General features: G+C 46.3%; 1 protein-coding gene across 9 annotated transcripts; it reads right to left on the bottom strand.

Annotated features, from left to right (window-relative positions):
* Positions 1-29,222: 29,222 nt before the first annotated feature.
* plekha7b (pleckstrin homology domain containing, family A member 7b) lies at positions 29,223-59,562 on the bottom strand. 9 transcript variants are annotated; one of them, XR_010878167.1, is made up of 26 exons: positions 59,456-59,562; positions 57,259-57,369; positions 55,829-55,901; positions 54,945-55,045; positions 50,458-50,633; positions 48,098-48,514; positions 47,018-47,552; positions 44,856-44,939; positions 44,393-44,524; positions 43,518-43,571; positions 41,557-41,625; positions 40,450-40,530; positions 40,164-40,313; positions 39,836-39,937; positions 39,424-39,535; positions 38,162-38,361; positions 37,698-37,886; positions 37,501-37,618; positions 37,104-37,198; positions 36,372-36,593; positions 33,993-34,208; positions 33,459-33,592; positions 33,135-33,277; positions 31,434-31,611; positions 30,400-30,444; positions 29,223-29,979 (listed from the first exon to the last, which is right to left on the bottom strand). XR_010878167.1 is itself a non-coding variant. In XM_067249301.1 (25 exons), the coding sequence occupies exons 1-24, from the start codon at positions 59,552-59,554 to the stop codon at positions 31,460-31,462; spliced, it is 3,873 nt and encodes a 1,290-aa protein (XP_067105402.1). In that variant the 5' UTR covers positions 59,555-59,562; the 3' UTR covers positions 29,223-29,979; positions 31,434-31,459. The 9 variants fall into 9 exon arrangements, 2 of the variants coding, with proteins under 2 accessions (XP_067105402.1, XP_067105403.1); XR_010878165.1 differs by having other exon boundaries at positions 39,370-39,535; XR_010878164.1 differs by having other exon boundaries at positions 39,316-39,535.
* Between the last annotated feature and the right edge of the window lie 3,867 nt (positions 59,563-63,429).

A 63,429-nucleotide genomic window follows, 5' to 3' on the forward strand; every position in this document is an offset into this window, starting at 1 on the left:
ACTGTTCTTCTCCACTTTTGATGTGCTATCAAACGGAGGAGATCAACATTATGAGGAGCATCAGAAATTTGTATCTTCGCTGTGACTTCTGTGCGTGTGTGAGCGCGCACGCGCGTGTGTAATTCCATGTGCGCCTACATCTATCCACACACTTGCGCATTATGTGCGACTTTGGAGAGCACACGGCAAGCCATCTCCTCTTTTGGGTTTTATCCAAATTTGCAACATGTTAGCATATCCCGGAGTGCTCAATTCCAGCCCCCCAGCCCCCTCTCTCTCACTCCAGTCCAAACACGTTAAAGTAGGGATTTTGCAGAGGTGGTTATTTTGACAATAGAAGCAATCTCAGATCCATCAGCAGGCTACTCTCCACCAGCCTGGGCTCTGGTTATCTCTACCCAGGCAGCAGCAGCCCTCTCATAGGGTTGGGGACCAGGGGACCAGGGGTGTGGAGGTGTGTAAGCTAGTATGTGGTGGGAAAGGGGGGGGGGGGGGGTGAGAGGGGGGTCGGGGAAGGAGGGATGGAATTGGGAGCTTTTTAGTAAAACCGTCTGTAAGCACACCCCTGCACAAGCCATTGTCAGAACCAACATCCACCACAGGTCCACGACGTCGAAGCCAGTCGCTAACATGGACCTCAGATGGAGTGGCTCAGCCACAGCTGCCCACAGCCAGAGGACAGTGTTTCCCAGAAGGCAGGAGGACACCCGAGGACAGAAAATAAACTGCACCCCCAGGTACTTTACCACAGGCAGGCTGCAGACACCAGGGTGACAATGGGTTCACGCAGGGGTAAGAGGGGCTTGTCTAAGGAGACGAGACCTGCTGATGCCCCTGTGATAACCTGGTTAATGGCAGCTCCAGATTCCTCTTGGCATGGTGCTCTGTGCACAGGCATGCACACTTAAAATGAGCCCTCCTCTCATGTCACAACGACACATTTCGACACAAAAATCCACCATATCATTGAGTTATTTGGTCCTCTGGAAACAGGCCAATCACAGATAGACACAGCTGCTCCGGCACACTGTTACCTGTCATGGCCTCTATTTCTCTCTCTTTCTCACTCACTCGCTCTTTATTTTGGTTGTCCTCCCTCTCTCTTCCTTTCTCTTTATTTGATCTCTCTCCTACTCCCTCTCTCTCCCTCTCTCCCTCTCTCCCTCTCTCTCTCTCTCTCTCTCTCTCTCTCTCTCTCTCTCTCTCTCTCTCTCTCTCTCTCTCTCTCTCTCCTTTTCGTTGACTGACAGGGGTTCTAGATGGAGGCGATACAGGCCTCCTGTCACAACACACTCTCGGGCCCAGAAACGACTGGAAAGACTTCCAAAGTGACACCCCACTCAAAGAGCTTCATCGTGAGAGAATGAAAGAGTGACGGGGGGGCTTTTGAATATATCTACATTAAGTTTAACAGAGACTCAGGCGAGCCAAAACACATTACACCCGAGCAGCAGTCCTTTGGCCCTGCGTCAGAGAGACGACTCTGACAACCCTGTCGCCGTGCAGGGCTTTCATGCGCCCACGGCCAATACATTACACAAGATTTCCTCCACTGCCTCAAAGAACACAAAGAAAAGTCCCCTACTGGGGGGGGGGGGGGGGGGGGGGGCATGGAGGACGGAAGGGTAGAAGGGTGTAGGAGAGAGAAGAGGGAAGGTGGAGGTGTGTTTGGTGGAGGGGAGGGGGGGGGGGTCTCTGGTCCTCTGCGGGAGGCCTTCAGGTCCCCTGCGTTATGAACAGTCGGGTGTGCGGTCTGTCAGTTTCCTTTGATAGCCTCTGTCCCACATTCTGCCCTCTCACAGGACAAGAAGACTTGAGAGCCAAGGGATGGAGGAGAGGCTTGTCTTTCGGCCCGTTGATTGGTCCCCTTTTCTGGGGCTCTGAGAGATGTCCTCCCACAGTAAAAGAAGGCCTTTTCCTTTCCTTTCGTCAGAGAGGATTTTCTTTCTTCTCTCGTTTTTTTTTCTCTTTTTTTTTCTTCTCTTTGCTCCTATTGAGCAGGGGGTTATGAAAACAAGACTGGTTCTATCCCAGGTAATGTGTTTATTTTCCGGGCTCCATCTTCTAGTTTACTGAGTGGAGCCGTTTCTCCCTCTTATCGCCTGGCCCTCGTGGGGCACTTTAGCCCCTGAAATCCTGTTCACCACATACTGGTTTTAGAATCTGTGAAATGAGTGCCGTGGAAGCGTGGCCACAATGTCTGCCTGTGTCGCCACCGGCCTCAAATGGGCTTGGTGCTTTTTGTCCAGGGAGATGCATAAATGGAAGTTTTTAACACCTCAAAGCAGGCTGGGCCTTTGTGTGGCCACACTGGAGCTGCTTGCCCGTCTCCTGAGGAGCCACACACACTGAGTGCCGCAGGACAAAGGAGCCAGAGGCAGAGAATCAGCAGGGCATCACTCCGCTACGGGCACTGCGAACAAACACGCACACTCGCAAACACTCGCAAACACTCGCACGCACACACAAACACCTCCGACTTGCGAGTGCGCGCACACGCGCGCGTGTACACGCGCGGCGCTCACGACCGCTCGCGAGCGCCCTGTCGTCAGAGCTAATCCACACGCTGCAGCAAAGGTACACACGACCAGAAACATACCTGACACATTAGACCTAATCAAATAGGAAGCCAGGTAAATGAATCAAAAAATGATAAGTAAACATTTGCGGGAAACTTTGGAGGAAACAACAGCCTTGTAGAGCTCAGTCACAAGAAACCCCTGCATTTATAGCACTGACAATAGGACACACTAGCTAACATTATGCAAAAATAATCTATCAACAGAAACATCTAATCGAAACGAAGAAAGAAATAAACAACAACAGAACCCCAACACAGCCTCTTATTGATTTCAATCTCACTGTTTGGAAATAATTTCCTCATTTCAGTACAAACCATTGGTCCAACCTTACAATCAAACTCGTTTAGATGCCTGCAATAAGCATTTAAATGCAAATATCTCTCCCTCATACAAAGGAGGAGCAACTTCTGTCAGTAGCAACATAATCAACCTGCATTTGTTTTCTGACTCCGAGTGGTTGACTACAAGGCCTAAGCTGCCAGAATCTGCATTCAAATGGCTTCCCTGTTTCGACACTGCTCTCAATGTGGATATTTTCCAACAGTAACGCACTGAAAGTCAATCACATGGTGAATTAAACCAGAAAAGGGAACAAATGATCCATACATGATCAGGTTACAACAAGGCACTGCTGGTGTCCGCAACTGATTTGTGTTGTTCCTGCTCGGAAGCAAGCAGGCACGCTCCTGGTGACAGTTGGCATTTTCACAGACAATGTCTTGCAGCTGAGTCATATCTTTATATTTCACAAGGCGAGCAGGTTGTCTACTGTGGAAGATGCAGGTAGTCCCGATCACCAGGAGAGAGACCACTAGAATTGAGAGCAACCTTCTCAAACAACCATACCTATTATAGAGACACACAAAACAGGAGAATAGCCCAGCCGTACAACAGTGTTCCCTCTCGGATAAAAAGGACTGGAAGGAAAACAACCCAGATTCACACGGTGTGCATGCATGGGTCCGGTATTCACCCCCAAAACAGCACACTGGGACAGAATGGCACATTGTGCACCACGGCATTGTCTAATGATCCCTCACAAAGACAAGATGCAACTCCACACTGTCTTTTTCTTCTCCGTCTCCCACACACACAATGCCATCTGTCTGTCTGTTGAGGCAGGAGGAAATGACCAGACCCTGGACAGAGGTCGGTGAGATGCAGACGTCTCCCTGATGTCTGAGAGGGCTGGAGGCGGATGCAGAGTGACGGGGTATTGACAGTGTGAGTCGCTGGTATTGCAGTAGAGTGAGGCCAGGGTGTAAATCTGACTGTGATGGGTGCCCATGCTTTCCTCTGCCTCCTCTGGCCCCTGTACAGCCATTTGAACAATTAACATTTTAACCTCTGCTTTTTGTTTTTATTTACAGTCGCACGGATCATTCGTCTTTTTGAAAACCCCCAATTAATAGCGGCGTTTGGAAATGCAAATGAGGCCATTTGGGAGGGAGGGAAATGATGGGTTTGAGAATATTTCTGCGTTCTTAATCTTCTAAAGAGGGAAATGATTTAAATGGAGGACACAAATCTCGTGTGACATGGCAGGAACGGTATGGGCACTCCCCCCTCTCTCTCTCTCTCTCTCTCTCTCTCTACTTTTCCCCTGCATCCACTCTATCCCTTTTTCCCCTTCTCTTCTCTCTCTGCTCTTTTCTTTCCTTTGTCCCCCTTCTCCTTTCTTCAGTCGCTCAACCCTCTTTCACATCTTTCACCCTTCTTTCCCTCCATCCTTTCCTTTTCTACTTTCTCCCTCTCCTCTCTCTCTCTCTCTTGCATGCAGTTCACCATTGTAGGCTGTATGTGTGTGTTTGTGTGTGTGGACAGGGTTTGGGGGTTGGGGTATTTTTGACGGTGAGAGACGGCAAGCAAGGATCCACTACCAGCAAGAGGACTCTGCCTCTTAGAGAAAACAAATGTAGTGTCAAAGTCACTGATCACTGGCTTAATTGAGTTTAACACTTTTTTTTTTTCTTTACCAAAAATATAAACAGTGCCTTTGAAATGAGAAGGTCAAATTACCTCTCCAGTCAGGCAATAAATATGTCAAACAAGGTAAGGAGTTCCAGCCAGCATTTTTTGTGCCAAATTCATTTAGTGGGGAAAGAGGAGATGTGTTCTTCCTGCTATTGGATGCACTGCTCTTCCCATGATGCTGCTGCTGCATACCAGCCAATCACAGGGTCTCTGGAGGAGGGGAGGCATGCCACTGGACACAAGATGGATTTTGCAACCACACCCATCCTACAGGTCACTAGAAAAGTTTGAAGAACCGTTTGTTTACCATGACGTGCCTCCATGTCAAGTCTTTTTATCCTAAATTCTTTGGAAATGTCCAAGTTAATATTACAACATAGTCAGTATCCTCAAAGCAACCTTAGGTTGGTGACCCCATACTGACAGAAATTGCTGGTTGTATTTCAAGCTAGTTGCAAGCTGCCTTCAGACTTCAGACTGTGTGTGTCTCTGTCTGTATTTTTCCATGATGTAAGGTGTCCTATAGGCCCATTGTGCATTGATTCCAGCACAAGCAGAGGAAATGGGCATGAAGTAAGACTAAAGTCTGGGCTAGGAGCACCGAAGGTGGCCGGACAATATATGGACCAAGAGTGAGAGAGCGACGGAGGGAAAGCGAGAGAGGCAGAGAAAGAGAAAAAGAGAGAGAGGTGCTCTACACTCAACTGGCTACAATGTGGCCTTTGTGACATAATGCGCTCTGCCCGGCAGATTTTTGGAAAATAATCCAAATTTTCCTAGTCTGCATATCCAACAATAACATGTGACATCACAGGGTCTACCATATATCCCATGTTGCCGGGCGCATTTTACATTTAGCACAGTCAGGGGGGCAAGAACAACATTGTGAAGCCGTTATTATATTCCCATCATGCCCTTGGAGCCTATTACAGCATGGCACATGTCGTGTGGTAGCTAGGGGAAGCAGCTAGGCTGCTAAGAGTCAGATCTGGTAGGATCTGCAGCCAACAACCTCGGTATACAGTACTGACCGCTTCACAGCGGTCAGTACTGCGGCCTGATACACAGGCTTTTATTAGAAGAGGAACACTCATACAAGTCAACGAGTGATTGGGGTTAATTAACCTTGATCAAAAAGGTTGTTTCTTGGATATCTAATTGTATGGCCAGTAGTGTGCTTCTACCCTGTTTCTCAGTTGACTGTGGTGGTGGTTTTGTGTTCCGTGGACCCCACCCCAGCAAAACTCCTCCGCCCCAGCTGACGGCCCGGCCCGTGCTGTGTGAGGTGGCTCTCCCCCGGGTCGGACACAGAGCTGCTCTCCCCATGATACCAACATGAGGTTAGCATTAGCGGCGCTGAGAGCACGACAGGTGGGTCACATGAAAGGTCGCAAATTCTCCTCTGCCGGCCAAACACATGCTTCCCATTATTGGCTAGAAAAACTGACGACGCTCCAAACAAAATATAAGGAGGCCTTTGTGACCACTACTGTTCACCACACACTATTTTCAAATGTATCTTACATTACATGTGGATATAAATTTCCAAGTGGAGCGTGCTTTGAGGGGTACAGTCGGAGGAAGCGGAGATGTAAATAAATGAAACTATAAGTCTGGACAAGCAAAATGGTGCTTTTGAGTGTGATGGACAGAAAACCACTTTAGGGATCAGTTTTGCTCTGAGGGTAAGATGACCACAGATCACAGCACTCCGTGATATAATGCAATGCTTCTCATTAGACTCACGCACACCATCTCCAAACATACATCTAGTGTACACCTCCAAGATACAAATATTAAAGGAAAATACACATGAGTTGTTTTTTTACAAAATATGATAAGCTCTGGCACATAAATAATGTGGAATGACATGTCTTTGGATCTGCTGGCTTCACCTACACACCTAAGGCAAAGTCTGTTTGAGGTACACCTGGAACATTCCAAATGTATATGAGATTAATGTTTTTTTCAAGACTTAAATGGATGTTGTGGGGATTTTGTGTGTGTGTGAGCATGCGTGCATTCGTGCTTCTTGTGTCTGTGTGTGTGTGTGCGTTTGTGTGTGTGTGTGTGTGTGTGTGTGTGTGTGTGTGTGTGTGTGTGTGTGTGTGTGTGTGTGTGCGTGTGTGTGTGTGCGTTTGTGTGCGTGTGTCAGAATAACAATCCCCTAAAGGTGGAATGAACAGGCTGTAACCTTACAGTAAAATGTTGAAATTGGAAAAATTACTCTTCTCTTTCTTGAATAGCAGGAAGATAAGCAGCCTTTAGCAGAGAAGTCTGAGTTTTTTAAGCTTATTATGAATACCTCTCAGAGCGCAGAAGCTTGCACTGTTGAAATCAAAGGGAGTAATAGGCAGGTTAGCCTCTGTCATTTTAAGGAGGAAGTCAGTTGTGAAATTGTTAAATCACATGGCCTCGCTGTGTATCTCATAGCTTCAGAACCTTCCCAGAAATAATTTATAAACGGTGTATATCACATGTCAGAAAGTGTTCGAAGTTTTCAGGGCGAACAGAAAGAAAGACCAATGGTAATCTCTCCATTGAAGAAAACAGCTAATAATACAGCCATTTATCTCTGCTTAAACAGTACATTCTTTGAAGTTCACAAGAATGTGTGATTCTTAGCAAGTTCCATTGCTGGTTCACGGCAGACCTGGCTTTGCTTCACATTCCTCAAGGTTTCATGTTCAATTGGCTGTGAAAGTCCACAGCATTACCCCTTCATGCCGCACCAATAGAAAAGAGAAACAATCGTCAAAACCCGCACATCCTCTCTATTTTTTTTTATTTGTCATCAACTCACACCGTAATAGGCCTGTTAGAGCATGAAGTCAACTTTCCAGATTCTTCCTTGTTCTTTTTCACATCATTTCCCAAAGTCAGGCACTAACAAGCTGGATGGTTAGCTGCAAATAAAACAACTCCAGGTAGCTGTGTTTGGCCATGTTTTTTTTTTACGAAAAGCTGAGAAGCTCTGTCGATGACATGGTAGTGGAGATGACATCATAGCGTGTGGTTTCTCTGCAGTGAACCAGCCAAGATGGGCACGGGGGCCCCCTCACATCTCCTCCACACACACACCCTCTGCTTCTCTCCCCTCTTCTCTCTGAATATTCATCCCCTTTTCCGCATCACCCTCCACTATCCTAATCACAGTCACTTCCCCTTTAATCACAGGGCTCTAATTAGGTCCTAATAAACCATTTTGCCGTCTCCTTTCTGCAGCTTGATGTCACTCACACATCAAACCACGTAATACTATATTAAGCCTGTCATCCTCAAAGGGAAGATCCTCGGGCAGCATGGATACCCATTCTCCAGGCACACCCTCTCACACTAATTGAAATTATCGAGAGCCCGAACATGTGACGCTTCTTTGCCATGTCTGCAATCCGAGTGAAGCTGGACCCAGGCGGCTGAGCGAGGAGCGACGACTAGACCAGACGACGGTTCCTCTGGTCTCACTGATGTCGGGTAATTGTTTAAACCTGAGTGGATATGGCAGAGGTCCGCTTCTCGGCCTGCACGGCTGCCAAGAGAGAAAAACTGTTCTCTGTAGCACTTTTCTCCTCTGTTTCTCTCTCTCTCTTTCTAATTCAGTCCACCATGGGCTTCAAGGAAAGCCTCAGTGATTCCATGTTCATCTTGGAGAGCCAACGTTGGGGATGATCACTCACCACAAGTTGATAATGATGACGGTTTAATTAGAAGCCTCTCTCTCGCCTGGACTCAGACCAAACTTCTCCACCCTGCAGATGGTGACCAATAAATTTAGCTTTACCGAGGAAGAGGACCGTCCTCCCTCCCCTGCTTGGCTCAGCCCCACCCCGAACCAAGGACATAAAGCACTCTTCCTCTGTGACACTTAACCACAACTGTGGGTCTTCTGTGTGTGTGTGTGTGTGTGTGTGTGTGTGTGTGCGTGTGCGTAATCATTGTTGTGGCCAACACTGTCATACTCTTAGGCACAGAAAATCTCCCTCAGCTCATCATCTAATCTCTAAAACAGGATCCACCACATGATGTGAGGTCGGTTGAGTAATGTAACGCTTTAATGTTGCCAACACTGTGACAGGGTACCAAGACAAGCTCTAATTCCAAATTTCATTTGGAATTCATTTGGTTGGGTAAGCCCCTTTATTTCTCTTCCTTGCTGCCTCTGGGGTGTAACCCAGTCATGGTTTCGGTTTCTGTCCTAGTGCAGAGGTGCATGTGCTGGTCCTGCCCATCAGTCAGCTGGCTCTGGACCTCAGACTGCAGTTCTGCCAGGACACCCTCCCCTCAGCTACCCACACCTCCTCAGGTCCTCCCCCTGCCTCCCCCCAGGAGTTTCTCCACACTTACAGGCTGGCAGCTACAGGGCCAGTGTGTGGGACTGTGTGGGCCAGTGTGTGTTGTATGTGGGTGCATGGCGGGTGCCAGAAACGCTGTCCTCTCAGATTGTCAAAGAGGCTCATGGGAAATGCAGTGCGAGGGCCAAACCACACACTTTATCCATTTCAGCAGATTTCTCTTTGTGTCCCTTTAGAGATCTGAATACTCAGAGAATTGTTTAATGTGCACAAGACAATAAGATGATACATACCTATGTGTCGATTTATTAGAGAATGTTTTGGCCAGACTTATTTGGATTTAGAATTTGTAATTCAGAGTTCAGTCTGAGCAGAACCTTTTTCCACTTTTGTTTCTATAGCACATACAGTTTCTCCGACTCACTAATGAGAGTGGATGAGTTTTAATTCAATTTCGATTTGTTTTCCACTTTGGTCAAAGCCCGATTTTCATTTTTTCCGACAGTGTGTATTCTGTGCTGTTGTTAATATGTGCTGCTGGCACAGAGGAGGAGAGAGAGTGAGAGAGAGAGAGAGAGAGAGAGAGAGAGAGAGAGAGAGAGAGAGAGAGAGAGAGAGAGAGAGAGAGAGAGAGAGAGAGAGAGAGAGAGAGAGAGAGAGAGAGAGAGAGAGAGAGAGAGAGAGAGAGAGAGAGAGAGAGAGAGAGAGAGAGAGAGAGAGAGAGAAAGAAAGATTGAGAGGGTGGAGAGTAATGTGCTCCTGGTCTGACCATGGCGACCTGCTGGTGATGCAGTCTCATAGACAACATGTCTCTATTAGCTATTTTTATTTACTGTATATGTCACCAGAGACTCTCCATTACAGAGTGGTAGATAAGCAGCAGTTGGCTGAGATGAGCACAGTACTGTTCTCATCCTACTCAAGCACAGCTTCCTGCACCAATGAGAATCACTTCGAAACAACTCAAGATAACAGGCCTTAGAGGAGAGAAACATAAAATGTTATGCTTTGTAGCACTCATCTTTAAAGAGTAAGTATCCCTTCAGGCAACTGATGGACGTCAGTTAAGTGGCCACTGTGACAGATAAAGGGGGGCTATCGTGCTCCTCAAGACAAGTGTGGCTCAATCTCTTGTGGCAGCAAGGAGGACTCAGTTCAGGTTAGTCCACTCAGTTCAGTCCATAGTCCACTCATTAGAGAGGTCTGCAGTGATACAGCACACTGCCTCAGAAGAACACTAACATCGTTATCGACACAGTCCTCTGTAAAAGACGGAAGCACAGACACGCTGTCCTTTACCTCAGTCTGTCTATCATGACACTCTCTCTCTCCCTCACTATCTCTCCCTGCTGTAGTTATTTGCTTTGCATACATATCAGGCAATAAATATGTTCTTGCTTATTCATTTTCAAAGACAGACAGAGAGAACGAGAGAGAGAGAGAGAGAGAGAGAGAGAGAGAGACAGAGACAGAGACAGAGAGAGAGAGAGAGAGAGAGAGAGAGAGAGAGAGAGAAGAGAGAGAGAGAGACAGAGAGACAGAGACAGAGAGACAGAGAGACAGAGAGACAGAGAGAGAGAGAGAGAGAGAGAGAGAGAGAGAGAGAGAGAGAGAGAGAGAGAGAGAGAGAGAGAGAGCTTGTGGTGGGACCTGCTGAAGCCATTTTCTCGTGACGCACGTCCAGGGCAAAGCCCTGTAACAAATCCAAGTTGGTGTAAATAATCACAGAGGGGAGACACAAAAGACCTGGTTATGGAGCTACGGAGACATTTTGGTTAACTTCATCAAAACTCACAACCTATCTTCCCCTCTACCTCCCTTCTACTATTGTCACTTGATTCAATTTCCCAAATGTTTGCCATTACAGTCTGCATTCCAATTTCCCACACAGACACTGTCAGGAATCTGATTTTTGGACTAGACACAAACTCCCAGGCCTTTCCATATAATTCCCACCCTGCGTTAGTTGTCACGTGTTGTCGATCGGTTGTCTATCAGAGCATGACTATACTGGGTTATAGGAGCTGAAAGACATGAGGTGGAAGGAGGATGCTTGCAAACACTGCACATGCAGTTGAGCTGAGGCAAGATAATGCCAGGTTCAAGGCCCCCTGACCTGACAGATTCCTCTATACTTTTCACTGAGCACATTCCCTTCATAGAATGTGCAAAGCAATGGAGAAAGGAGAAAGGTTTGGCTGTAGCTGCCTTGTATCAGCATTTCATATCTGTACACCGCAGTGACTGAAGTGATTTTTACACTGACATGCTGAGAAGAGACTTGTTTGATCAATTTGATTCTCTGTCAAACTGGAGTCCAACTGTAGCTGCTGGATCCTGTAAATCAAGAAGACAAATCTCCTTGGTTTCATTTTTGAACCTCACTTCACTTTAGTGAACTGTGAAGTTTGAGTTGTTAGCAGCGTTTTCCATATAATAGAATGTGAAAAGCAGAGCCTTGAAGAACCTAAACAAACAAATATGCACACACACACACACTGATGTAATCTATCTGCGATACTAAGAGCCACGTGTCAACAAAGTCTCTCCTAGCATCCTCTAATCTCAATGGGAGAATGCATAGTGAAAGCTCAGATTGGACCGATTAGTCCCAATCATGACACATATTCTACATCTCATGTCAGAGGAAGCTGGCAGACATCATACAAGCTGTCGACCTCCACCAACTGGCTAATGTCAAGCCAAACCTTGTACAGGACCTGTGAGGTAGTGAGAAGAAAGGTTCCACTAGCAGGAAACACAGGCATGTCGAAGGGGCAGATCTCCTCTTATCTAAGTAACCGTACCGATGCTTGCTTTGATCTCAATGACTAAGCAGGACTATTGGGAGAAGAACATCTGTCACTCATCGAATTGAATCAATTTGAAATGAAATGATCGATGCAAATAATGTCGGAAATGCGCTTGTCAGCTAGCGATGATGCTCTTTTGTGAGCATTGATCTTTCGTAACACCACAGACTGGTATCATTCAGGGAGCTGCTGGACACATTTAGAAGACAATAAACAAGATTCGGTATCTACAATAAAGAAATAAGTTTCAACGTTAAAGAAGGCGTTCTCCTCCTTCCTGTTCATTTGGAGGCTACATGAAAAGAGTTTCCTGTGTTTGGCTTCTATTTGGCCTGATATTTTCATAGTGTCCTTTTGTGTTGAGTCCTTGGCAAGAGCCAGCCCAAGGGATGGGTTGATCCTGACACAATGGGGGGGGATCACAAGGAAAGGTTTGTTCTGACGCCTTTGTGTGCGAGCGGTGCAGAGGCCCATGGTGTACTAATCTGTTCTCTGTGGTTCTCTCACAAGACTCCAGCACAAGTCTTCAGAGCGTCTTCAATTCAAGGACAGCGATCACAATAGTCTATCAAGCACATCCGTGAGCAACAGCCGCAGACCCCCACTTTTCTGACATGGTTGTAATTTCGCAGAAAGGTCAATTATGTCAAATGTGATGCCATTTCAAAGAAGGCCACGCGGATCCCGCAGTGGCCTACTGTCAACAAAAGGTAGTTGTTTACAAAAACGTTCAAGGAAGACTTGAAGATGACTATGACTAGCTAAAGTGACAATCAATTTAATTAAGGGTACACAAAATCATGTCTTGGCTTAAAGCGTTATATGAGATTAGGGATATAAGTCGTTTTTGTTTAACTGACTGAACCACAGCTCTGCGAAAGGCCTCTCTGTTAAACATTCTAAGTGTATTGAGACAGGCATGAAGGAGACTCGCTAGCACACTGCTTGTTTGACTCAATGATGCAAAGAATCAAGTCTACTGTGTGTGGGTGTGTGTGTGTGGGAACAGTACGTGTGCATGTGTGTCTGTATCTGTGTCAGGGTGAATGTGTGTGTGTGTGTGTGTGTGTGTGTGTGTGTGTGTGTGTGTGTGTGTGTGTGTGTGTGTGTGTGTGTGTGTGTGTGTGTGTGTGTGTGTGTGTGTGTGTGTGTGTGTGTGTGTGTGTGTGTGTGCACGCATGCAAAGGCACCCAAAGCCACAGCATTTTAATTACTGTATGACTGCAGTGTAGGCTTCTTTGATATGGAAATACAACCAACCAGCATCACACACGGGCCCTGTGCAAATCTTCATCTGACTCTTAAAAAACAATGAGCAGTACTAATTCATATACCTGTTAGTGCCACTGATTGCCATCCCCTACAGAAACAGAGTTTTGGGCCACCAAAGCCCCTCCAATTAATTGTACATATTAATGTGTGATCTGAAAAAGGAAAAAGAGAATTCAACAGAGGCTATTTACCGGAGACTGCACTGTTGCATTTTGAAGTCTAACTTAATTATGCACAACTCTGCTCTGGATTAAAAGAAAATGTCCAATTATTTTGCAGCTCAAACTATGAAAAACATATTCAGTGGGTGGGTGAATGATATACTGTATTTAAAATGGCGCCGCCAATTATACAGCTTATGTTAAGCAATGTAATTATCCAACATGTATGTTTGCTTTATCTTCATACCTTTATTTATTTCACTACAAGTAAAATATGATGAGAGTTCCATCCCTCAGTATTGTATGATGGAGGATGCAGGAAAATAAGCATCTCTCCCTCTCTCTCCCCCCCCCCCCCTCTCTCTCTCTCCCTCTCTTTCCCTCTCTCTCTCTACCTCAGTCAGCAGCATGGAGCAGGCCTCAGGTGCTGGTCCATACAGAAGAACATGCACTCACACTCGTGTCTTCCCATCTCTGACAAGGCATGTGAGCCCAAGGTTATCAACAAGCAAACACTGATGGCCCATAAATAAAAAAACTCAAATGGTGCTTGAATTATGGCTCCAGAGAAAGAATTGCAATGATACTGAACAATCCGGCTTTAAATTACTGAAAATAAATGATGAGGGTAAAAGAATCCAAATAATATCTTGATTGTGTTCCCGTCCTTCTGTGCTCGTAACTGTAGTTGTCTACAATTCTTTACAGCTGACGTAACACTGAGACCATTGATTTCATCAATATTTCAGGATTTGACTCATCCGTGAGAAAGGGGTGACAGTGGCTGTGACCAAGGGGCCTACATCACTCCCTGGGACTGCATCATTCTATTCAAACACACAAGATCCTTTTCACATTGTGGAGGACAGAATAAAAAGCTGCTTCAGATCCTGTACACCTGATGCCAGAAGGGGCCCACAACGCTGGGAATAAGGTCTCTAAAAATGGGGTTTAGGCCACAATGTTCACATGCTTCTCACATGTTTCCTTCATACGTTTGAACATCGGTGCTGTTGTGCACCGACATTGAGAAGATTGCGAGAGGATTGATTAGATGGTGAAACAGCTTCTCAGTCATGCAGATTCCAAACTTAAACACATTCATGGCAGACTACAAAAGGAAAACCCTCATCACAAACATGTTGCTGTCGCTTTTGATCATTGTTGAAATATTCTGCTGCAAATTAGCTAACACTTATAAAGACAGATGTCACAACATGTGTTACCACATTTATTATCCCCTGCAATCCTTCCCCCTCTGCTGTCTGCCTCCTTTACCTTTACCAGGCCTGCTGTTGTTTACCCTCTCTCATCTTGTTTATCATTAAGCCCCAGATCACACTCCACACACCCTCCGCCATGGAGAGGCTAAGAGACTGAGGGGCCAGGAGGCTGAGGCCAAGAGGCTGAGAGGCCGGGAGGCAGTGAAGCCAAGAGGCAGTGAAGCCAAGAGGCCGAGAGGCTGAGAGGCCGGGAGGCAGTGAAACCGAGAGGCTGAGAGGCCGAGAGGCCGAGAGGCCGAGAGGCCGAGAGGCCGAGAGGCCGAGAGGCTTAGGAGACACCTGCCCGCCTCAACAACCTCCTACTGTCTGCTCTTTCCCTGCCTGGCTCCCTAAAACATTGTGCTACTGAGCAGAATATATCTCTCCTTTATTATTGTGTAACACATCTGGAGACAAGATTGCGCTGAGGATGGTACTTTAATCATACAGATACTTACAAACCCATGTACTGTATGGCGTCACCATTTTTTAATAACGTAACAGATAGCAAAATGTTGTTTTTTATTATGCTATAAGAGCAATTCTTATCATATTCAGGTCTTGATATGGATTAGAAGACAAGGAATTAAATTGAGCAAGGGAATTAACTTTAGAGAAAGCAGTTACTGAGAGAACAAGGTCATTCAATTAAACTAACATTGCCATTGCTTCATCTCTGGGTTCTTACGAGCACAACCCTGTGTAAAGCGGGACTGGCCTCAGAGACCATGCTACAGCAGGACACTGAAGAGCACCACAGATCTACCGAGACAGCATTGCTTTGCTTTCAATCCGTTAACTCGAGAGCGGATGATTTGTGATCAACTATCAATATGTCCACGGTTAGCAGTACACTGTGAAACACAGAGAACGTGTGCTATACACACTGTACTAAGCATGTCAAATGCACACACAGACAACCCCGTTCCACAGACACACACACACACTCACTCACCCACTCACACACAAACACATTCTCAAACACGCATACACACAAACACTAAAAGACAGCTAAGATAAAACTAACTGGTAAATAATTGTGTAATTGTGTGCTAATGGTGGTATAGATGCATAGTGTGCCATATTGGTATGTCCCATAGATAAGGGGTGGCGACCAACCACACAAAAACGTTTTTATGAAAGAATAAGTAAGTTAATGTTATGCCAACAGTCTTAATGAAGAGAGAACAATGTTCCAATACCAGGCAAATACCCAATCCCTGGAGATGACATAAAAATTATATTTGCTTCAAAATACATACAACAGGCTTTCTCAGCACCATCCCGAGAGCACTAATTACCCTTCCTAAATAATACAAAATAATAGACAAAATATATATATATTTTTATTCAATTTACAGTGAGCTAAATGAAATTAAAGACCACCCTTTCTTTGTTCTTGTTCACTGCACTGCTCTTATAAATTGCATTTGCCATTACATTAGGTAAGATGGGAGCTCTAGCAAAATAGTCATTTTTTATGTAGCCTATTGAAAATAACGTTTTACTCTATCGTAAACTCAAATTTCAGAACAAATTTATGTCTGGAAATATTATTTGTAGATTTTAGCGTTTGGTAAATGTCAATAATCCTTATCTTCTTTATTTATCACGTCCTGCCTTATCCTCTGATTTAGCAACAACATAGACATTAACTCTATCGCATTCTTATCATATGGCGTTGCTTAACAAATAGCCTATTATATTTATTTTACTGTAAGATTACAATTGTAACTAAATGAAATGTCATCTATATGGATTTCGTGTCTAAGATGTATTCACTTAAACACGAATAATGAGTCGCCTTACAGAGTTTGTCTTGCAACATGCGTCTGAGATCTTGAACAGAGAGCGGGGTAACATTTTAACCCAGCTCGCCCCCCAGAAGAAGCGCAGCCAGTGAAGCATGCGGTTTCAGTATTCTAAAAAGCACTCCGAAATGTCGGAACTTACTGGCACCATATGCTTCAGAGTCGATATCTGTTTGCCTGGATCCAGTTCTGAAATGTAGCCTTCTTTACTTTTTGCAAAACCTCAATCGAGTTTCTCCGAAATCCACGTGCAGATAGTCCTGTAAAACAGATAAGGGAAAATTATATGACAGGCCATAATAAATTAGATCTGAATCTGAATCAAAAAGGCATATTTAGCAATTATACTCAAAGCACCAATAAAGAATGAACCATGGACATGTTTTGATTCCAGATCATCACGATAGTTTTATACTTTGGGTAACAGAACTCTTTCAGTTCTGATACACAATAATGTCACGCATACACATCAGTTTTATTACTGAAACATATGGCTATAGGTCTAAGTTTACACATTTCATAAATAATATCAAAAATGTGGAGCAATACTGTGTCTATAAAGTGCCAAACAATCAAGGAGAGAATTGATGAGGAAAGGTGAAAATTATTGTTAACAGCGAATGCGCTCTCATGAAAGCGTGAGATGAAACAGTCTTGCAGTGAGCCATCAATGCATTATTTTGTCCTCACACTTCTGACACAAGGTGAGTTCAACCGGCCGCCAGAGAAAAGGCGCTCATTGAGCCCCCAGACAGTGCCGAGTGTCCCTGTATAGCGATCAGGACAATGTGCTGATTTGGCAGTCTAATTATAAATGTGCCATTTAAACATCCATTGGGCTGCAGTGCCATCTTACCTTATGAGGGAACTTGCACTCAGAGCTAACAGCAACTGTTCAAAACAAAATACCATTACGGGATCAACTTCTCCCCAACAGAGGGACGAGACGGAGGATTGTTTTTCACACAGCCCTCTTACCCAAGACAAGAACCTATTATTAGACATCGGGTTATTCTTACAGAATTGATACTCGGCTATGTTGGAAAAAAATTCGGGAAAAGTTAAGCGGTCTTTAATTAAGGTTTCAGATTCCGACTACTGGGAGGGCACAGCAAACTCATTGTATTTCAAGAAAGGTAGCAATATTGCCCGCATTTGGTTAAGATGTGAGAGGCATACACGTGCATTACCTTGACTTCAAAATCCCAAATTTACCTGCATACTTCTTGTATTATAATGTTATCTTTATTCTCGCAGCAGTTTACAAGCTCTTTATCTAGTCCGACTGAGTCTAAATTTGGGAAACACCCTCACAATGATGGTCTATCTTCTCACAACAGGCAAGTTCACTCGAACTGTGCTCCCCTTGTCTTGTCAACACGCCAATCATATTTCTCTCAATCTTATAATCAAAAGGCAAGAATAGGCTAACTTACACGTTTTAAGATCTTGTTATTAGACATAAAAATGTTATTCGTCAGCAAACTAAATAAAGTCATAAATAGGCAAATAATTAGCCTGGCTGTTAAATGTAGAAAAAATAGTATCACTAAATCCCGATTTGTGATTTTTTCACATGTCTTATTACATTGTAGAATTTAAACCTATTTGCCATTTGTTTTTTGTTTCCTTTTTCTTTAGTCGTGAGACTATTCACACCTGGCCATGGGCAACATGACAACTGCACAAAACGGCTCGACCGTGAAAATAATTACACCCATAATTACAGTTGTAGCTCACTTAGAAAGAAAACTTACTTTAGCCCCCAAAATAGTCCAAGATCACCGATTAAAGTAGATTAGGAAAGGGAGCCTGTTTTTGTCCAGGTAGGCTATATTGTGTCTGGAAGGACCAGTTTTCCGATGAGTTGTTGAATTTAATTTATGGCTCGTGCATTCTTTTAAGGTCAGTTCGCCTGACCTCCGGAGAAAGTAAAGACAGAGCAAATTTCCAAGCTCCTGGAATAGGGAACAATTAATCCTCTCAGCTAACGGTTTACCATGTACTCTATTTTAAAATTGTGTTCGAATTGTGTGATGAATTATTTTAAGGGCAAATAAAAAACACAGTACGGTCCAGACTATGTGAACGGGTTCAAATAAACTTGTGAAGCTCGCATCAAGAAACGCACGGGGGAGAGAAACGGTAGTCTACTGGCAAAACGCAAGCATTATCAATGAATAGTACCGCTTCGTGGACAAACGTGAAATTGCCTCCCCGAGGAGAAAGTTAGCTCATCGAGCACTAGTTTAACAACAACACACGGCTGAAAATAATTGCATAATTACTTGAAATGGAATATCGCGACTTTATTTGACTAATCTGCGTCATTACAGCTGTATTGTGGACATCGTCTGAGTTTGTTCAGACCTTATGCTGTCCTCGCTGACGCACGCACGCCTCGGAACACACAACGGGTCCTTCCAACACCCTAAATTACACATAGCCTATAATGTAGGTAAGTGTATAATAGGCTACAAGTAACCTAATGTTTTTGGCGTAAACCAAGGAATCACCGATTGCCGACTCGAGCAACGCTTCGCCTCCAAACCGGGACGGGCTTGTCCTCCCCGAGCGCTCCGATTTCGTGTTGTCTTCACGCTTCTATAGAAGTGACTGACTCGCAGGCTAATAGAAAATGTTTTTGAAAATGATATCCTAAAAGTAGGCTATGTCAATCGTATTATTAGTATTCTAGACTAAATCATCAAATAGCTGCGCAACGTGGACAAAGCGGTAAAGAATACCATACTTTACATCCTAGGAACGAACTCAGTGGCGAACTAGTAAGAAACATGCTAAATAACGCAGTTTCATGAAATCTCAAAACAACAGGTTGAAAACAATTTTACCTTGGCAAAGTCAGTGAGCAAGGGTGACGCAGGTCTTCGCTGTATCCCGGTTGTCTATTATGTTATAAAATAAGGATCACTATCTAGCGAAAGAGAACTAAAGTCTGCTGTTGTGTCCACGGGCCATATGAGGGGATCCCGTTCTCTATAAAGTTAGACTGTCAAAACTGCAAGGAGCTTTTGTTGTTATCTATCCTCTTTATTTCCCCTCTCTTGCTCTGAGACAACAGAAGACGATGGTTAGAGCTGTCAATCTTGGCAATCAATGCAAGCGGCCATGTCGCAAGTATTCAAAGCATTTCCCGTCGTGCAACATCAGAAAGTGAGTGGCCAGGGCATTGATCTGAGGAAGGCAAAGAGGCAGGGCTCCCCCTCCCAGACAAGGGATGCGCGCGCGAGAGAGAGGAAGAGGGAGGGAGAGCGAGAGAGAGGGAGAGAGCACGAGAGAGAGAGAGAAGAGCGGAGCAGAATAGTTTTTGATTGAATAATAATGACGGGAAGAGCGGTTGCTTTGGGATTGATCAACATCAACCAGCAAAACAATATTCGTGATAGATATTTAGGAACATTTACAAGCCTTGAATCTGACGGTTTAGGCTTCGCAACAAATTTTAAGCAACTGTTGTTGATCGCCCGGATAGATAGTCTAATTAATAATCAAAGTCACATGTCAAGGTAACCTACATACGACAATAATCAGTTTACAAAGTAAACTTGCAGAAAAGATTAACAAAATGATTCATTATTTTACAGAAAATTTATCAGAATAAATCAATCTCACAACACTCTAGGCTGCACGTATACAGTGACCTGTTAGGTCAAATAGTCAAGGCCAATAACTATACGATTGTTATAAAAATGCTAGAAGAGAACAGCATTAATTTATGGTATGATGAATGTTACTAGGCCTACAAGTAGCGTAACATCAATGCTAGTTTTAAAATATTTCTTATAATAGTCTTTTTTTCCTGAAAGACTTAGGGGGTATGAGTTTTGACTGTTTGATACCACTGATAAACTGAACACAGTGCAATAGCACATAGCCTTCGTCTGGCATTCCGGTTCACTGGAATGCAAAGGTGTAGACAAGGTAAGCTAAACAACTCTTCCTTCTGCGTTCAATGCTCTTCCAGATATTTTTTGTCATGTACATGGGCATAATTGTACTCATAGTCTATGAAACGATATTTATAATCTTCTAATTAGGCATGATTGGCAAATGTCAAACCACTCATCATTTAGTGTCTATTGTCATGGTCCTCAGTCGCCAGAACCTTATTAGCCTACAATTTGCTTCACTATGTAAAACGGACATGATTCAAACAATGAAAATGCGCTAAATTTATAAATAGACTATTAAATCAATCACGGATAAACGATTTACTTGATAGTATTAACAAAAAAGTTGGAAAGAATAGTCTTAAAATGGCTTTCCTGAAAGGGACATACATTTTTTGTAGCCTATTTTATTCCATCACTGTACGCTGCTATGACGAAACGCTTTTAGGAAATATAGGCCTATTAATATAGTGCAGCATTTTATAAAAGTGACAGAACAATAGTCTTTACAGTCGGTTCAAAATGTGAAAATAAAAGGGAAAATATTATCGTACCTTACAGGCTACAGTTAGCCTACACTTTTATCTACAGGTAGCCTATTGGGCAGCTGTTTTGATGGCTGATTACGCAAACATTTTGTCAGCTGTCTAGGATTAAAGACAAAAGAAAACTATCGCTCTGCGATGGGCTACAGGTAGGCAAGCTGTAGCAGTAAGAACATTAAGTCACGACCACTACTTTATAAAATCTCTGGCGAATCACGCAGACTAAATTGCAGTATAAATTTACACTATCATTTGTGAAATGTATCGGTTTCAAATTTAAATCGCAGTCGCACACACCCTTTTCAGTGGTTGATAAGAATACATTACGAGTACAAATGAAACATAATGGGATATGAAACACGTCGAAATACCATTGACAGAGTTTACATGTCTTAAACAACTTAAAAATGTTGTAAACTAATATTCCAGCTATGCTGTAAAAGTTCAGCAAGATTCAGTACAGCCCGAACATTTTTAGCGCTTCCTATGAACATTCCATATTCCATAAGAGAACAACAGATTAACTCGTTCTATACACAAATAATACAATGCTGTACTTACAATGGCAGGGAAAGAAGCTGTAAGAAATGATGTTTGTTAAGAGTCACATAGGGTAAGGAGAGGGGAGGAGAAGATGAGAGAGAGAAAGAGAGAGACGCTTGCCAGAATACAGCCCTTCCAAGCCATCTCTGCTCAGACTCTTGTCTGTCATTCATTCTTGCATTTTAAGATGCTCTAATGATGACACAATTAAATCGCCATGTGTCACATCTTCATGTCCTGTTTTTATCAGAGGTAAAGAATTTCACGGGGCATTGCTTTCGCGACATGCAATCTATTTTAAACTTCTATATAGCCTACAATGTCAACGTCTTTTCTATTCTCCTCAAATGCAAAACTCAACCAACTTAATTTAACTAGACAACCAAGAGACATACATTTGACAAGATTGTGATAAACACAGAGAAAATGCTACATGCATTAATTTTTATAAGCTTACATGATATTTGTTAAGAAAGAAAATGAAGAAAGTTTTGGTTTGAAATGATCTGTTTCTACTTTCACTTGGTGATGGTGGCTAAATTGTTATTTTTAACTGCGGTCAAAACGTGTCCCCTTAATTGCTATACTCATTAAGGCTGAGATTCATTAAGCTATTTACTGAACTGACATTCCTAAGGAATGTTAGAATATGAAAACTCTAGAGATGAATTACTTGGTCTATTTAGATGAACCCGTATCATGTGCTAATATGTTAAACATATTATAGTAAACTATGTTAACAATAAAGCTATCAATGATGTATTTTCTTCAACGTTATCGTATTATTATTTATTTGTTATTTTTTGGAGTAGATTGATTTAATGAAGCTGGAATTGTGGAGATCGGTCGTGTCAGTGTTGGACGTGCCTCATACGCCACCCTTTGGTCACTTTGAGAAATGCGCTCTTGAACTTCACAGTTGTTTCTCACACCCAAAGTACAGTTTGTCTAACTGTATAACAGTGTTGTTTTGAGGTATTTTATTCAAAAACACATAAGTGAGGGTGTCAATACATTTACTCGGTAGTTGCCGACCTAGTCTGTGAAACACTCGAAGGCAATCAATGATTTGCGTATAGAAAGCATTTGACATTTATGCACAGTACTGTTGTTATAAAACATTTAACCCTTTGATACACAACATGGGTCTAAAGTGACCCGGGAGAGTTAAAATTTTCTATATCTTCGCAAAAAAAATATTCAATTATTCAGTATTCCAGGTATTCCTCAATTAACTTGTTTTTGGTCATCACAAGTCCTTATTTTCATTTTTTCTTTCTTACTTTTGGAATAAAAATATTTTTTGTAACACTACCCCTCTAATGCACAACATGGGTCTAAAATGACCCGCATTAATTTCCTATGATATTTCATGTGAGTGTGTCTTTGCCATATCTTTAGAAATCATCTAATTTCATAATGTAATATTCCAAGTATTCATTAAATATCTAGTTTTGTATTGCCACAAATACTTTTTCCTTCTTTCTTTCTTAACTTATAAACAACCATTGTTTTTGTGTTACTACCTTCAGTTTACAGACATGGGTCAAAAATGACCTATATGTATTCCTATGGAGTTTTATAGGAATTTTTGATATTAGTTAATTTTTGCAACTTGGAACATATTTACTGTGGATAACTATTCACCTGTCACACATTTCACAACTCAACACAGCTGCTTTTAGGCTGGGAGATGTTCACAAGTGACATTATTGATGAGGTCCTGAAATGCAACAACTTTGAGACGAAGAGCTGCAACAGCAAAAGGGAGAGAGTGGAGAAGTATCAAACAGGAATTCATGGCCTCTATCAGTTTGACCCTCCTTGCAGGGGAGGACAAGAGCCTAGATGTGGCTTTTTTGGATCCAATTGCAAAATCCAATGTATAGCCACCATGGGGCTGAAGAGATATGATATCACCAGCTTGACTTTTGATGACAAGAGGAACAGGGCTTTGTAACAAGAAAAACATCTCATAGCAGCATTCAGGTATGTGTGTGACTGTTTCCTGGCTAATTGCAGAAGACGTTTGAACTTTGTCACCAGAGATGAGCAGTGGTGCCATACATGCCCAGCAAGCCAGCAAAATGTGGAATAAAAACATTCTGGATGTGCGATGTGAGGGTCCCATATGTGGTAGACTGAGTGTTCTACCCTTCCAGTGTCCCTCTGACTGGAAAGCTTATTGACAAAAACCTGAACATTGTGGGGACTCTTCACCAGAACAAGCCGAACATACGAGTCACAAAGACATCCAAATGAAGGGAGATGCCAAGTTCCACATTTTTTCATGGTCATGTTGCCATTTCATTTGGATTCAATGGCAACATGACTGGTGAGCTATGTGCTGAAGAAGGGAAAGGCTGTTGTCCTTCTGAGCACCATGCATGATGGCAAAGCAGTGGATGACCATTTTGTGATCCAGTACTGTAACAAAATTAAATCAGGAGTGGACTAATGGATCAGATAGTTTGCATCTACTCATGTAAGTGGAGAACACAGAGTTGTCTGGCACAATGTGCTGGATGTTGCCACCCTCAATGCCTACACTAACTTTTACAACAACACCATGATTAAATGGGTGGTGTGACCAAGCAGCAGTTCATCAAGGAGCTAGACAAGGACCTTGTCATGCCACATAAGAGGCGCATGAAGGCCAAGTCACAGCTCCAAAAGTATATTAAAGAGGTGATGGAAAGATGTGGAGTAAAAACTAAATGCAACTACCACCCAGCCACAAGAAGAGCTCTTATCATCAAACCATCAAACTTTATGAAGCTGAGGATATCCTCAAATCTCTTTAACCCCATGGTGGCTTTATACATTGGATTTTGCAATTGGATGCAAAAACTCTCCCGCAAGGCCACATTTAGGCTCTTGTCCTCCCCTGCAAGGAGGATCAAACTGATAGAGGCCATGAATTCCTGTTCGATGCTTCTACACTCTTTCCCTTTTGTTGCTGCAGCTCTTCATCTCTAAGTTGTTGCATTTCAGAACCTCCTCAATGATGCTGTCACTGATGAACATCTCCCAACCTAAAAGCAGCAGGGTTGAGCTGTGAAATGTGTAGCAGGTGAATAACTATTCACAGTAAATATGTTCCAAATTGCAAATATCCAAAGTTTCTATCAAATTCCATAGTGAATCCATATGGGTCATTTTAGTCTATAAAATTGATGTAGTACTACAAAAAGTTTTTTGCTCAGAATGTAAGAAAGACAACAATTAAAATAATGATTTGTGCTACTCAAAAACAAAATAAAGGAATAATTGGATTATTAAATAATGAAATGAATTGATTTTTAAAGATATAGCAAAGAAACACAACCATACATGAAATGTCATAGGAAATGAATGCGGGTCATTTTAGACCCATGTTGTGCATTAAAGGGGGTAAGCATAGCTTGTGTATCAAAGGGTTAATAAATACAAAAAAATAATAACATGTCACATTTACGATGACAAAATATAGGCAATTCCCATTTATGTTAACCTAAAAAATATTAGACTCAGTGCAATGTGAGATTTATCTATCAGATGTAACTTCATAATAGACCTCAGACCTCAAAACCCGCCATATTGTCTGTTGTTTTGTGCTCCTTGTGTATCTCTAAACAAGCTGGTCTGTCGGAGCTGTGTAAGAAGCTCGTGTCCATCCAACATGTTGTGGGTAAGGCAGAAGCATAGATCACATTTGCATAGACTGAGATGCTTTGATGCATTTTGAAATGCAAGTCTAGCTCATAAATATTTGAAAAGGAGAGTGCATGAAAATCAACATTTTTGTTACATTAAATTAACATGTGTTCTTCTCCTGTTCTGCATGGTTAATTAGGAAACAGCATTCTGTCAGAGCTGATAAGGAGTATGATGGGATGGTGTGAGACGTTGGGTTGTCTTATGGAAACCACACTGTGTCTACTCAGCATCACTGCTGCATGCTTCCTATGAAGGAGCCTAGCTTACAGTCATGGTTCTTCATGGAGTCCACTCTCGAGATGATGTGCCACACAGCAATGACATTCAGAAATCAGATACAAAAACAGACTGAAATGTTTGGCAGGGATAATAAATAAGATCTAGAAAATAACTTAATACCATTACTTATTACCAATTTATAATTAAAAAAAAAGATTGTGTAGGGAGTCAGATGGCTGAGTGGTTAGGGAGTCAGGCTATTAATCAGAAGGTTGCCAGTTCGATTCTCGGCTGAGTCAACTCCAAGGTTGGTAGGACATTATGTTTGCATTGGTAGACTTTGAGTACAGCAGAGGACTCATAAAGACAGATCATTAAAAAACTGCAGTCATGTGGCAGGAAACGGAGGCTGGGTCCTACACTATTAACTTTTGCTGGTTGGAAAACCAATTCATTATTATGTTTTTTGTTGATGGCAAGACATGGTAATTATATAGAATAGTTGCACGAGACAGACATGTTTGAATCATATTAGATTTACACTTTTGAAGTTTGTGCATCAACCTTTTCCAGTTGAGATGTTGAACATAGCATTGGACACAAAAACTTCAGAAATGGCATTGACATGGTCATTCCACGCTTACTGTACCAACGGCTTCACAGGCAACTGGTTGATATTGGGGAAAGGCAGTCTTTATGTGTATTGTCCCTGAGATGTGTGTCTCACAATGTATTATGATCATGTGTAGAAAAGGGATGGCATCACATGACCCAACACTTTGAAAGCAAATCATGTATTTTATTTGTATATATCCTATTAGCATAATTAGTTTTGTAGTGTACAATATCTGTTACCCCTGACCAAATATGCAGGCCGTTGAATTTAGAACCATACTGTAATGTCCAGCTATTTATCATAACTGATAAGCCTGAAATGTGCATAGGATACATGTAGTCCTCCTTAAAACGTTGATTTGCTGATTCAGTTTTGCCAGAGAAATGTTTATAGAATACTATAAGAAACTTAAGTCATGAAAGTTCCGTGCTGTCTCACCTGGGATGTGTAAACTACAGTGTAATTCCCCATAATGATTTATTTTGGTAAACATTGCTCTGCATAATTTTGAAAGCCAACAATGCTCCCTTTATGTGCTTCCTTGGCCAGTTAGGTACTTTCCAGGGCTGCAATAGTGAACGGTGCCCTGCGGTAACTACATTACAGATTAATAGTGGAGCTCTAAAGAGCAACCATGCAAAGTTACAGTTTACAGAAAGTGTTCATTCTAGAACTACAGCATACTGTAACTGTACAGCAGCCATAATCAAGACATGGCCTAGGCTTTCACGCACATACACCCTTCAGTTGACTCTCCAGTCTGAACGTGGACCAACCATCAAGAACCAACACAAACCCCCACAATTAAATTATTAATGAATGCTAAGTTATGTAATTAACTAAAGCAACATTTGCATACATGCACATAATCAGTTTCCCAACTGGACCTGTAAAGTGGGACAGTCTGTTCCCATTAGCTGACCCAAATCTTTTACTTGTAACTCTAGATTCCGTCAAAGTTTAGTCAGTATCTAATAATTCCTTTTAAGTGAACAGAGAACGATTGATTAATTATGTTGCAATGAGGAGAGCACCATGCTGTGTCTCTTAACACACTTGTAATGAAACATTGAAATACTGTCATCATGGACTTTTGCCCTTGTCAATATTTGCCAGATGATCAATGAGTAAATTAAGAATTCAGAGAAAAGAAAGAAATCATAATAGTCTATTTGTTGTTGCTTCATCAATCCACAGTATTTATCTTGCTGTATCTTAATCACAGACATGAGCACGCACGCACACACACACACACACACACATGGCTGAACTAAGTGGGTGGACTATGGTTTGTTCACTTCTGTCTGTTTTCCAGTGCCACGAGAGTGTTTCACCTTAATGTGTTATGAAAGGTGCAGCTGTTTGGCTTCCAAAGTTAGGCGGTAACTCGTGGATCAAAGAGGATGCCCAAAGGCATTTCCTTCATACTCAAAAAGCCAAATTTACTGTAGGTATTGTTAATGGCTTGCACTTAAAGAACATGAGAGTAAGTCTTTGTTTTGTTTAACACAGCATTTCTTAAACACTCAAACTTAATCATTAATATGTAGAGCATGTGTGTTTGATGAAAAGCTAATTGTAGCAAAGCAAATGGGAATACAATAACACAATAAAGGGTCTGGTGTCTCAATCCAGTTAAGGGTAACCTTACAGTATGTGACTGATAAGAAGCTGCTGCAAACTGTGGACATCACAGCTTTTCTCTGCTATTCTCTTTCCCTGTCTGTACTGTACGCTTGTTTGAGAGAATATCCAGCTCTTTTTCTCCTCAATAATTGAGCATCTCGCCACCCCTTATTAAATCATGTATATTGAACTTGAAATGATAAAAGAGCATAACGCACCACTTTATAATCAAATGATCTTTTGTATCGTATCTCTTGATTCAGCACATGTGCAGTTGGGAGTCTTGTACAACGAGCAAACCTACGATGTGTGGTGACAGGGCCAGACCAAGTCAGCCTGACCATCCGTTAGCAAGAAAATCCTAAATCATTCATGCCTAAAGAAACAGACTGCTGCGGAAGTTAAGTTGATCCTCAGAAGTCTGAAGTGAAGGCTATGGGACACATCGAGTGTGGTCCCAATCTTACATTGTAACATTCTACCATTAGACCAAAAGAGATTTTTGTGTGACAAAAGGCACATGTTCTCCCAAAAGTACCCAGCAACAAGAAGAGCGCCAACTCATGTCTCTGTGTACAACGGAGAGAGTCTTTCCATGATCCAGCAAGGACTATTTAGTTAAGGATTAATGCGTGAGCCCTTGATTACGTTTAACAGAACAGGACAGAATTAGCATAATAGGGCCTATTTCATTCTCTTTGAAGTCCGGAGCATAGAATAACAAATGTATATAAACCAGCAGCCAAACGTCAATAAATGGAAATGCCACAATCCTCTGTGGATGGTCTTGGGTGGATTTCTGCAAGAAGAGGGTGAAAGGAAAAAAAAAAACAGCCTGTTTATTGCAAAATAAGCAGAATAGCGGATGTGATGGGTCTTCTTGCCACCAGGGCTAGCTGGCGCTCTGGGGCCCCCCGCCCCCACTCCTGCAGATGGGATGGAGCTCCCACAGTGGAGCTTGGGGAGGTGCATCCCATCTCACAGGTGTTTTCAAAGCCCTCCACACTGCAGACTAGGGTGAGTAATTACTCTCCAATTAAATATAAAGATCTCACAGGGGAGGGAGCTGCACACAGGCCTACTTCTGGCTCACCAACCAGAGAAGCCTGCGCCGCATACTGCATTCAAAACTTACGGCAGCTATCAATATACAGCATTTCATGTCTGATGAATGACACAGACGGATAAAACAATGAGCATCGACGGTCCAAATATTTGGGCTTTGTAGTCGTAAAGATCCCAGTGTGGAGTAACACTATGTTTAAAAACTTACAGAAGTTCAATAGGCTGCCATGTTTTACTCAAGAGGTTTTCATTACAATTGCATGGGGGAAAATCATGATTTAAAGATATGATTCTATGCTTCAGATACAGTGTTAATACAAGCACACCTTGGTTGAAAATGTAGAGACACAGAATTAAAAATGCCCTTTTTAGATGGAAAAGCTTTGAACTAAAGACATGTTTCAAGGAGTTTTTCTGTATTGAAACTTCACCTCCTTTGAGCCTACTGAAGTTTGATTCCCCTTTTCAAATAAAAGAATGAAATTTAAGAGGTCAAAGCAATCAATAGAGATGTTCAAAGGGAATCCTTGGTGCTGTGATGAGGCCACATTTGTATTTTTCCTTTGTACATGGTTAGCATGAATAGAGGGTTATCATGAACTCTAGGAGTTTAAGATAAAGGCTGCTGACAATTCTCTTTCTTCCTATGAAGATTTCAAAACAGAGTAAAACATGAAAAGTGTTACTGTCATCCATTGAATGTCTGTATTTCGAAACTGCCATTTTGAGTTATTCATACATGATATTGACAAGTGTTACCGTAGTAATGTGAATGTATAAAACTGCTCTTGCTGAACATAATCTAACAACAAAACTTCTAATGAGGCAAAATACCATGTTAATATCTTTAATATTTACATTTAGAAATACTCATTGTGCAACCTGCCAAATTGATCCAGAAAATATTAAGTTAAAGGTTATTTTCTTCTGGATGTTGTAAGCAAAAATAAAGTTCATTTGGCAAGCTAATAAGAGACTGGCAGTGCTAGATAAACATGAACATCATATTTCAAGTGATTTGGTGTAAGAAATTCATCTGAGCTTTGACAAAAATACAATCAACATGACACGTGTTTAGTACCACATATTCATTAGGATCATCCGGTTGGTGAACAAGTTTTACATCTCTCTTCCAAAAAATACAAGTTTTCCAATTCAGACCGCACTGCAAGTCAAAGCAAAACATCCCCTTGATCTCAAAAATATCACTTTCAATTCCTCACTTCGATACAGTTTGTTAAAAGTGCAATAACAAGTATAAAACGTTTTTTTCTATTACAGTATTAACCTTTGTTACACAACTCCAAGTTAGTATGCACAGCAGCATCCACAGCAAAATATCTAAATTTCCTCAGGAAAATAGTTACTTCTTTTGAGCTATTACAAATGTATTACCAAGTCAATACTGCGTGTGACACTGAGTGCAGATTAGATGTTAGCTAGCGTTCCTCTATGGTTTGAACGGTGTAACTCTCAGAAACAAAAGGTGTCCCTTTTTCTTTCTTTCTCTCAGTCTGACTTCAAGAGTCCAGGTTGGGTTGGGCGTTATCTTCTTGAATAACACCTCAGTGTCCAGAAACTGCTTTGGCTGAGGGAGCAAGGACAGGGAAAAGAACATGAGTCAACCAAGAACAAGCCAAAATGGAATGATGCAAGGAGGTGAAAGAAAGCATATTCTAGTCAAATTTTCTAGTCAAAACAGTTGCACTAACATTGTGTGCTGGTGATATATGAATATGAAAATAATATATATTCATACCAATGAAGTAAATCTTATTGTCAGTATGTGTGATTTGGTCACACCAGTAGAACATCTAGCATTGCTAGTAACAACGTGATTTGATTGAATCTTTCTGGTACATACAAGACTGCTACCATACAATTAACCGGTGAAAAGGTGTTAGTTCCATGAAAAACCATGACAACCTTTACAATGCGTGACCATCCCAAAAGCCAAGCTATGGTACCACAGAGTGACAGAGAGATTCACAGAAGGAATGGATTGTACCTTACTACCTGGTGAACTGGTAAACATTGTCCGCTCTCTTTCTCTCTGCACAGACAGCATGTCAACATAGTGGGAGAAGTGTTTGGGTTAAATACCACATACTCGACTCTTTCGATCACATCAGAAAACCCTCAAACCCAAACACAAACGTCGACACAGCATGCGGTACTGGAATGAGACTGGGTCTGTGGTCAAAGGGCTTCCATACCTTACTGGACATGAAAATGGTATCAGTGATAATTTGTTCCGTGACAAACATTTCAAAACCCATGCCCACAGAACCATCTCCTGACCACTGTGACCCATCTCCACCCAACCACACACGGTGCCCCCACAACCCAGCAGCTAAGCTCAACACATGAGGGGTGTGGAGGTGTGTGGGGGGGGGCTTAATAACAAACACAGAAGAAGCACAGAGACACACACACACAAGCATGAGGAGACACAAAACCCCAAACACAAGTAGCTGCACAGCTGTTCAGGAGGGTTGCTGTTGGTGACGCTCAGTCCAGGACCCCCAGAACCCCCCCCGTCCCAAGAGAGGAGAGCCCATCCCCTGACCACAGTGGAGCGCTAGCATTATTGTTCCTACAGTTCTCCTGCACGAGTGGAAACAGCGGAGTCCCCAGCCCACAGGTGGGAGGGCTAATTAGGAGCGGAGGAATACAGCTGTTCCTCCACCGTCAAGGTGCCAGGGCGAAAGGTGCCTCCCTTCTTTTGTTAATTACACACAATGCACAAGAAGGAGCGTTTGTTTTACACCCCCCCCCCCCCCCCCCTTCCACTCTCATCTACTGTGTGTACACGTGTTGGCAAAGGTACAAGAAACAATTTGCAGACAATTAACACAGTGGGGATGTGGTGGAAGCCTGCAGATGTGAAGCAGCTGATGATAATGGGAGAGGAAGGGGGTCCTCTTGGTGTGGCGAGGTGCGTCGGGCCCAGAATCACAACAGAGCAGGGAGCATGCAGAGAGGTTGCAGACACACGCGAGGCCCCCCGCGTGTGTCTGCGAACATGCTGTTAGTCCTTACTTTGTTTTGTTTTTTTTCCGCTGCGGTTAGACAAACGTGTAGTGAAATCCATTGCTTAGAGGAGGAGGAGGAGGGGGGGGAGCCTGAGACACAGGAGGAAGAGGAGGAGGAAGAGGAGGAGGAAGAGGAGGTGGTGGAGGAGGAGGAGGCATGTTGGGGAAGTTAGCCTGAAGTGGCACTACGGAGGAACAGGGAGAGGGACACAGAGAACAAGAAGGGGGGAAGGCATTAGTCACAGGAGAAGACGAGGAGCAGTTCTCTGGTACACGCTTAATAACTGAAGGTCACCAATTACAACATCCCTACAGCCACCTGCGTTCTCCATACTACCATATACCGTAGTACCATGTACTACCATATACAGAGCTCTTTGATACTGCATGAACTGCATTAACGCCAGGTACTATAGGTACACAGCGAGTCAATCAGAACCGAACAGTTCATATGGCATTGGGTTTCTGCAAATTTATGTTAGCATTATAAAGCTTTCCCACATAATCTTCCAGAAAAGTTTCACTTGTTATTCAGCCCACCCACACACAGCAGCTCTCTCCCTTCCACACCAAAGGTAGAGATGAGTTCCTGAGTCTCTTGACAGCTTGCCACTTACAATATTCTCTGATTTATCACTATTCTGGAAATATTGTTATAATGGCTGACCTTCTGTTTTACAGTGCAGAACAGTTTTACAGAACATCCTGATGGCTTGAGTGTAAGTCAGTGTGACAGGCTTGAGTGAACTTGCCTGTCTGCCCTCCTGTCTGCCTGCCTGCCTGCCTGCCTGTCTGCCCTCCTGTCTGCCTGTCTGTCTGCCCTCCTGTCTGCCTGCCTGCCTGCCTGCCTGCCTGCCTGCCTGCCTGCCTGCCTGTCTGTCTGTCTGTCTGTCTGCCTGCCTGTCTGTCTGCCCTCCTGTCTGCCTGCCTGCCTCTGTCTGTCTGACTGCCTGCCTTTTTGCCTGCTTCAGAGTAAAGATGAAAAGTGAGCTGGGTGTCTTTTATGAGGGTTCAGAGCCATGTTCAAAGAGCCAGCTACAGGACGCAGCGAGAGGGAGAGAATCTGAGCAGGGCTTAACTGGATCATTGATCAGAACACAAAATAGCCTCATCAAGACATTCCTCCCATGTCTAGAATACGCCACATGGATGGCAATTAGCACTCTCTGTGCTCATCTGATCTCCACTAATAAGGAATAATGTTCAGTTATTAGGACGAGCGTCCTGATCACTCAGCTCTTCGTCTTCCCCCTCCTCATCCCTCCGTCATCCGTCTGGCAGCCTTGAAAGCAAGCTCACCTCCTCCCCTCTCATCCAGAGGATGTCAACGTGATGCCAGCAGGATTTTACTGATATTGTCAGACACATACTTTTATGGCAGTGATTTCTGAAAGTGAGTGTTCATATCTGAATGAAAGGCTAAAAGGAAGTCCTTCGTCCAAAGCAGACATATTTATTTCCAGTGACAGGTCATTGGCAGTGGGTATAAAGCCTGCACAGTTCTGAGAAGACATTAAAAAGTCTGTTTGTATTACGGTAAGGTAGGACCCAGATCTGCAGCACATATATAATTTAGAAGTTTTAAAAAGGCAAAAGAGTTGTGTGTGTGAGAGAGGGATGGATAAAGAGAGATAGAGTACACTGTGTGTGTGTGTGTGTGTGCGTGCGTGCGAGAGGGAGAGAGAGAGAGGGAGAGTATTGGACCTACCTGCCACCTGTTTGCTCTTGAGGGAGGCCTCTGAGGCCAGTGCATAAGACATGGTGATAATCCTCTCCTGCTGCTGCAAGGCCGAGTTCAGGTTCACCAGCTCTGGCTTTGACACAGTCACAGGAGGAGCTAGGTTCTGGACGCTGAACACACACACACACATGCACACACACTGTTATTATCATCATAAAAATGCTCTAAAGATTAAACAACCGGGTTAGGTACACACAAGAGAGGTGTTTGGAGTTAGGTACACACACACACCAATCACATACACACGCATGCACGCTCCCAGTACTGCTCCGAGGGTGTGCTGCTCTGTACCTGGACTTGGCTAGGATGCTCTTGATTCGCTCCACCTTGCGATGGCGTTCCTCCAACTCCTGAGGGCTCAGAGGCTCTTCAGGCTCCGAGTCGATGTAACGCTCTGGGATACACACCTTCTGAGGCTTGGACAGCTGCACGCACACACACAAAAACACACACACACACACGTGATAACACAGATGGAGAGTTTTTGTCCGTATGGACTAAATCATTACAAGCGTGAATAAACAGACTCTGATCTCCAGCAACATCCTAATCCCTTGTTTAACTGTGGGGTCAATTTCCCGCTCAGCCTGTGAAAAGATGGTTGTGTGGTAGTCGAGTTGTCAGTCGGCCTCTTTTGAAGGCGAGTCGGTCTATTTTGAAGGTCAGTCAGTCTATTTTGAAGGTGAGTCGTCTATTTTGAAGGTCAGTCAGTCCATGGAGCAGGTGAGTCGGTCTATTTTGAAGGTCAGTCAGTCCATGGAGAAGAAGCGACCATGCTGTGATGCAGGAGGGTTGAAGGAGCTGTCCAGTCAGGCTGCTCTCTACCTCTTTGTTGAGGTCCAGATCGTACTCCAGGGGCTCCAAGTCCACCTCGCGGGTCGGCGTGGTCGCCGAGCGGAAGGTCAGCCACTCGTCCGAGTGGGAGCGCAGCCTCTCCCCGTGTTCGGCCGGTCTCTCCTCCCCCTGGACCACGCCCCGCGCCTCCTCGCCCTGCACCGCCCGCTCCAGCAGCTGCAGGTCAAACTCTTGCTCTCTCCTCCACTGGAGCGCCAGAGGGAAACAAAACTTGTCAACCCCACAACCTCTGCCGCCGAGCAACGGCACACACAGGTCACCGACAACATGGATGGCGTTGAAATAGATACTACGCATATACAGTATATTTATCTTTAAATACAGACTGCATGACTGGAAATCGACATTGTTTGGGACTTACTGTTGGCACAATTGGAGTTTCTGCAAATGTCAAATGTCAAAAGATATATACCATGCTGGAATAGATCTGTGTACTTTCAGTCATGTCCATTAACATGTGAGAAGTGTTCATGTTGCATATATGTACACAAATTATTCAATAAAGACAGATCAAACACATGAGATGCACGGCATGGCCTTCAACATGGCTTCCCTTTAGCATGTACGGGCATTTATAAATGAACAAGGCTGTTGTCTATGTGCTAAGCAGCATGGAGAGCATCCATCCCGTGTTCCCAGGACACAGCATGCAGCAGCAGTCCATCAACGCAGTGATTCGGGAGGAGATAGGGATGTTGAGGAAGAAAGAGAACAGGTGGATGGTGAGGAGAGGAGGAGAGGGGAAGGGAAAGAGAGGGGTCCATCTACGTTCATTTACATCTACAGTGAGTGTTGCTTCTCTCCAGGCGACATTGTGCTTACTGGACAAAAATAAGGAAACAGCCCGCTGCAGGGATACCTCAGATACATATTTATAATACAAGTATGGAGAAAAAAAACAACATGGCGAGCATGCATTTATTAGCAACGTGTTTATTTTAGACATATTTCTTTGCAAACCTCTACATCAAATAGAGTGGCAAGCCTAGCATCTGGTTCTGTATTAGCAGATAAACAGATCATTATGAACCATATGTTTATAGTTTGCAGCAGACTGCAGATGCGCTGGAAAGGGGCACGTTGACACACGTACATGTACATGAGGCTTCCTTTCACATGGTTACGGCCCCTCCTCAAACGGGAGGGCCAGAGACTAAGCTGCTACAAGCACTGGGCAGTCTACAGGCTCCTACAGCAGCAAGACCATCACGGCGAGCATCATGTCAAATACACTCCAAATCAACAGTCGTTATTTTAGATACATATTGTATATCTGCAAGGGGTTGTGAGGGGATTTTTACTTAGAAGCACAATGAGGCCTGGTTAGAGACAGCTAGAGTGGTAGAGAGGAGTGTAGTAGAGTAGAGACAGGGGTGTGAGGGGGGGGGGCATTAGTAACAGAGGGGTGAAGGAGCCACAGGGGGAACAGTAACACCGCTGCCGCCCGCAGACAGAGATGGAGACCAGGGGAGTGTCAGCTGCAGCGTGCGTTGACAGAGGCGTCTCTGCAGAGGTGTCTCTCTGCAGAGGTGAGAGGGGGGGTGGGGGGGCTGGGTGGGTGGGGGGGGGTGGTATGCTACCGGAGAACTCGCACACAGCGAGAGATAATGAACAAGTTATTGATATATCCGGATTTTAACAATCTCGGAGGTTATTCATTGGAGTAGTGAGGTTAATCACAAAAACCACATCACTGCAGTGGATTCCATTTCATTACCGACAGTCATAGAAATCCTGTAAAGATGTCCTGTCATAGGCCAGAATAGGTTTTTAAACAATTGAATGAACTGCGACACACGACAGCTTCCTGTCAAGGCAGCTTCCTGTCAAGACCATGTTTAATCATAAGCTCCTTGTTCTGTCCTCTGTGTTCCTGTGTGATCTACAGGGGCATACGGGGACACCTGCTCGGTAGGTCGCTCACTGTCACTCCTCTTTCACATGCCTCACAGACACACCGCAGTCTCTCTGCACTCACACACACCTATCTGACACCAGCTATCTGAAACACACACGTTTCTCTCTCTCTCTCTCTGTCTCTCTCTCTCTCTCTCTCTCTCTCTCTCTCTGTCTCTCTCTCTCTCTCTCTCTCTCTCTCTCTCTCTGTCTCTCTGTCTCTCACACACACACACACACACACACACACACACACACACACACGCACGCACACCCACACACACACACACACACACACTGTAATGTTGTAAGTAACATGTAAGCCAGATGTAGAACGAATTAGTAACAGCATGCACTGTTAGAGCAGCATGCATGTCAACTCACCATAATGCAGAGAGTGTGTGTGAGTCATTGTGTGTGTGTGTGTGAGACCGCGGCGTCGCTCTAACGTACTGAGCCCAGGTCGGCGGAGAGCGGGCGCGAGGAAGAGGAGGCGCGGCCCGAAGGGGAGGCGTGGCGGTCGCCCTGGCTCAGGGTGCGCTTGCGCTGGCGGACCAGAGCCTTCTGGTGCCTCTTCATCCTCTCCAGCTGCTCCTCGGCGCTCATCCTCCCCCTCAGCTGAGACTGCACCGGGTCCCCGGAGTACAGGCGCTCCAAGGCACTCTTTGGTCTCTCCTGAGACGGGGAGGCGGAGGGAGGGAGGGAGGGAGGGAGGGAGGGAGGGAGGGAGGGAGGGAGGGAGGGAGGGGGGAGGGAGGGAGAGGGGGAAGGGAGGTGGTTGAGGAGGCGGGAACGGGTGAGGCGAGCGAGTGAGAAAGCGATGGAGGGAGGGAGGAGAAGAGAGAGGGAGGCAGAAGGGGAAGGGAGAGAGGGGGGAGGGGGGTTGAGAGAGGAAGAAGACAAACCAGGATAGAGAAAGGGGTAGTGATGGAGGAGAAGGAAAGGGAGGACAGAGGACTCCATTAAACATGGAGAGTAAAAGACAGTCAAATACAGGAGAAACATGAGGAACTGGATGAGAATACAATATTCTCAGTAAACTAACCTTTCAAAAACAGGAGCAAACTGTACAAGAAGATACTGAAGGAGGTTTCTAATGGCATAAGCAAAACTCATTTAATGAGCAGGGTGCAGACTGCTTGGCAGCCCTTCACAGGGGCCAGGGGTCAGGTCTGGGTTCCTCACCTTCAGGGTTGAGGCTGCGGAGGCTCCTCTCCTGAGGGTGACGTACGAGGAGATGTTTGTGGACTGATTTAGCCTTGCAGAGGAGCCAGACGGTCCTGAGGTGAATCCAGAAAACACCAGTCCAAACATAGCACCACAGACAGACTGGCTCATTGAGGGGGTGTCCTAACAACATGTTTTCTGCTCCTCTTGAGTAAACGATGAAAACAAGCTGTTTACCCAGATTCTACCGAGGAACAGGATATGTGTGAAAGTGTCGCAACATTGATCAGAAGTGCACCACATGTCTGTGTGTCCGTGTGTGTATGTGTTTGTGCACGTCTGCATGTGAGTGTGTGTGTGTGACTTTGTGTGTGTGTGTGTGTGTGTAGGTCTAGCACTGTCTCCAGCCCCCTACCTCTGCTCGGTAGTGTCTGGTAGCCCCCGCTGTGACCCAGCGCAGCCACGCCCATGTGGCCAGAGACCGCCCCCACTCCCAGCAGCTCAGGCTCACTGAGGAAGGGCCTCAGCTCCACCTGGGACCCCAGCACAGGTCAGAGGTCAGACACACACACGCTTACAGACACACACACACACACAGATACACACACACACCTTGTCTCCATTGATGCACTGGCCTATCTCCCTGTCCCTCTTGCGCTCGTCAGACTGCCGTTTGAGGCCTCTGACAGAGGTGTGTCTGATGACGGTGGTCTCTCTGGGCAGGGGGGGCACTGCGGGGGGGTTCTCCTCAGGACTGTACAGCTGAGGTAGGGGGGGCCTGGGGGGGACGTCCTCCTCACCCTACGCTCACACGCAGACACAACCAATCAGAACACGTAGCACCACACTCACCAGAACACTCAATGGTATATTCGTCATGCATCTGCATTGGCAACCCTGTTTCATACACGACACATTATTAAGGCGACATCAAAGCCCTCTGATTCATATATTGAGCGCTGATGCAGGATTCCATTTCAACAGCCAGCCTTGTGTTCCTAAACACCTGGAACACTCCCTCTCCCTCCACAGTCCCTACAGTGGCGATATGGTGCAGCATGGTTGTGTCCACCCACCACTCTGGGCCCGGTCCTGGGGAGGGCTGCTGTGTGCTGCAGGGCAGCCTGGCTGGGGCTGGAGGTCAGCGTGGTGGTGCTGGGGCTGAGGTGGGGGCTAGAGCTGGGCAGCTGGGATCGTCCCATCTCACCCACAGACGGACTCCCGGACAGGGAAGGCACGGTGGACGAGGACAATGCTGAAGGCACGAGTTTCCTCTCTGGAGACGCGAGACAGACATGGACATGCTGCACTGTTACTTCTCTCATGGAATGGTTTCACATGGAGGAGTTCAGGGGTTAGAGTTTCTGACTGCAGATTCAAGAGGTCTCAGGTTCAAATACCCCCTCCCCCCTGTACTGTGTCGAATGCTCTATGGACAAGCTAATATGCTGATCCGAAAGTTTGGTGCATGCTCACCACCAGTTAAGACCACATTTTTCAACCCATACTGTACCCCCATGTATACTGCTCATTTGTGGAGGCACTACAAAAAGTGTAGTATGCACAGACTGAATGTTGCCTATAATGATGGCTTGCGGATGCTGCTAAGGTACCGCGATGGAGCAGTGCAAGCCAAATGAGTGTTTATGTGGATGTGCCCACCTGCCCTGCAGAGCTGCGCAGACTCATGTACAGCTGCATGTGCAGACTTACAACCTCTATGAAAAGTATCATCCTGGTACTGACCAATCCGGCACTAAGTTCAGTGCGATGCTTTTCTAATATGTGGACTCACTGGCGTCCGAGCCTCCTCAGAAAATGATGTACATCGTGATTTTATTATATGTTTGTCTGTATGTTGTTTTGTAATCTATGGACCTAGTAAGTGTCCGGAATAAAGTTAATGATGATGATGATGTCGCTTGGGATAAAAGCATCTGCTAAATTAATTATTTGTGAATGAATACATAGTTATTCTTTATATATTATATAATATTATATATATATATATAAAATTATATAATATATAAAGAATACACACAGTATACGTACAATAAATCTGTATACAGTATAGTCTCTTGAGCTAACAGTGGTTACCAACACTGGGTGAAAATCCTGAGTCACCACATGTCAGCCTATCATTCAGTGTGTACACTGGTAACAGTAGCAGCCTACATCATCCATCCCCTGGGAACCCAACGGTGAGCAGTGTCACGTCCCAGATGTGTACCTTGGTCAGCGCCCCCGTGCGTGTGGGTAGGAGCAGGCACGGGCCTCCTCTCACCTGGGTCAGCGCCCCCGTGCGTGTGGGTAGGAGCAGGCACGGGCCTCCTCTCACCTGGGTTGGTCACAGAGGATATGGTGACCTGGTAGTTGGCTTTACTGGAGCTGAGGCCAGCGATCACATCCTCGATTCGCCACAGTTCTCTCCTCACCTCCGCTTTCTCCTGCTGCTCTCACACAACCACACACACACACACACACACACACACACACACACATATAATTGCCAATGCTTCCACACTTTCCCGTGGGGGAGACAAGCTCGTTCCCACACACGCCCATTCATCTGAGAGAACGACTATGTGTGAACAGTACGGTTCGCCTGGCCATGTGCCTGGCTGTGTGTGTGATTATGTATGTGTTTGTGTGTGCCCAAGCCTGCGTCTGTGTGTGCCTGCGTCAGTGTGTGTGTGTGTGTGTGTGTGCGTGCGTGCGCGCGATGGTAGCTGTGTGGCTGTGCTCCTGACCTGAGTGAGACCAGTGCGGTTCATATGAGCCTCCAGAGCTGACCTCAGCCAGTCCACATCTCTCTCCAGCTTGCTGTACTCGTTCCAGGCATTTTCCATCTCCTGCTCAAATCACACACACACACACACACACACACACACACCACACCCACACACATAAGGAGAAGAAACAAAAAATGTACAGTACGCGACGTTGGTCAGTCACGACCACAACCAAACCCATTTCCTCTCAGTACCAGAACCGCGATGCTACAAACGCCTGCAAGGACCCATTGACCCAGGCAAGGCTTGCTGTGTCCAGCGTTCAGGGGGAGGGGATCAGTCTTACCGTGGACACCTGAGAGATCTCAGCTCGGATGTGCACCACGTCCTCCTGCAGCAGCCTCTGCTGGTAGGCGATCTTCTCAGCGTGGGCCGGCTGGTCCTGGTACTGCTCCATCTGCTGGTGGGACACGTCCAGGACCTCTTCCAGCTTGTCCTGGACCAGGACACACACGCACACACAGAGACACAGTGCTGTCTGATCGGGAGGTGGAAGCAGACGTTCGTCGCGTACGTGAGAGGGAAGTTAAGCAGCACACTCTGGCATAACCCCCCCCCCCTCCCGTGCACACCTTGTCTTCCTTCAGGGTTCGTATCCTGGCCTCCAGCTCCTGTAGGATCTTGTCTTGTTCACACAGTCGACTTAGCTTCACCTAAAGAGGAGACAGGACACAGCCGTGCTCTAGTCAGCAGCACAGAGCTGGGGGCCAGGCGAGGATCTCGTTTCTGTCTGCGTGACAGGGGGCCCTCTCCTCACACAGTGAGCTACCCTTTCACACACACACACACACACACACACCACAGCCTGGACAGATGAATTGATAGTCTACAGCGGTCGGCGCCGTTAGTAAATATGTCAATAAGTCCCATCTCTGTGAAAAGCCCTCAGGATTCACATTCATTCGTCTCTTTTGAGATATCAAAAGAGGGCTTCGTACTGTCTGGCTGAGAGCGTACACTGGTAATGCCCATTACCAGCAATCATAATCAAATATCCATATTTTAGTATTCACTTTTCTAAAGAAGAGGGCTTATTGAGAGTGACATATTTGTTTTCCCAGAAATGGGTTATGTGTTTGTGAAAACAACATAAAATTGCCTAAGATGACAGTCTTTCTCACACTGTTTATTCTCTGCTCTATTTATCATTCTGTTCAATTAATAATTAAGCTGTTTCTTATTTCACTGCACTGTATATTGTTGTTTTTAATTGCATAAAATATTCATTGTTCAGACAATTTCACCAACAAATTCTTATAAATTCTTAAACTGGAACAATGCTAATGAAGAAAAGCCAGGACATCCATCTCATTTACCTCCATTCAAATGAAACAAAAGCATGAAAAAAGCAAGATTAGGCTAATCAAACTGAAAAATTTAAGAGCCCAACATCTAAAAGATCCCATTACATGTATTTTTCTCTTTCAAACTTGCAGGCTGGGTTCAAGACTGTGGTTGTATTTCTCTGGGTGTGTGTCCCTACAGTACGGCAACCCCCTCTCCCTTCCCTCCGCTGCTTGTGTTTACCACAACTACTCCTTCACCAAGCCCTCAGCTGCCTCGCCGGAGTGGGGAGTGTCAGAAGTGGGGAACGATAGATCTCGACTGAGAGAAAAGAGGAGGATAAACTAGGAGTTTATCAGCCTGGTTCAGCGGGAGGAAGAAGAAGGCATACTTACATCAGCATCGCTCTCTGCTATTTTAACAGGTCTTGTAGGCCTGTCTTTTACAGTTTCACGTCCAGTAACCTGAAATGTCCCACAAGCACAAATGCAACCTTATTTTTCTCACAAAATAGTTTCAAAACCACCTTTCAAAACCCACAAGAGAGGTAAGCTCTCGTTCAGTAGACAGCAAACAAACAATATAACATCAACAAACAAGCAACACAGTGAGATCTTTGCAGGACCGGGTGAATAGGGGAATTACAGCAGCAAACAACATCAAGGCAAACATAATGGTTTCAATTCACAAAAACAACTTGGACAGCTGATAGTTCATTGAAGCCAGTGCAACACAAGTGCTTTGAAAGCGGTGCATGGTCAATAATGGGCAAGCGTCTTCTGCATCAGTGTGTCTGGGAGGAGAGGAGTGGACCGCAGAGCTTGTCTGGTATTGTGAACCTGAAAAGGTGACCTGCAGGCTAGACCGTAAACCACGTCCCTCACAGCCTCTGACAGGCCCCGCCCCGCGCCTGCTTCTGAGCAGACGACTAGGCTACCTAGCTGTTCAAGCCACATCAGGTCCAGTAACCCTGACTGCTACAGCACAGTTGGATTGAATACAGAACTAACGTTAGAAACGCCCATTTGCACAGGGCATGAAGGCACGGGTGTTCTGAAAGTGTTTCATCAAAAATGGCCTCCAAATTGGAATTACGTCAAGATGATTCATGTTACTGTTCATCAATATTGACATTTCCCCCCAAAATAGCACCATTGTTGGGATTGAATTTCTGTGCTAAGAAGCCAAGCAGACAGGACAGGCCAGGGGAGAGAGTCATCCAGCACATCCAGGAGAGAGACTGCATGCAGAGGGTCAGTCACACAGGAGGAAGGCCTCCCTGGTCCATAACTACAGCAGCAGCCCCTGGGCAACCCAGGGCAACCCGGAGCAACCCGGGGTAACCCAGGGCAACCCAGGCCAGCCTGCGTACGACACAACTGGATGGTATGTAGATATACATATTCCAAGCAGGATCCTTGGTAACACCCTGAACTTAACATCGACTCAACAAGTAGGGAGTCAGATGGCTGAGCAGTTAGGGAATCGGGCTATTACTGAGAAGGTTGCCGATTCGATTCCCGGCCGTGTAAAATGACGTTGTGTCCTTGGGCAAGGCACTTCACCCTGGCCTGGGATGCACACGCTGGCCTGGGATGCATCTCTGAGGTTAGGGGTCTCTTTGTATGCACACCATCCTTACATTCCAACTGACCCCAAAACACGGAGTGGAGTTTTCTAACACATTGTGTACGTTAATGACCAACGGGTCGATACGTCTGATCTGTTTCAAAACAGGAAATGGGGAGGTGAAACAGGACACGGATTAGAACCCCCCACTCCAAGAAACAAGAATGTTAGTTAAGGCTGTGGTGTCATACATACAAATCATTTTGGGATCAAAGCCTTTGAGCTTGACGCTGCTGAAGCTGGTAATAAACGTGGTACAGCAAGCAGCAGATCTCCATCGGTAGCATGTGCTGATGGGAAGTGAAGTTTCAATGTGCTCAACATCGCTTCCCGCCAGAGCACACACACTTCAGACCAGCATCTAGTGTGAATGTACTTGCATTGTAAGCTTTGGCTTGTCACATTCGACAACAGTAGACAATATTGTTGATTGATATAACTACTGTTAACAGTTGTGGGTGTGAAATCTTTATATCAAACAAGTTGTATGTATTGCAGAGAGGAAGACACAAAAGGTAACGCAGAATGGCTTAGCTCCTCACACTGAGAGCAAACAGTTTTAGTAGGTTAAAGCACACAAATAGCAGTTCAGAGTTCCTAGCAGTCTGCCCTGAGGAGGGGGAAGAGGGAGGGGGAGAAGGTGAGGAAAGCAGGACAGCAGACCAGAGAAGGGGACAGGGGGGAGGGAAGGAGAGAAGACGAAAGGATTAGATTTCTCAAGGCCCACCTTCAGATCTAGATACTCCAGGTCCTTCTTCAGTTGTATGTAAGTATCATCAGCCTTAAAGTGAGGAAGGACGGAGAGACGAATCACAAGACAGGAAGCTGCAAAGGATGCTGGGACATTGGAAGACTCCCCGGGCTTTGGAACAGCAGGATTCTAGAAATCTCGACTTCATTCTCATTGTAGATAATTAAGGACGTTAGGTTCGATTGATTTGGTTATCCGAATTCAAAACATAGTGGGAATCATTTAAAAATATATTTTTGGCAGGAGGGTTTCGAAAGGAGCATTTTGTGCCCAGACAACAGATGGCAGGTCCGGGCACAGAGAGCAGCTACTGAATGTGGGACTGAGGGCTGGCATCAACACTGATCTGTCTCAACGACACAGCAGTGTGGCACGACATCAGGAGAGAAATACAGCCCCGTCGATACGATTTCCCAAATTTGCAAAGATGTTAAACAACACAGGTTTAAGTCAGTGTGACAAGCAGGCGGTGAGCATAACCAACGTGCAGCATGCTTTGGCGTGAGTGCTTTGGAGACGCCGTCATCTCGCGGGGCGTTCGACGCGCCGGAAACGCGAGGACGGGAAAGCTCCACGGGTCGGGCGCGCGAGGCCGGACATGCACACAGCAACCGCAGCGTCACGCCGACGATAAAGCCTGCACCCACCCAACCTCAAAGAGACAGCACCAACACACTCACGCAGGGTAATGGATGGTGGGGCCTGGGGACACCGAGTCACAGACTGGGGGGTGGGAGGGTATGGGGGGGGGGGTATGGTCTCCACGATGCAGAGGTGCAGAGCTGCGAGGTGAGGGGGATGAGGGGGGGGTTGCGGGGGTGGCCCCAGGGAGGGGCGCGAGGGTCCCTGACCTGCAGGCTGTGGCCCAGGAGGCTGCTGTACTGGTGGTGCTGCAGGTGAGCCAGCGAGTTGCTGTGCACGTCGGCGGCCATCTTGGCCTGGTGCCTCCTGAGCTGTATGAGCAGCAGGGTGAGCTCCTCCGGCTGCAGCCCCGCCCAGGGGGAGGGGCCAGGGGTCAGAGGTCGGGGGGGGGGGGGGGGGGGGGACAGCAGGGAGAGAGCAGTTCATCAATTGGCCATTGGGAGGGCAGCACTGGGGCCGGGGCTAAACAACAGGGCAGGGCCATGTTGAGCAGCCTATCCCATCCGAGACATTAGACGTACCTCTAGGTACTATAGCCCGACTAAACCAGAATTTTGATACTATTTTAATATAGCCATCTTTTGTTGGGTATGACATTTCGCAAGGTTCCTCCCCAGTGTAACATGACTTAAAACAAGACTTCTGTTGAAAGTAAAGATAGAGGTCAGGTACCGTTTTGCCGTGCAGGCTGGGTGCACTGACTGTGTGTGTGATGTAGCCCATGGTTGGAATTGACCGTCTGTCCATCTGAGCAGTCTGTGGAGACACAAAATAGCATGTTCTTCAGGAGCCAGCATTACATAATATCAAACAGAATGTAGAATGAAGAACAACATTTCTTCCAGGGGTGAAGACAGTCTGTGATGCTGGTAACATTGCTACCTTGGAATATTCTCTGCTATGGACCATTCTAACTCAATATCAAACCAAAGTCAAGGCACTGCCTCAGAATCTGTACACAAATGTGTGCACACAGCAGATTTGCGTTCTCAGTGACTCCATTTAGTTTATTTCCACCTCTTATTTGAAAGTAGGTGGGCCCCCAGTTTAAGTTGCTATAGGGCTCGAAAGGTTGGACGTTTTTGCTTATTGCACGGAATTGCCAGGCCTAGGCCTACCACAGAGCTGTAAAAGGACACAAACAACAAGAGATTTAATTAACTACACATAAATTATACCCAACCTGCTTTCTTAAAATAACATTTGTTTGCTACCAGCAAGAGAAACACTGTGAGCCATCCCCTTTGAGATTCCCCTGCCACTAGGTTTTTTGCTGTATAATAGGTTTTTTATTTAAATGTGAGATCAGAAGAAAGAGACGGCCGGTTGCTGATGGTTGAGATCCAGTGGAGATGTTTATAGGGTGCTAAGGAGCCCTGGGCTAACTGCATTAGCCCTTGATAACACACACTTTAATGATTATTCCACAGGGGGCTACAGGGAAACACTCCATAGAAGTACACACTGCAGCCAAAGACACATTATCAGCCTTAAAGATGCTGCATACACCAAAACAAAGTTCATCTGCTGACTAAATGTAGTTTTCCCACAAACCCGTGCTCTTTCGGATGGTCCCCACATACTTGGTCTCCCCTTGTTTAAAATAGACATCTTCCTCTCTGATGGATCATAATCCGGGGAAAGGCGTGCTATTTAAGACGTAGTAATTAGTGACTCGACGGCAGCGGTCGGGTGATGCGCTGACGGCTGAGCTGCGGCGATTTGTTGACATGACTGAGGGTGGATGCTGGTGTGGAGGTCTGGGTGCTGGCTGCAGGGGGAGATTCTCACATGTGGAGGGTGTGGCTGGGACAGCGCAGGGCCAGGGGGGAGGTAACGTCTCTCTCTCACACACACACACACACACACTCTATGTCAGAGCGTGGGGACAGTGTGGTGTGAGGAGGTTGGGAGTTCACACACACACACAGACACACAGTCCCACACCTGTGGAGCCAGTATGGGTGTGGGACTGTGTGAGCAGCTCAACATCAAACTGTGTGTGTGTGTGTGTGTGTGTGGGGGGGGGGGGGGGGAGTTGAAGGCGGACTGCTTCTCAAGCTCAGCTTCCCAAGCTGGGCCCTTCCTCTACTGGTTAACACAGAAAAGCGGCCTTTGAGCCAAGAGGAACTAGATGAATCCACTACAAAGGGAATGTCCTCAGACAGTGTGAGAATTCATGTTTTCGGGGATGTTCTGAAACTGTGCAACTTTAAGTTTGCCACTGTCCCACGACTAACTCTTTCAGTTATCTCCTCCGAGGTTTCTTTGATACTCATGGGGGTTTTCTCACATTTGTCAAAGAGTGATGCGGCAGAATTAAATATATACAGTAGTTAAGGTTATCCTCTAAGTTGTACCCACATTTCCCCAAGTGAGAGTGACCTCCAGGATACCTAGGAGACCTGGGGAGCAGACCTACCTGGGGAGCAGACCTACCTGGGGAGCAGACATACCTGGGGGCAGACCTACCTGAGGAGCAGACCTACCTGGGGGCAGACCTACCTGGGGAGCAGACCTACCTGGGGAGCAGACATACCTGGGGGTAGACCTACCTGGGGGCAGACCTACCTGGGGGCAGACCTACCTGAGGAGCAGACCTACCTGGGGGCAGACCTACCTGAGGAGCAGACCTACCTGGGGGCAGACCTACCTGGGGAGCAGACCTACCTGGGGGCAGACCTACCTGAGGAGCAGACCTACCTGGGGAGCAGACCTACCTGGGGAGCAGACCTACCTGGGGGCAGACCTACCTGGGGGCAGACCTACCTGGGGAGCAGACCTACCTGGGGGCAGACCTACCTGGGGGCAGACCTACCTGGGGGCAGACCTACCTGAGACACCTGTGGGCAGACCTGTCTGGGGGAACTGGAGCCTGTGGAGTCTCCTGGAGCCACCTCATCCAGGGGGCGCACCGTCACCCTGTCCAAGGGGGTGTGGGGTCTCCGGGGGGAGAGGGGCTTGAAGGCGGGCCCCGCCGGGGGCACCTCACACGGGGACGGGGGCACGGAGATGGAGCGAGGCATCTCCACGGTCACCCTGAACGAGGCCGTGTCCAGGAAGTCCGGCCCGCCGTAGATGGGGGCGGTGGGGCTGCCGTGGCGGAACTGCTGCCGCTGCTGCCACTCGTACAGCTGCCACACCATGCCCTCCTTGGTGGCCACGCGCTCGTCCGTCGACATGCGGAAGTGGCTGAGGCGGTCGTGGGCGTACTTGTAGTCGCTGGGCAGGTCGCGGGGGGCCGGGGGGGAGCTGGCGGCCGACGGGACGCGGGGGGTCTTTGGCAACGTCTGGTAGGCCTCTGGGGCGCTGGCCTTGGGCTGCGGGGGAGGGGTGCGCCTGGGGAGGTTGTACTCTACTGTGGAGAGGCTGAGGATGACAGAGACATGCTTTCACTAACTGCTGCCCTACAGGAGACCCCTTCATTTAGAGCAACACGCACTTAGTATCAAAATAGGGAGGTGATAGTACAGTAGCCTACTGAACAGGTGTTACAATGATTTGAAGTGCACTCAAACAATAACTTGACCACCAAGTTATCACATTAGCCACTAGGTGGAGGTGTTTTAACATGGAGATTTTCCACCGAGGCAGGGTCATCGTGCACGGACAGAGGGGATAAGGTTGTTTACACATCCGACAGCTACAACCCTCCCGCCTCAGCGTTGCTTCAACACTCAGTACACAGCGACACACAAACCCAGTGTTTCACCTGCTGCAGACTGGGAACCACCTGCAACTTGCGCTGCAATGCCAGCTCTACTTTAACCCGGTTGGGTCTGGTTATATGGGAAATCCCTAGCCCTTTCTGGTGGGTAACCATCTTTACAGTTGAAAACTAGGTGTGATGGATTGGATGCCTGGTGTGAGTTAGGTCAGGTGTTTGATCGTTGAGGGCAGATGGTCAGACTGACCTCTTGGGGTCTTTCTTCTGAACGTGGACCCAGTGCTCCACCTGAGCCAGGGCCGTCTTCCTCTGCACCTGCTTCTCTGTGTCCGTCCGCGGGACAAAGCCCCTCTTATACACCACGTTCCCGTTCTGTTCTGGGGGAGGGGCTGCCTGGCCTGGAGGAGGCTGGCTGCTCCTGTGGGAGGGGCCGGGGGCGGAGTCCGGAGACAGCCCGTCCCCCTGGGCCTCCGCGGGCCTCCCCGAGCTGTCCAGAGTGTACTTCTCTTCCTGCCTGTGGGCCAATCGGATGGCATCGTCCGGAGGCTCCTCTCGGTCTGGCCTATGGAAGCTCTCCAGCTGGGAGGAGCTCTTGTTGACGTTGTTGACGTGATTGGTCTGGGGGACTGCCTGCTGTACGGTCTTTTCTGGTCTCTCTACCTCCCTGTGGAGAAAGGGATGGAGGTACAAAAAGGAGGGAGTGAAGGAGGGAGAGAAAGAAGGGGGGAGCGAGGTCATAAAGGATGCCTGAAAACAACATCAAGACGTCACAGCCTTCATGTCAAACTGCAAACTTAAAGTAAATATTCCACTTCATAGACATGACTTCATAGGATCAGAGGGAAAACAGTGGGAGAAAATGATCTGTGTATTGTGCAAATTCAGAAACTATACACTGTGTGTGTGCGTGTATGTATATATGTACATACACATACTGTTTTAAGGCCCATAGAAGAGAGAACATCTTCAATGTGGCTTTTAAAAACACACTTCCCTTGGTGTGTATTCTAGTTGCTTGCATTTGTCTACAGGCCTGGTATTATCGCTATAATGGCTGTATGTTTTTGTCCCCCCTCTATTTCATTCTATAGATTACCTCAGCAAGACAGAACTAATATCACAGACGGTTGGTCAGGAAGGCTCAGTCGCCTTGAGTGGTGAAGTGTTAAGTACTAAAGTACTGCGTCTTGTGCCAACTATTCTCCTTGCTCAGGATACAAGACAATGAAATATGTTGGTGATCTTGAAACAGGCGGATTACGAATCACCGAGCCGCGGATAACAAGACACTTTAATTAACCTGGAGTTAACTCTGAATGCAATTTCCCACTTGACTGATAGTCAAACCTACAAACAGGCTGACTCATCAGAGTTTCTGTAAGGAAGGGTAAGGATGTGTTGAGCATGTTTCAGTGAATTTCTCTCCTTCATATTATCATATTCTCAAAGTGGAACCAAGTGCGGCGCTTGGCAGAGGAGGCCCACGAGTCCCTGGTGAACAGAAATGACAGCCATTTTGTTTTAAACAAATAGCTGAGGGCTAGCCGATCCATCCAGCACAGCGTTTGCAACAGCTCGGAAGATGGGACTTATAATTCATCAGAAGGCTTCGTGGGACCATCTCTGCTGGGGACTAATTCATGTGATTCATCATTCCAATGCTAATCGGACCAAAAAGAAAAACTCCCTATAAATAAGTATGTGTGTATTCTACTAATGATGTGTATCCTCTGCAGACAACACCCTATTCAAAGAAAATACTTTGAGCACACATGCTGCATGTGATATTCGATATATCAGATAAAATAAACATGTTTATCCGTCAGACTTTATCTGACTTTAAATATCTCTATTAAACACCTCTCAGTAACTTAGTAAAGTTCTAAGAAGCTGTAGTGATGATGCAACCACTGAAACAGTGAGAAGATACGGACAATGTCGAAGATACAAATCCAGATATACAGTATTCCATGGGCACTACGCTACTTTGCCCACTAGATGGAGTAGTCTCACAGCGCATAAGACTTCACAGAGCAAACCATGCTCTGTACCGGCGCTTTATCGAAGGCTGAGCTTTCAGTGGGAGTGACTGTATTCTGTCTCATGTTCTGTGTTCTGTCTGGCGAAGAGTATCTACTGGCCCCGGCTCAGCAGGCAGAAGGCTGGAGCAGCGCTCATCCATACAGGTGCCGGCTGCACCCCTCCAAGCCCCCAGAACAGGCTCCTGAGCCCAGGCAGGCTGCCCAGGGCCCCTCTGCGTACGACCGAGTCCAGGCTTGGCAAAGCAAACTGAGCGGGACCAAGCCGTGCCAAGGCTACAACCGTGTTTGGTAAGTAACTCTCCAAAAGCAACTCCCAGAGCTACTCAGGCCATGTTTGAACAGGTGCGTGGAAATCTGAGGAGAGAAGACCATGTCCCCACAGCTAGTCCTAGTTTAAGTCCACTTAATTCACGACGAACGCCTCGGAAAAGCACCAAGCTAACCGCCTCGCTCTCCAAGCACTGCAGTGGAGAACTGAGGGGGAACGGGGGAGGGGGGGGGGGGGGGGGGTTGACGAGGGAACGATGGATTTCGAAAATGAAGACAAATGAAAGGCCGGGCTGACCTTTTGACGGCGTGACTCTGCATGAGCGCGGCCTGGTTCATGGCTCGGATCCAGCCGTTCATGTCCTCCTGGGTGTCTGCGCTGAAATAGTACGTCCGCATCCCGCCGTGCTCCGCCTGCGAGCCAATCACAGAGTTCTTATTGTAAATGTAGGAGCGCATCCCTGTGTGGCTCGCCTGGGAGAGGGAGAGAGAGAACACCAGAGATGGGGAGAGAGAAAGACCGGATTGGTTGGAGGGTTGGGTTCAGCATTATGACAGCTACCCCGCCCCCCCCCTCCAAGAAAATTAAAAACAAACAGCAACTGGGCATGTTAGCTCAAACACCAGCACCAACATGTCACCTACAGAAAGAAGCCCTACTGTAGCAGTGATGTTACAGTAGTGGATGGTAAAACAAAATGAGATCAAGTCCATGGTACTCCGGGTGCTTGTTAGTGGCACTAAGCAAAAACAGTTGTGTAAGATAAAGCTTTTCATGCAACAGGCTGAATAAAGTAGTATGGGGTTGAGGGCTAAGATTAGACAAGGAGACTTAAAGATTCGGTGAAAACAGTAACTTCAATTTCCTCTCAGCATTCCTGACTAGCCATGGTAAATGACATTCAGACAGGCTTTGAGTCGTGGAAAAAAAACCTGCTTCACAATGCTATAAAGACAAATAACTTTTAACATACGGCTCCATACATACATTATACAAACAGAGACAGACAGACACGCAGACAGACAGACAGACAGACAGACAGAGAAATAAGAAAACAAGAGAAAGAGAGAGAGACAAACTAGAAGAAATGAACAGTATATCACTCCACTTAGCCTGTGTCTTACTTTGTTAGCTGCCATATAGCCTTTAGTTGTTTTTGAGGTCTTGGAGAGTGTGTTCTAATGGGCTTCACCTTACCTCCTGGTCCGGTAGTAAAATCTGCACCCACCCACCCACCCTCCTCATCCCCAACACCAATCCCCAGCCCTGACTGCCACCACAAGGCTAATCCCCCCCCCCTCCCACCCCCGTCCCCGGCCCTGGCCTTGCGGGGGGGCACCCTCGTAACAGACTTCCAATTGCCCAACGACCCGATGAGTATGCAGCTCAGCAGTTTCTAAAGAGTTCCAAACCCCGACTGCTAGATGATTTCCCACTGCCTAGCTATCCAAGGCCTTGTGTTGTTATATTATCTGGAAGTGTACTACTCCTCCAGTGTTGTCTTCTCTTGTCATATTCACGTGCATCCTTCAGTCCCTCCTCAAATAAACCTGCCCTTGACCATGAACAGCGTCTGCCGTCAGTTATTCCATCCCTTATCCCCAATACCAACAACTACCCACACTGAACTGTGAATATCCTGTCTCTACCAACGGTTGATTGTTTTGCAATGCTACTGGTAGTACTGGACTCTGTCTGTCTGGGCGAGATCTACAGTAATGATCTAACTGGGTGAAGCTGATGACAAAGCATGTTTTGATTGCAGAGTCCTGGATTATGCTGCACGCTGGCCCGACAGGGATCTCTACTGAAGTGCTGAATGGACAAGCTGGCAGCACACAGCACCATGCTGTAGCAGGCAGCTCCAAGTCAGCGCCAACAGCAACCCAGGATAGCTCCCCAATCCCCCAACACTGGAATGGCTACATATCTGCTGTCAAACAGGTCTCGTACCTCAAAGGAAACGCTGTTTTTGGCTTGTTTACTCAGCGCAGTCAGGTGGGCGTACTCTCTTTACCATAGGGAAGTCTAGTCTTAATCTCCTGTGAGGTGATTAACCTATCTGGCTCCCCTGCACTCCTCTCCAGTTTAACAACCACTGTGTGTGTGGAACAGTGCTTCCACACACAGACACCCGGCAGGGAACTGTGCAGATAAACGACACTTCTAGAGGTTCATTCAGAGTGCAGTGGAACGCTGACGACAGTTCTGGTTATCAACAACAACAAAAAAAACAGCTGTAAAAACTCAACAGTCTCAGGTCATTCAGATACAAACAGATGGGATTCTTGTTGTGAACAGTAAGACAATGACTGCAATGAACCCAATAGAATGGGAGGTGGAGGCGGAGAGTGCGTGGAGGCTGAGAGGACGAGGGTCTGGTTTGTGAGACCCCCCACTGTCCCACAGCTCCCACGGTGACAACAACATCCTGGGGACTGACATGAGGCGGGCGAGGGACCAATACCGGTGCTGCGATTGAAAGGCTCTTCCTGTCATCTTTAGTCAACAGCCGATAAGGCTTTGACTGGGACGTCCAATCGTTTCAATTAAGAAGTGCTCAGAGGGACTCATGTCTGTTTCCTCCAGCCAATGTGCACTCAGTATGTCATTAAACAGAAACGGGATAACAGCTCAGCACTGGTATTGTGCATCCCTGATTGGTGCAGCAGAGTCATGCAGGGGTGCAAGACAGATGACCATGGGGGTGAGGACGCCGGTGGGAGATGAATGCTGCATCCTTCCTCGTTTGTTTGTCAGATGAGACATGAAGTGGCAGACAGCGAGTGACTCACGGATGAGGTGGGCTCAAATACCTATTCATGCAAGGCAGGGAGGAGCCTGTGTGTTTGAGAACGGCATCCCGGGGAGAAAGGCGCTCGCTCCGCCGGCACACACACCCGGTCGCCACGGGAGGGAATCGACCAATAGGAAACCAGAGAGACATAGTGAGATGAGCAAACAGAGCAGTACCTGAAAAGTCAATGTGGACTCCCTCAAACAGAGAGATGCAATGTGGTCAATAGGTCTACACAGCCTTGACAGGTCCATAACTAGGAGTCCTCAGTTCTAAACTCAGAGATTTTGCATTTGTTTAACAGTAACATTTTGCTACAGCAAAAGCAGCAAGCTCCGTGGAAGCAGAATATGTACAATGGAAACTGGGCACGAGAAACACAACAGTGCTGCAGTGCAGACCAGTACAGTAGAAACACCACGACACCACGGTCAGGGAGGGGAGGATCTTCTTGATAAGAGAGACCACGTCTGAATCCACAGATTTGAACAGACACGTCAACCTCTCTAAACAACAAGCAGCTTACACAACTAATGCAGATCTAGCACTAACAAAGACTCAACATGTACAGTAGTTGGTGGATACATTTAGCCCTTCCATTGAACTTTGACAAAACAGGTATCTGCTAATGACACAGGCAGGTATATTCTATAATTTTTCCCAGAGTTATATATATATAAATAGAGAGAGAGAGAGAAAGAGAGAGAAAGAATGAACGAGAGACAGCGAGAGAGAGAGAGAGAGAGAGAGAGAGAGAGAGACAACGAGAGAGAGACAGCGAGAGAGAGAGAGAGAGAGAGAGAGAGAGAGAGAGAGAGAGAGAGAGAGAGAGAGAGAGAGAGAGAGAGAGAGAGAGAGAGAGAGAGAGAGAGAGAGAGAGCTGTGGTGATAAGGGACCTCTTAAATAAAAGGTGGATAATTAGCCAGGCAGTATGGAACCCTGGAAGCACTTGCCCAAAGGTAATATACAGCATAGTACACTGTTCTCCCAAGGCAGGATAAAGAGCTAGAGAAGAGGTTCGATGTATAATTAATATGCCTCTTGGCACTATCGTCATACAAATTCCATTGTATGTAACGTGAGCTTGGGAAGACAGAAAAAGATGTCTTACAGTACAACACATGCACACACACACATGTACGTATACACTCACAGGAGGAATACACACAACCAGCACAAAGAAAAATGAAAGGATTGCCGCAGAGTCCCCTCCAGTGAGAGCATCAAGCGTTCACGCTGTATTGTTCTTCATAAAGCCTCATGTGCTCTTGTTCAGGGAGAGATGGATGTGTAAATACCCCCGCTCTAAACCCCGAGGACAGGAACGCTCCCAGCCTCTGTCAAACACAACAGACAACCCAGCCCGAAAATCTCACTTCTACTCACCACAAACTACTTTTTGTAGAGAGACGAGCAACAATTACCAATGTGTTTCTGTCTTTGTGACTAGTTAATGGTACATCAGAACCGATTGTTTCCCGCCGGGCAAGTCTGCTATGGGATTCATCTGAGATCAAACAGCAGCAGACCATCTGATAGCAGGCCGGTTCATCTCTGGGTGCAGACAGAGAGGGCTACTCCAGGGTTGGGTCAATGAAAGGGGAGCAGAGTGTGGACAGGACCAGGCGAGTGAGGCCAGGGCGACTGAGATGAAAATGGGGGAGGGGTTAGGGACGAGGTATCCCACAGCACCAATGGTGAGAATAGAAGCCGGATGATGGACAGGGAGGAGGCGGGGCAACATCCAGAGGAATCCAGACACAGTCATCACACCGACACAATAAACAGACGTACCACTGGTGAAGTGATGACTTTCTCCACTATTTTGATATCACTATCAGACTATAGTTACACTGAGCCTGCACAAAGTCTGAACAGTCAAGGCGGCCATGCTGAAGCAGCAAACTAAGCCAAGGCAAACATAAGTGGTTTGGGGGAGTGTGTGTGTGGGTGGTGGGGGGAGGGGGGGGGGGTCTGAGGTCTTACCTTGAAGGCGTACTTGCGGCTGATGTGGTCGTCAGGTTCGACAGGGGCAATGACATAGCTAGGCATGGGAATACTGCCCAACACCGTCTCCTCTCGACTGTCTGTCTCACACACACACACACGCGCACACACACACGCACGCACGCACGCACACACACCGTTATTATCATCATAAACTCCTCACAAAACATCAGATTTACCTTTATGGGCTGCAATAGATGCTGGCCATTCCATGTGCCCACATAAACAGCAGGTCATAGAGTCTTGATCAGAGCCGGGTTCTGGGGACTGCAGGGAGGGTGTGAGGGTGGGGGGGGGCTGGTGTAATTGCTGAGACATAATTCAAGGATGATTCAAGGAGAGGCTAGCTATGAGGTGGCAGCAGACTTATCTGGCTCTTCACTATGATAAATGGAGAGGTGGTAGGAACGGCTGCCCTGGCAACAACACCATAGATTACATCCCATAATGACACTTTAAGATTATATAGGAGGGAATAATAGAATTCTCTATCTCTGTTAACAGAGAGTAGAGCACACAGAGAGAGAGAGAGGTCTGAGAAAGATAGGTCTCTGAAAGACTTTAAGATCTAAAGAGAGAGAGTCAGACTGGGGGTCGGAAATAGACTAGTAAGAGAGAGAGAAAGACAGTGACATTGGGAAAGAGACAAAGAATTGCCCGTGGCGAAACCTTGTCTAATTGCAGGGCTGATTGAGAGGTCTAGCTTGAGCACCAGGAGACAGCGGAACTTGCATCGAGAGCCTGAACTCATAACCCAATCAATTCACCTTGCGACCATTTTAATTATTCCTAATTACTGTGCCTCCCCAGTTCACACACTGTGTGTTTTGTTGGTGGTGTGTGTGTGTGTGTGTGTCACTCACCTTTGTAATAAAACAAGCAGAAGTCAGACAACACGAACCATTTGCGTTTCCACAGTCTCATTCCTGAGCTGTCCTGCAGGAGCAAAACACAACTGCATTTACATACCGCTCCCTCTCAACCACTTTACATTTTCATTCATATTTAAATGAAAACCCTTAACTGGAAAATCTACTTCTCTTATACACTAAGAACCAGAGGGAAAACACATTAAAACAGACCTTATACGCACTACCGGCATATGATAATTAAATGCCTTTTCTGCATTAGTGTTTCCTTTTCTGTCGCTGCTATAAGGGGCGGCCTACTGTTCTACACGAAACACATCACTAGGTCAAAACACTCATCACGACCCAGAGTGGATGACGTGGGTCTCTGCCAAGACCGCCCTCCATCCCACTCTCCCTCTCTCTCTCTTCATCCTTATACCCCTATCTCCATCCCCGGTGGAGCTATGCCCACACGCCTGGGGGGGGGCATCAGTCAACATGAGCGAATGGTGGAGCGTGGTCCTCTAATAATTCAGGATAAATGGAGCCATCTCTCAGGCCCAGCGCCCCAGCGATGCAGCAGGCATCTGGGGAGCTGTGGGGTCCAGGCTGCCCATGATGGGCCATGATGAGTGTCATGTGCCTGTTCACCCAGGCACAGCACACAAGGTCGTGCACGGGCATCTTTGATGCTCTGCTGTACACACACACACACACACACACACACGCACACACTCAGCAGTCTCTGGCTGTGGGCTACTGGCATTAAGTCACACTCTACTGTACAAACACTAAGGACTCACAGATGTGGACGTTAGTGGGATCTCTAAGACTGTACTGTACAAACACACTCAGGACTCACCGGCATGTCTAACACTCTACTGTACAAACATTAAGGACTCGTATATGTGAACATTACACACATATACATGTCACCGACGCAATATACCCACTGTTCTGTACTGAGAGACATGTATAGTTTAGTAGGTATATAGTACAGTGGGTGTATAGTTTAGAAGATGTATAGTTTAGTAGGCTTACAGTTTAGTAGGTAAATAGTACAGTGGGTGTATAGTTTAGAAAGTGTATACTTTAGTAGGCTTACAGTTTAGTATGTATATAATATAGTAGGTGGGACAGCTGTGGTTCCGGAGGGGACCACAGGGTTGGTGGTTTGATCCCTGGCCCGTCCTGTCCACGTGTCAAAGTGTCCTTGAGCGAGACACGAGACCCCAAGTCGTTCCTGGTGGGCAGGCCAGCGCCTTGCATGGCAGCTCTACCGCCATCAGTGTGTGAGTGTGTGTGTGTGTGTGTGTGTGTGTGTGTGTGTGTGTGTGTGTGTGTGAATGAGTTACCCCAACCTCATGTGATTGGAATCTACAGGTTATCAGCAATTGGAGTGCCAGTGTGATGCGAGGGCAGCGCTCAGGGGAGATGCTCACCTGCTTGTAGAGCCATCCCCGGACCACCACCGGGATGTTGGGGTTCCTCTTGATGGCCTGCTCCCTCTTCCCGAAGCTGTGCACCTTGCCTGCGCTCCTGGGGCCATGTGCCTGGAGCCACACACACAGGTCGTTACAAGCACGCTCTTCCTTAGCTGCTGCTTCACAAACAACATCTGCTCTGGGCTCCCTCCAGGGGCCACAGCTGAGGAGAAGTGAGGGGGAACGAGCAGAGACCACACCTGCATGCCCACGGTTAGGTATTATTTATAGCCGTCAAAACAAAACACGATTGAAAAGGTAAAGAGGGTAAGTAGAAATGCTGTAATGACATCCAATGGACAGGTGAATTCACTTCCTTATGGCTCGGTTCAAACCCGTTAAGGTCATATTACAGACAGTAGACACTCACGGTGGATTGGGATACAGTGACTTTCACATTATTGATGTTCCCTTTTTCCAAAAAAGTAATGACTGGACCAGGTATATCAGCTCTAAGTCTGAACTCATCTACTCATCTCATCCCAACCTATCACTCCATCTGCCAGGCTCAGGGGGGAACTGAGAACGGTGTTCGAGAGTTCTGACTACCTAGGAAGATGTCAGAAGGAGTGAGTGAGACACGCTAGGCTAAACCAAATCAGGCAGCCGCTGCATCCTAGCAACCGTTCAACAGGATTCATCAGGGGTCACATGATGTCACTTCCCCTTTGCAGGTAAAAGTGAGCTAAACTGAAACAATATAAGGCATAGAAAAAGATAGATAAATATATATGTCATTGATTCATTCCCCATACTATGGAAACTTGCAGAAACTAACTGAAGCAAGACTCACTACACGCAAACACAGACAATAAACCCGAATAAGCTCGAATCAAACCTTAAAAATTATTTCCAATTCACGTCCCCATTACACTGTCCTGTAGATGTCTAAATAAACTCATATCTGATGTCCACTGTTCACTGTGAACTTCCTGTCCCTTGTGCCTTTTAAAAGAGCACCAAATTGAACCAGGTAATACAAGCTAAAGCAATTATACCGCTTTCACATGAGTTGGCACTGAGGATGAGTAAGTGTTTTTCAATCATGTAGCGTGTGCCTCTCTGCATGAAATAGCTGTCACCTCTGCTAGCAGCCCACACCTTGAAGTGAAAAATGATAAAGTGTTCTGAAAGAGTGCTCATAAGCAGCCCGTAAGAGCTGGCTCATATCAGGGATCTGGACCTGGACGGCTGTTCTGAGTCCCTGTCGCGGTGTCGAGCCGGGCCATTACATGTTGGAGAGGGCAGACAGGGAGATGGATGAAGGGCTGGACGTCAGTGGGATTGAAACGATGCGTGCTTGTGTTCATGAATGCGGAGGGCTGCTGTTAGGTATAGTGTGGCTCCGCGATGGGACGTGAGATGTGGCGTTCGAGAAGGCTAGTGTGTTGAAGGTTCGGCTGGCGAGCAGGTTGAGGCCCCGTTAACAAGCCCTGATGGTGTAGGGAGGTGTGTGTTGGATGGAAAGGCGGTGGTGGTAGTGACAGGGTATTGGCTGCTGGATTTGCCGTTGATGGCATTTCCATTTTGCTCCTGCCAGACTTGATTGATTTGTATGGGACTGATCATTTGATGCTGATAGTGGACTGTCAGTCAGACTATCAGACAGTGTGTTTGTGTGTGGCTGGCTGGCTGGCTGGATGGATGACCCATGCTCTTCCAAGGCACAGAGCAGAACACAGAAGATAAGGCGAGGCAGCGAAGCAGATCAGCACTTTCAATCCTCAGAGCAGTCTACTGCAAATAAGAAGGAGACAAGTGCATCTTCTACCCTTATAGTGTTAGTCACACCTGAGGTTCTAGAACCTCCCATTATTTCAACCAACTTCTAGCAGTGCTCTACCAGTCTATCAACATAGCGTGTGACAGATGCAAACGCTGCACCCAAGTCCAACCATCCGCTGAGGTCCTTAATTGAGTTTCCTTAGGGCGTAAAAAAATCACTATCCATTTACACGGTCCAGCCATTCATCTAAATGAGAGACTGTTCACAGGCAGATTAAACCAATCTGCCAGTGTAGGTATGAGGGGGCCCCAATGAAGCCTTAATAATACAATATCAAGTTTGGTGTTTTACAGCCCAAACATGGGCCCAATTACTGTACAAACAAATGATGCAACACACCGTCACAACACGAGACACACTTCCGCTCACCTTAGACGCTGAGATGGTGTCCACTACCGTTGAGGTCACAGCCGTGGAGGACTCGCTGACCATGCTAGGGGGTCTCTGATTGGCCGGTGGCTTGGACATGCGTGATTCTAACCTGCAAGGAACAAATGAAGTTGTATCATGAAGTCGAGCAGTGTTAGTACAGTCCAGAAGAATCCAACCCACAATCACAACAGACACGACAATACAGAACAGTGCAGCCGGTGTAACTCTTGGCAAGACTTTACTGAAGGGAGGATATGACAACATCCTGTCACTGCTATGGTCCCTGTAACAGCCAATGCCTGTGCAGGCCCTCATGGAGCATTTACCCTGAGGCTGGTATGTCTTGTTTCATAAGAGGACAGGGCATGACAAAGACTTGCTCCTAATTCAGGCAAACACCCATTCAGAGAGTGAAAGAGAAGACCGCATGTTAGACCTCCCCATGATATCCACTTCCCTCGTACTTTCACTCTCACTTAGAACCTTACACCAACACCGGACTCCCACACACACACACCCCCCCACACACACACACACATGCAGGATCCCTCCCCTCAGGGTGTGTTCCGACCTCTAGACAGCAGCACCATACTGTAACAGTCCCATCAAGCACATAACACACGCCACACACTCCTCTGAGAGCACTCAGGCCTTTCCACATTACACCTCACACTTCCTCATGACATCAGCACATTGTTGTTATGGCACCAGGAAAGCCACTGTGTGTGTGTGTGTGTGTGGGGGGGGGGGGGGGATACGATGTGTTCCAGCTCACTGACACCGATTCCCAATCAAACGGCAGCCTGTTCTGCAATAAAGGTCCTTTCATCTGGACCACACTCTCCTGGTGCCTGGCGCTAAGTAGCCGGTAAGGACATTCCATTCCAGTTCAAGAGCAGCAAGGTGGCTTCCCTCCCCGCCCACCCCCTCTCTCCTCCCTCCCACCTCCCCCACAGGAGAAGCAGGGATCTAAGGTGGTACTGTAATGGAGGATGGACCAGCCAGCAGCTGCAGGTCATAGACACACTGCTCTGGGCTCCAGTCTACTGGGCATGGGAGAAGAGAGAGAGAGAGGGAAATAGAAGATAAAAAGGAGAGAGACCAGAAGAGAGAGAGAGAGAGAGAGAGAGAGAGAGAGAGAGAGAGAGAGAGAGAGAGTGAGAGAGCTATGGTGATGAGGGACCTCAGAGAGAGAGGGAAGGGTAAGCCCAGGTCTTAGTGAAGCCTGTTTGGCCCGAGGCCTTCTCTAATGAAGTTCAGAAGAATGAAGGAGGGACCTGGGACAGGGTTGTCTCCCCAGCCCTGCTATGTGGGAAATGAGCTGCTTATTAAATTAACCATTCAGCCTTATCATCCATACCGGGAGACATAGGCTGGCAAATAATGAGTGTAATCACAAATGAAAAGCAGTGGGGCGCGGCAGGGCTCCTCCCTAATCCCTCCTCCTGATCTGAGACTTGTCCGTCTCTCAGTCAATGAAACCACAACACAGTCACACCCAAAAGGAGACACCCAGTCAATTCCACACTGTCGACTCTTTGATACTATAATAATAAATAAGGATCTGACTGAATAACAATAGAATGACTGAACGCTGAATAGAATGACTGAACGCTCTGAGACATGGGAGACAGGGAGAAGTCAAGTCCAAATGAAAAGGCGTGCATGTGTTTGGGGGTGTATCACAGTAAAGGGTTCTCTCTTACCATCCGTTATCGAAAGTCAGCGCCAACGGTCGCCTCAAAAGTTGATTTATATGGGTGTGCTGACACAACACACTGTTGATGATGTTACCATGGCAACTTGGAGCAGTGTGTGTGTGATATATGAATGGTGAGGAGGTTGTGTGAGACGAGTGCTTTATCTGGAGCCTGTGTGGAGCGACTCATGCCCAGACACACACACTCATACACACGCTTTTCACGCCTGCTAGAGACCCAGGGGCACTTGTTACGGGCTGCACTGTACATGCTACAGGAACACTGAACACCTTTCAATGAAACAAGCATCCCTTCCTAGTGAGACAAAGGAGACACCAGCAGATATAGCGACACACCGCATCCCCCTAGAAATCCCTGCAGGCTACGGAGGGTTATTTGTTCAGAACAGTCGGTCCAGAACTCTCCGGGCTGGATAAGAACCATTCCGGGGTTCTGAGGGAGGGTCAGCACTGAACTGAAGCAGGCTGGGAGACTGGGCATGATGGGATAGAGCAGGACATTTATGTTACTACGTTTTAGATTCAGTTTTTTGAGTAAAAGATTATATTTATATAAATGGGATAACAACTATAGTTCCTCCACCACCCACGATAGTTAGCATGAGTAAAAGTCAAAGGACAAGAGGACAGTGGCTGACAGCATGTCTGCCGTAGTAGCTGATGCAAGATAAAATACATTATGGAACATGGATAGATTGATGGTAGATGTTATGTATATGTTAGGGTTATGGGCAGTACTTGTGTCACTCGTAGTACATACTAACAGGTGAGTGCTTGGTTCAGCAGTGGGAGGGGTAGGGAGATAAGACAGGCTGGAGGATCAGCCTTAAACTGACGACAGCACAAGGACAGTGATGGAATCTGAACTTTTAGAATAGCACTTGTTAACCACGATGAGCTGATGAAATCAGTTAAGAATGTATGGGAGTGGAGCAAGAAGTGTTGTGGAAATGAAATCCTCCGAGTGTGTGTTTGTGTGGTACTTCACCCAAGGCCTCAAAGACCCAGACAGCCATGAAAGTGCCGCCAACACACAGTCACGCAGGCACATCCATCCACATATGCTTGATATCACTCCCAGAACAGCAGCCAGCCCTTGATATCAGCTAGAGGCTATCTCTTAGAGACACACACCACACAACGTGTGCTGGGACGTGCTGTTCCCCACAAACCAAATAAACCGAGGCCTCTTGAACATGTAGAAGAATCCAGAGAATGGAAAAAGAGGACAATTGTTATTGGCTCCCAAAAAAAAAGTCACTGGCGGACCTGTGTATGGTTGTGTAAAATAGAGACCGTCAGACTGTATACAGAGAATACAGTTCCTCGGTAGAAGAGCAAGCGACCAATGGGAAGCTGCGTCTGACTTCCCCTGGTGAAACCACCACCTCTGGACTCCAGCATTGTTCCATATAGGGATGAAAGAAGCTCCAACTGTGTCCTGTTTTTTCCTGTCCAGGACAGGGCAGGCCGGGGGGGGGGGAAAACGAGCCATAGGAACAATGGAGGAGAAGGTGAAAGGAGGTGGAAAACTCCAGTGGAACAAAACAACCACACATGCTGGCTCCAGGCCAGCCTGCTCACAGGACACTCCCCATGCACCCAGGGAGCCATCACGGTTTATGGGCGGCTTTCATTGTGTTTACCTTCACTGTCTTTTCAACTGGTTCCTGGGAGATTTGCAGAGGGATGCGGAGGACGGGGGCCATATTTCACATCAGAGAGACGCAGGACGGCAGGCGGCGAGGGAGCCGGGCAGGGGAGGAGGAGGGGAGAGGTCTAGGCCCCCGGCCAACAGGGTTACCCATCTGAGAGAGACGGCTTACTCCCTGCAAGCACTGCAGAGCCAGCACAAGCCTAACCCCAGTCTTAGGCCGATCCCCAGTCATAGACCTAGCCCCCGCCCCGGGTACACACTAGTCATTTCATTTCATAACAGCCATTCATTCTGTACTTGCAAACAGGTTTTGCTCTCGGCCAGGCTATAACTCTCATTTAAGGGAAACATGATAAATTATCCTACATTTAATAGGATACATTGCCTGTCTCTCTCTTTCTCCTTCTCTCTCTTTCTCCCTCTCAGGGGTCGAAAGATTACCTGCTCCTAACCCTGGAGGCTTTGACACTCTAATCAATAGTGACCCCAGATCAATACCAAGGCTCCACCTCAGGATCACTCTGGTCCAGGTGGATTAGAGCACTTACTTGTGATCCTCTTGCTCCAATAGTTCTTCCTTGTGTATCTGTTACA

This window comes from Osmerus mordax, chromosome 13 (genome assembly GCF_038355195.1).
Source record: "Osmerus mordax isolate fOsmMor3 chromosome 13, fOsmMor3.pri, whole genome shotgun sequence".
Classification (NCBI taxonomy): Eukaryota; Metazoa; Chordata; class Actinopteri; order Osmeriformes; family Osmeridae; genus Osmerus; species Osmerus mordax.

Coding starts and splice junctions, on each gene's coding strand:
- plekha7b (XM_067249301.1), bottom strand. CDS start 59,554: ATGTCCAAGCCACCGGCCAATCAGAGACCCCCTAGCATGGTCAGCGAG. Junction 55,902..57,258: donor GGGGATGGCTCTACAAGCAG/GTGAGCATCTCC, acceptor TTGCTCCTGCAG/GACAGCTCAGGAATGAGACT. Junction 36,594..37,103: donor CCGCAGCCTCAACCCTGAAG/GTGAGGAACCCA, acceptor TCCCCGTCTCAG/GAGAGACCAAAGAGTGCCTT.